The 72,089-nt window shown below is 42.8% G+C and overlaps 2 protein-coding genes across 4 annotated transcripts in view; one reads left to right on the top strand and one right to left on the bottom strand.

Moving 5' to 3' along the window:
* GREB1 (growth regulating estrogen receptor binding 1) overlaps positions 1 to 15,250 on the top strand; it is a 139,263-nt gene extending 124,013 nt beyond the window's left edge. For all 3 annotated transcript variants that reach the window (XM_075201426.1, XM_075201427.1, XM_075201425.1), the window contains 5 exons: positions 3,152 to 3,370; positions 7,031 to 7,166; positions 9,044 to 9,244; positions 10,968 to 11,106; positions 13,137 to 15,250. In XM_075201426.1, the coding sequence (XP_075057527.1) occupies positions 3,152 to 3,370; positions 7,031 to 7,166; positions 9,044 to 9,244; positions 10,968 to 11,106; positions 13,137 to 13,300 (859 nt within the window). In that variant the 3' untranslated portion in view covers positions 13,301 to 15,250. The remainder of the gene's footprint in view (positions 1 to 3,151; positions 3,371 to 7,030; positions 7,167 to 9,043; positions 9,245 to 10,967; positions 11,107 to 13,136) is intronic.
* Positions 15,251 to 20,393: 5,143 nt separating this feature from the next.
* On the bottom strand, positions 20,394 to 71,547 carry NTSR2 (neurotensin receptor 2). Its single transcript, XM_075201424.1, is given in 5 exon segments — positions 20,394 to 21,579; positions 21,581 to 21,706; positions 25,110 to 25,200; positions 55,877 to 56,162; positions 70,662 to 71,547. Coding segments are annotated over 5 exon segments (1,275 nt in total). The 5' UTR covers positions 71,307 to 71,547; the 3' UTR covers positions 20,394 to 21,452.
* Between the last annotated feature and the right edge of the window lie 542 nt (positions 71,548 to 72,089).

Here is a 72,089-nt window from a genome sequence, read left to right as displayed (position 1 = left end):
TATTGAACCCATACAGTAGCCACTCGGGCGGGGCAATTTTCACACTTTTATGTTGTTGATTAGACCGGGGATGTCTTACTTTTAGCAATTTTTTTACATTTATTTGGCCATCAACCCCTCCCATACTTCTTATTGTTCACATACCTTGTTCATTTGTTGATTAACAATTGTTCCCTGGGAAACACATGTCATAAATGTATTGAAAGGGGAAACACTAATCATCACCTACTGGGGTGCCTCCTCAACCCCCCCTCACACCGCTCTGCTCTCAGTAAAGCTCAGAAGAGGCCTATGCTTTTTAGGGGGGGAGGGGGCAGGCCTCAAAGGTGAGGGGGCCCAGAGGAGTGGGGGGACCGTATGTCTTACTGGCCACTCAGCATTGTCAGACAGCCCTCACCTCCGGGGCCCTGTGCTTGCCGCTGCCCCTGCAACCCCATTTGTTACACCCCTGCTGGGACAGTAAGGTGTGATATTCATAATGCTGTTCTCTTTATCAGTGGTTCACAGAGGTCTAGCCCACATGAAGGGGGAGGAGGGGACACAGAAGATGCTTAAATTACATTAAAACACCTTGTTAGTGGGAGCAGGGCTCTGGGATCTCTGGATATGGTGCTGATGGGAGAGAAAAGCACTGAATAAGAACCATTCTTTGCATCCGCTGAAAGAACAATTACTTCTCCCTGAGAGTTCTATCTCAGACAGCAGCAAATAGCGCAGCTGCCAAGGAACGTGGGAAATCTTCTCTCCGCAGCCATTTAGTACAGACCTCAGAGAGCCCTGAAATGAAGTATTTCACTGCCTGGCCGGGCACACTGAGGAATTCATAATAAATGTTTAACGTGTGTTCTTAAAACCTATTAAATGCACTTTGAAGCTGATACATTATTGTATAGCTGAGTACATTATGCTGCATGGAAGCTTTCAAAACACACTTCAAACACTCTGCAAAAAGAAATGACAAAGTACAAGGCTTTGTGTGCGCTGTGAGCGCTCTGCACCCTTCTACGCTCGCTTGTAGGAGCCTGAAGAGGTTCGACATTCACCAGATGGACGCGTGTTGTTGTCATCCCTACATAGGAATAACAGATATCTGTATGTTCAGACATAGTTACATAATACATCTAATAGGAAAATCAGCATTCAACATATAGAATATTCCTTGTACTAGTATTTATGCATACACTCATACATTACCTAAATAAATTGTAATTATTAAATAATAATATAGTGATGTGTTTCTTGCAATGTGCAGAAAACAGGTGAACAGAAGCCTCATCGTGATCAAAATTCACACGTAGCTCCCTTCCATCAAGCAATGCCAATTATAATGTTTTTTAGTGACGGTGACCTGGTCGTTGCCTGTTGTGTAACTGTTATCACAAGACTAAAAAATGTAACATAGAGAGCTGTCAGTCCCGTTGTGTTTTGTAAAAATAAATAATTTAAAAATACCCTACCTGGGGGTAAATTTATCAAGCTGTGGGTATGAAAAAGTGGAGATGTTGCCTATAGCAACCAATCAGATTATAGTCATCATTTATTTAGTACATTCTACAAAATGACAGCTAGAATCTGATTGGTTGCTATAGGCAACATCTCCACTTTTCAAACCCGCAGTTTAGTAAATATACCCCCTGGAGTTTATGTCAGTATCCCACACTTTGGTCTGATCAGTTTGCACGTCTGTTACATTGCTCCGTTGTTATTCCAGTATGTAGGCTGCAGTTTGTGCCTGGCTCCTCCCACTAGGAGTGTATCTACAGTCACACCCAGGGCCGGATTAAGGGAATGGAGGCCCCTGGGCTAAGGGCACCTCCATTCGCCCGTGAGGCCCCCTTTTTTTTCATTTTTTTTTTTATACAGCTTTTTAATTAATAGTTGCTAGATAGAATTATTTTAGGCTTTAGCATTGATATCCATCATGCTAATGTAATGTATTTTTGATGGATGTGGATTATCATTTAGGTGTCCATTTTTCACTGTCTTCTGTACTATAGTTTTGTTGGTTATCTTGTTAATAAATATGTTTTTTTATCTACTAAGCCAGCAACTGTGTTTTAGTTAGTAATGCACACACACATAATATATATATATATATATATATATATATATATATATATATATATACAGAAAAATGTGAAAATCATTTTGCAGTTAGTTGATACCAAAACCAGGGTCAGGCCCAGGTTTAAAATATTTGTCCAGTGTAGGACCCACATGAATACAACCAGCTCTCATACGTGACAACGCGGCCTTTCTAGTGTGGGTTTTCTATAGTATAATGTTTTAGACCAAACCCTCATGCATTCAAGGGCAATATATGCTGTAAAGTAAGACAACTATACTGAAACTAGGACCACTTTTTTAAATCAACTGATGTAGGAAAGCAATGAATGAATATATATAAAATATTTCAGTTTTAATCATCAATGATTTGGTCTGAGTGCACGCTCTAAGTTCAGCTACTTTTCTGTGTGGTCTCTATACAGTTCCAGCCATACCTTTTGCTTCCCCCTGTAACCTGTAGATAGATAGTGCTTGCTGGGTGCACTGCGAGTGCGATCATTAGCTAAACCAGCTTTGGTAACACGGTCAGACCGCCAGGCAGGGAATGATGGGAAATGACGGAGGAGGTTAGACTAGCGGCACCGACTGACCACTCTGCACAGCTAGTGAGAAGATGAGTAGTCTGGGAGGTCATACTGTGGAATATAGACAGCTCAATACAGGTAAAATAGACGTTTCCCAGAGACTATGGGTATACACCAAATTAGCAAAATGGTATAACTTCGAATACAGAAAAACATTCTATAACCACAGGATTTATACAAGTGACCCCAGTATACAAACCTGGGAAGAATATATGAGATATAGGAGAATGTCTAAGCACGAACTGAAGAAAACAGGCCTTGGGGTAAATGTATCAAGCTGAGAGCTTTACGGCAGCTTTGAAAAACCAATCAGATTCTAGTTATCATTTATTTAGTACATTCTACAAAATGATAGCTAGAATCTGATTGGTTGCTATAGGCAACATCTCCACTTTTCAAACCCGCTGGAAAACTCTCAGCTTGATACATTTGTCTAATCTGACCCTTCATTTTCTATTCTTATTTTCATATATGATTCTTTATTTTCTGATATCCTCCAGGGAATGCTCGTGGACTGAAAGAAATGTGTCTTTAAAGTACATTCTGCAGCACATGGAGGCAACCCAGGACATTGCTCAGTACGCCATACTTGGGATGCGGAAATGGACCAGTAAAACGGCAGGCAGAGACGTGAGGGACCCTTTCTCCCGCTGTCACCTGCACGATTTCATCCTCCTCAATGTGGACCTCACCCAGGATGTACAGTACAATCAGAACAGGTGTGTAGGCTGCTCCAACCTAGCAGGCGCTTATCTCTCAGCGTGGGGGCGTTCATTATAAGAGTCAGAGATATGGACTCTGTGGGAGGGACAGGGTTAACGTTCCGTCTGTGTGTTACAGAGACAGAGGTCCCCAATGTTACCTAGTTACCCTGTATCCATGGCAGCCGCACTTCTAGAAGTTGTTATTTCTCTAACTGTTTGAAGACTGGCTTCCTGCTGTTTCCTAGTCATCCTAAGTCCAAAGCACTGGAAGTGTGGGAGACGCATTTTAAGTAGTAGCAACAAACAGATATGGTGTTCTCAGCGTAGCAATCAATGTACAAAGTAGTTTAAAGGCATAGTGCTAATAATAACTGCTTTTATCTCTGAGAAATGATGCATCTTCATCCTCTCATTCCTAGTGTGTCAGAGCTTGTGTCTGTGACCCCATGTGTCAGTGTGCCATTGTTCTGGGACCCCAAGTGTCAGTGTGCCATTGTTCTGGGACCCCAAGTGTCAGTGTGTCATTTTTCTGTGACCCCATGTGTCAGTGTGACATTGTTCTGTGACCCCATGTGTCAGTGTGCCATTGTTCTGGGACCCCAAGTGTCAGTGTGTCATTTTTCTGTGACCCCATGTGTCAGTGTGACATTGTTCTGTGACCCCATGTGTCAGTGTGACATTGTTCTGTGACCCCAAGTGTCAGTGTGCCATTGTTCTGTGACCCCATGTGTCAGTGTGCCATTGTTCTGTGACCCCATGTGTCAGTGTGCCATTGTTCTGTGACCCCAAGTGTCAGTGTGCCATTGTTCTGGGACCCCAAGTGTCAGTGTGCCATTGTTCTGTGACCCCATGTGTGAGTGTTCCATTGTTTTGGGACCCCATGTGTCAGTGTGCCATTGTTCTGTGAGCCCATGTGTGAGTGTTCCATTGTTCTGTGAGCCCTTATGACAGTGTGCCATTGTTCTGTGTGTCCATATGTCAGTGTGCCATTGTTCTGTGTGTCCATATGTCAGTGTGCCATTGTTCTGTGTGCCCATATGTCAGTGTGCCATTGTTCTGTGACCCCATGTGTCAGTGTGTCATTGTTCTGTGTCCCCATATGTCAGTGTGTCATTGTTCTGTGACCCCATATGTCAGTGTGTCATTGTTCTGTGACCCCATATGTCAGTGTGCCATTATTCTGGGACCCCATGTGTCAGTGTGCCATTGTTCTGTGACCCCAAGTGTCAGTGTGCCATTGTTCTGGGACCCCAAGTGTCAGTGTGCCATTGTTCTGGGACCCCAAGTGTCAGTGTGCCATTGTTCTGGGACCCCAAGTGTCAGTGTGCCATTGTTCTGTGACCACATGTGTGAGTGTTCCATTGTTCTGGGATCCCATGTGTCAGTGTGCCATTGTTCTGTGAGCCCATGTGTGAGTGTGCCATTGTTCTGGGACCCCAAGTGTCAGTGTGCCATTGTTCTGGGACCCCAAGTGTCAGTGTGCCATTGTTCTGTGTGCCCATATGTCAGTGTGCCATTGTTCTGTGACCCCATGTGTCAGTGTGTCATTGTTCTGTGTCCCCATATGTCAGTGTGTCATTGTTCTGTGACCCCATATGTCAGTGTGTCATTGTTCTGTGACCCCATATGTCAGTGTGCCATTGTTCTGGGACCCCATGTGTCAGTGTGCCATTGTTCTGTGACCCCAAGTGTCAGTGTGCCATTGTTCTGGGACCCCAAGTGTCAGTGTGCCATTGTTCTGGGACCCCAAGTGTCAGTGTGCCATTGTTCTGGGACCCCAAGTGTCAGTGTGCCATTGTTCTGTGACCCCATGTGTGAGTGTTCCATTGTTCTGGGATCCCATGTGTCAGTGTGCCATTGTTCTGTGAGCCCATGTGTGAGTGTTCCATTGTTCTGTGAGCCCATGTGTGAGTGTTCCATTGTTCTGTGAGCCCTTATGACAGTGTGCCATTGTTCTGTGTGCCCATATGTCAGTGTGCCATTGTTCTGTGTGCCCATATGTCAGTGTGCCATTGTTTTGTGACCCCATGTGTCAGTGTGTCATTGTTCTGTGACCCCATATGTCAGTGTGTCATTGTTCTGTGACCCCATGTGTCTGTGAGACATTGTTCTGGGACCCCATGTGTCAGTGTGCCATTGTTCTGTGACCCCATGTGTCAGTGTGCCATTGTTCTGTGACCCCAAGTGTCAGTGTGCCATTCTTCTGGGACCCCAAGTGTCGGAGTGCCATTGTTCTGTGACCCCAAGTGTCAGTGTGCCATTGTTCTGTGACCCCATGTGTCAGTGTCCCATTGTTCTGTGACCCCATATGTCAATGTGCCATTGTTATGTGACCCCATGTGTCAGTGTGCCATTGTTCTGTGACCCCATGTGTCAGTGTGCCATTGTTCTGTGACCCCATGTGTCAGTGTGCCATTGTTCTGTGACCTCAAGTGTCAGTGTGCCATTGTTCTATGACCCCATGTGTGAGTGTTCCATTGTTCTGGGATCCCATGTGTCAGTGTGCCATTGTTCTGTGAGCCCATGTGTGAGTGTTCCATTGTTCTGTGAGCCCTTATGACAGTGTGCTATTGTTCTGTGTGCCCATATGTCAGTGTGCCATTGTTCTGTGTGCCCATATGTTAGTGTGCCATTGTTCTGTGATCCCATGTGTCAGTGTGTCATTGTTCTGTGACCCCATATGTCAGTGTGTCATTGTTCTGTGACCCCATATGTCAGTGTGCCATTGTTCAGTGACCCCATGTGTCAGTGTGCCATTGTTCTGTGACCCCATGTGTCAGTGTGCCATTGTTCTGTGACCTCAAGTGTCAGTGTGCCATTGTTCTATGACCCCATGTGTGAGTGTTCCATTGTTCTGGGACCCCATGTGTCAGTGTGCCATTGTTCTGTGAGCCCATGTGTGAGTGTTCCATTGTTCTGTGAGCCCTTATGACAGTGTGCTATTGTTCTGTGTGCCCATATGTCAGTGTGCCATTGTTCTGTGTGCCATTGTTCTGTGACCCCATGTGTCAGTGTGTCATTGTTCTGTGACCCCATATGTCAGTGTGTCATTGTTTTGTGACCCCATGTGTCAGTGTGTCATTGTTCTGTGACCCCAAGTTACAATGTGTCATTCTTCTGAAACCCAAATGTCAGTGTGCCATTGTCCTGAGACCCTGTGTCAGTGCATACCTCTCTACTTATAAAATCCCAAAAGTGGGACAACATAAGTCCCGACCATGTTCCACCCATTAAGGAACAAATTGGGTTATAATTCCACCTACTTTCCTAAATCCCGGCCCGTTTGTTGTCCGCTAATCTGGATGTCCCTCCAAAATCGGGACCATTGGGAACTATGTCAGTGTGCCATTGTTCTGCGAAACCAAGCAATACCATTTAGGACTAATCTGTTAGGAAATTACTAAATTGTCAGTAAAAACCTTAGTTTGTGGCCAATATACTTATGAACACAGGTGTATTATTAAGCGTGGTGTCACTTGTTGTATAAAACATAGTATAGAAACATAATCACGTCAGTAATGGTGAAGATGTTTACTGATATGACATTTTCAGAAATTGATCTCCTGAACCAGAGAATGACGTAACTTTCATGGTTTTAAATTGTTTTCTTGCAGATAGTGACAGGGTAATATTTCCTACAGCTAACTAAATTCCGTTCTCTGTTTCCTCTACCAGATTCACATGTGATGATGTTGACTTTAATCTGAGAGTGAACAGCTCGGGGCTGCTCATATGTCAGTTTAATCGCTTCAGTGTCATGAAGAAACAGATTGCGTTGGGAGGACACAGATCTCTGCACATTAAACCAAAAGTGAGAACAATTTACACCTTAAATGTTTCTGGCTGGCTGTGAGTGACCAGGTTTCATGGGAATCATAAGAATTTTGTTGATTCCGATCCCTGTGAATCACTTATTGGTGAAAAAGTGATCAGGGGCCTGATTCATTAAGGATCTTAACTTGAGAAACTTCTTATTTCAGTCTCCTGGACAAAACCATGTTACAATGCAAGGGGTGCAAATTAGTATTCTGTTTTGCACATAACATAAATACTGACTGTTTTTTCATGTAGCACACAAATACTTGATAGCTTATTTGTACACTGACATTTAAAGTTGATATTTGTGTGCTACATGAAAAAACAGTCAGTATTTATCTTATGTGCAAAACAGAAAACTAATTTGCACCCCTTGCATTGTAACATGGTTTTGTCCAGGAGACTGAAATAAGAAGTTTCTCAAGTTAAGATCCTAAATGAATAAGGCCCCAGGTTATTACAATAATAATATGCAATAAAACAAAAAATAACAGATGAAGACAATGGGTAGATTTATCAAACCTTCTAAAATGGAAAAGTGAAGGTGTTGTCGTTAGCAGCCAATAAGATTCTAGTCTTTCTAGAACAGTGGTTGGAAACTCAACATATTTCAAGGGGCGCGTGTGCTGTCCTCCAGCCCCCAAAAGACAGCACATTACTTGGCACCACCACATCACTCGTCTCAAAATACACCCACATGGCAGCCTGGTCCACGATTCCCCCAAATGCCACTCGGATCTGCCACTTCTTTCAAAATAGCCCCTCATGCCCTCAGACCCCCCACTTGTCATAAAATGCCCCCACATGCTCACATGTATTCCAATAATCCCCCACAATGCATTAACATCTCCCCATATGCCTCTCATGTGCCACTCAGATCTACCCATATGCCTCTCATGTGCCACTCAGACCTCCCCAAATGCCTCTCACATGCCACTAACATCTCCCCATATGCCTCATGTGCCACTCAGACCTCCCCAAATGCCTCTCACATGCCACTAACATCTCCCCATATGCCTCTCATGTGCCACTCAGATCTCCCCATATGCCTCTCATGTGCCACTCAGATCTACCCATATGCCTCTCATGTGCCACTCAGATCTCCCCATATGCCTCTCATGTGCCACTCAGACCTCCCCACAGACCTCTGCAATCCCCCCACTTACCAGAACAGTCAGCGCCCGCAGACTACGGAGGGAGAGGATGTGGTCCAGAATGCACTGCACTAACTCCTCCCCCTCCTCTGATTGGTTGTGCTGTCTGACCACCTTGTCGTGTGCTTTGTAGGTCACATGACGAGGAAGCCAGCTGCTCCCATTCTCTCTTATTCTCTGCTACATAAGTGATATAGGGAGCGGGGGGGGGGGGCAGGTGAAGGCTTGGTGGGCCATCTATTGCCACCTCTGGTCTAGAATGGGCAATACCTCCATTATTAGAAGGTTTTGTAAATCTACCCTCAAATGACCGTTTAGTCTGTCATTTTCATGTGTTAATGGTTAATCCTCAGGACGTGTTTATTCCAAGCATATTTATTTTGTCAGGTTTTTTTTTATTTTATTTTAACTACATCTGCTGGAGCATGGCTCTCAGCATCTCCTATGCTGCAGTAGGATTACTGATGTACTTATGTGACTTTCTATAAAGGTTTCATTTTACTTTTTTTCTAAATGTATTGGTCAACAGTTTCATATAGTGCTGGATTAATTATGTCATAGAGGCCAGGGATGGTATAGATTCCTCCTGTTTTACCATTTCTCAATGCTGCCAGTAATCTAATTACAAATGCTCTACAAATCTATTGTAAAATGTGGGTTTAGCTGGATTACTTAAATTTCCTGTTTTTAACATTTGTTTTCTGTGTTTGTCCTCCAGGCCCTTGATTCATCAATGTCTGTGTCACCGGCTCACTACATCTGTGCTCCAGACAGCAAACACAACATCCTCGCTGCTCCCGCTCAGCTACTGCTGGAGAAATACCTCCAGTTTCACAGCCAACGATTCTTCCCTCTGTCAGTAAATAGCGCCAGTCACCCGGTGCTCGTTGTCAATTGTTACCTGAATCTAGGACCTCAGGTACTCAAACATTTCAAACAACTATTTTTCTCTATATGATTTTTCTTATAGTATAATCTAGATGTTTACACAATTGGTGGATCACCCTTTAAATGTACCCCGAGGCGGCCATTTTCATGAGATTGCAGCTTTTGTGCCTCATGCCTTCAGCTTGCCAAGGGGGCCCTGGCCTGCCTTTGTAGTGGGTGGAGTCTCCAACCAGGTATGGCCCCGTCCCCTTCAGAGGCTATGTAAGGGGCCCAAAGAAATTGCCGTACTAGGAACCTGACATTTCTCTTGGCGGCCCTGGGCACTAGAAGCTAGTGCCATGACCCAATATTGGTTCAGCCTCCAAAAATGGCTGCCTCCGCTGTCTGTAGGCAATGGGTGCAGTCATAGAGCTAGATTTACTAAACGGCGGGTTTGAAAAAGTGGAGATGTTGCCTATAGCAACCAATCAGATTCTAGCTCTCATTTTGCAGAATGTACTAAATAAACGACTGCTAGAATCTGATTGGTTGCTATAGGCAACATATCCACTTTTTCAAACCCACAGTTTAGTAAATCTAACCCATAGTCTCTTTGTAACTGTCACCTTCTAATTTAGCACCTTGCAGGACATCTTTGTACTCAATTTCTCTTCAAAGTGCAGAATATATCCGCCATTTTGGTTGAGCTGGGAAAAGCAGCGTTTTGGACTAAATTTATGAATCATTTGCCTCAGCTAGTTTCGGGCGAATTGATAAGCTATCATTTCAGGTCAGCTCACAAAATGGCTGCCTTTGTATCAGAGTAGGGTGAATGAAGAAGCTGCACGTTCAGCTCACGAAATGGCTGCCTGAAATGTGTTGTCTGTTTAAAAGTGGAAAATAATTGATTGTCATTTCATAGTTGTTTAAAGGGAAAATAAATACATTTCTTTTAATAAATCACTAGCTTAAGATTGAATTGTGCAGCGCCGTCAACATGTTAGCTTGGAGACTTCAGGACTGAAATCTCGCTCCATAGCAGCAACAGCAGAGTTTATATACTTTTTGAACAATGAGAACAGTTCACAAATATACATAAATTACTACTAATGGTATACAGTGTTCCAAAAAGAAGTTAATTATAATTATAATCTGCAATAAACTCTGTCTCTGGGCAGATGAAATGTTGTCTTTGTTTTCGGTTCCTCAGGCAATATTGACATCTGACTTTTTCTGTCAATTTAAACAGTTATATCTTAAGTAGAAATATTACAATTAGTGAAATCATATTTTTACATTAATAAGGATTTAACGACATGTATGAAATGTGACATTTTCTAAGACTGTTAACCTTTTACATAATACTTCTCTTATTATTAATATATTGAACAGCGATTCCAGTCTATCTGAGAATGTTAATCTGGGCCTCCCATAATCATTGTAAACCATGCTTTTTAATTTACTGCTCACTTCTGGGTGTTAGCCAAAAATGGAAATCTATTCAACATTGTATTTGTATCTTACTTATGTTTATTTTAACTATATGTGCAAAACTGGGTTTAACATATAGATTAGTTTCACAAATTTGCACATTAAACTCTTACTTAACATTCAAAGTAACCAGCTTTAACACAAACAGACTGTCTGAATGAAAGGTATTTTTGAATCAATATAGGAATTTTGTTTTTATCCTATTCATTATGGGTAAATATATAGCATCATAGTAAAATTACAATGAACTGACGATTAAAGATACAATACTATGTGTGTTTCAGATTACGGTTTGCTACGTAAGCTCACGGCCTCACTCTGTCAACGTTAACTGCACGGACATGATGTTCAGCGGGCTCCTGCTGCACCTCAGTGACTCTTTTGTTGTGGCCAGTTTCTTGAAAAAGTTCCAGTTCCTGAAAGGTAATCCAGACACCAACAGTGTCAATCCCATGCCTGGGCTAATCCTCCTTTATGTCTAATTAAAACACTGATGTCCCTTGATGCCAACCAGGTATTTAATAGCATAAGCAGCCATCATAATTATTATTACGTCATATTCCTTTGTTCAGTTAAAAAAAGCATTTAATTGCATTTGTTGATAGCGGAGACCCCAGGGAATTACGATGTCCCCAGGAGATCAAACCGCTTACAGTTTATAATTAGCTTTTTCAGAGAAATGTAAATTCCAACAAACGCCTTTGTGGGTCTCTTTATAGTGTCTTGCCTCCACATTACTTCAACCCCGTTAACACTGTTCTCTCCAAAGTCACAGCCTGGAAATGATTGTGTCAAACATTGCATTTGATTGTGCAGGGTTACACTGATCGGCATGTTCACATTGCAATCTTCCTGAGTGGTGTTCATATTAGATGCAGAGTATCTTGCGTGAAATCTGTCTGCTATGCCCAGAAAGTGGGCACACACATTTGCATCTATGCAGACTTGCATGATTATGACACTTATGCCCGGTTATAACTGTAGAGGCGGAACAGGGAGGCCAGGGGCGTTCTGGCATTGGCTGAGTACAGTAAACTCATGTTTATTCAAATGTGGCTCATGCAGACCTGCTGAAATATGTATAGATGCCTGCTATGACGGCGTCTCTTGCATCTGCTGTAGGACAGGTGCAAGTCCTAGCACAAATACCAGCAGGGACGGCAGCACAGTGGCTCAGTGGTTAGCACTTCTGCCTTACAGCACTGGGGTCATGAGTTCAATTCCCGACCATGGCCTTATCTGTGAGGAGTTTGTATGTTCTCCACGTGTTTGCGTGGGTTTCCTCCGGGTGCTCCGGTTTCCTCCCACACTCCAAAAACATACTGGTAGGTTAATTGGCTGCTAACAAATTGACCCAAGTCTGTGTGTGTGTATTTTAGGAAATTTAGACTGTAAACTCCAATGGGGCAGGGACTGATGTGAGTGAGTTCTCTGTACAGCGCTGCGGAATTAGTGGTGCTATATAAATAAATGGTGATGATGATGACTTTTGGAGGTGTTCTGCAATATATTGTGAATTAAATGGTTTCTCCAGCCAGATAGAAATCTACCCCTGATTATATTCGATCATAATTTATTTTATTTCTATTTGTGTGCATATACCTACTTTTTGCAAATATTCTATATTGATCTAGATCTGCACACTCCCTGGCTACACTGCAGCAGTTTGTATTACTGAGATATATCACAGTATAATGAAACATGTAGGTCCGGGCAGCACGCTGGAGATGTCTCCATCCCTGACCACTCATCAAGCTTCAGGACGACGGGCATAGAGCGTGCTGTGGTCACAACTGGATAACTGCAGAACAATGTAAACACTCAAAATATCACACACTAAAGTTTAGACCAGGCCTGTCTCACCTGCGGCCCTCCAAGTGTTGTGAAACTACAAGCCCCAGCATGCTTTGCCAGTAGACAACCAGTTGATAGCTGGAATGGCATGCTGGGACTTGTAGTTTCACAACACCTGGAGGGCCGCAGGTTGGACAGGCCTGGTTTAGACAGTATGGAGTGGAGGAGGGGAGGATTAGTACACCCGGGTATAGAAACCCTTTCATCTCACCCACACTGTACTACAATTGAGGGATAAACCTCTATGGACAGAGACATTTAAATACAGTCTTTCTGCCGGTCTGTATTTTATAGCATACATTATACAGTGTTTGAAGCAAAGAGGCAACTGGCGACTCACCAACGATTGCGGAACTGCATGCCTCAACGTGCTGGAACTTGTAGTTCCACACCCACTGGAGAGCCACAAGTTGCTTATTTCTGGCTTGCAGCGAATGCTAAGTACAACAAACCCAAAAAAAGATCATAGACCGATGCATTCGTTATATTTATTCCTAGCACCACTTATTTCAGTGTTACCAGATTGATATTTGCCACATTGGGCAGAGCCAATTGGACATTTTATAGGTGCTTAACGTTCACTTTCTTTACTTGTTTAGGTGCCACCCTGTGTGTCGTGTGCCAGGACCGTAACTCGCTTCGCCAGACAGTGGTTAGATTGGAGTTGGAGGACGAGTGGCAGTTCCGTCTACGAGATGAGTTCCAAACCGCCAATGCTAAGGAAGACAAACCCCTGTTCATCTTGACTGGGCGGCATGTTTAAAGAACAGCGGCCTGTATTTCGGACAGATCCATACAGAAACTTTAGCTCCGCATTCACCCTTACCTGTATTCTCCACATAAAGGACAGGACTCTCTATTTTGCACTGGATACAAACTGTGTTCCATTGTTAACGCTAACAGGCAACAATTCCTGACATAGTAAATATTTTACAGTGGACACAAACATGTGACTTTCCTTAGTTTTATTTGTATTTAATATGTATTTGTATATATTTCCAAGCACTGAGAAATAGGGGCTTTTGTATCTTTATTTTTCTGAAATTGTTTGTTGTTAAAATTCCAGCTTGTGTTTTATTTTTATTGTCTTAAAATCTATGTTTAGACAATTTTATTTGAAGGAGGATGTATGACATTGTTAAGAAATGATTTGGAGATATGTAAGAAGTAACAATGAGGAGAGTGTTGGGGAGGGGCTAATAGTAGTCCTGCCCATGAGGAGCAGAACAAGATGCCTTAGAACGTGTTCAACCCATTGGGAGCCACAGGCTTAAGCTAGGTACACACTACAGAATTTTCCACCATCTTTTTATGCCGATCGATTTTACATGCGATCGATGTTCCGATCGCTCGGTCCATGGACTGCATACACACTAGCCTTGTTTAGGACGATAAAGGGAAGAGCGGACGTCCCTTTAGCGACTTTTTACAGCCATGTTGTCGTGAGCAATGACTGTAATTTCGTACTCACTGTTGTGGATCGGTCGGAAGTTTATACACACTACACAACGGAAACGAGATTGGAACGAAAATATTAAACGGTACGACCAACCAGATGAGGCGACAATCGTCCATTTGGGCAGACTTTTGACCATCGTGTCACTGCACACACTGACCCGACTTTTGAACGAGCGGTCGTATGTCGGCTGATTTAGCTGATTATTGGATGAAAACTGTGTAGTGTGTACCCAGCTTTACCCACTATGCAGTTGATCTGTAAGAGGGGATTGTCAAGTTCTCATAATAATGGTGATTGCATTCAAGAAATTTAAGTTGGAGTATGAAAAGGTGATACATAATTAATAATTTAAATAGTTGTATTATTCTGAGAGAAATCCAATATTGCTCTGAAAATTCATAGACTGTTTCAAAGCGTAAACTAATAACTAATTTTTCATTTACTAAGCTATGTGTTTAGGGTATATTGATTCCAAGGTTTGTCCAGTAAGTTTGTGAAAGTTACAATTCACACATTGCAGAGCTGAAAGGAAATTCAGTGAAGTATTCCTAGAATCTTCAGCTTATAGAGATGACACAAATGAACAATATTATTAAAACCTGTAACCTTGTCCTCTACTTTGTATAAAATGACAAATGCAAATACGTTGTTCAGTAGAGAAGAAAGTCATTTGCATATAGAAACATGAAAACATAAAGGGGGAGAGCCAAATATTTTAATATCATATTCTCCACATAGTATACATTTCATAGCAATTCTTTTAGTGCTGTATAGAATACTTTTGTGTTATCATACCGTAGTGTACAGTCATAATGATTTAAGAGCAAAACAAATGTGTGGCCTTTAAAGGAAAAATCCCATGGATTTTATTGTGGTTACTTTTGTATAGCGTAAAAAATATCAGTATTCCTTTAGATAATATCAAATATGAGTCCCCAGGTGATGTTCACCAACAACGTCGGGGATACCCAGTCACAGGCAAAGCATTCTGGGAGTTAAATGTTATCAGAGAGTCACAAGTTACAGACAGAAGAGACCGTCCCTTCATGTCAGTGATTGGGGAGATTTTGTTTACACGGTTTTTCTAGGTAGAAACTTACTTGGTGTATTGTAAGTTTGCATGTTAATCTTAAAGTTACTTTTATTTTTGTAAATAGTGTATGTGCATTGTGCAGTATTGTTGGTCTTGTACTGATTTGGCTAATTTAATATGCTTAAGGGTTTTTTAAATAAAATATGTATTATGTTCACACCTTGTAATTTTGTTTGACATTGTGTAAGCATTATATGTTGGGATAAGGGTTATAATATCGAATACTCTGTTAGCCATTTTTCATTCTGCTGTAATTTCAAGTGTTCTGCACTTTGGGTGTAGAATATGGACCAAAGAGTGGAGCATTTGCACTATTTTCTCCATATTTGGCACCGAACTGTGCTTTACGCAGTCAGGTGGCGTCAGAGGAGGAGTCGGGGAGGGGCGAGGGCGGTCACACATGGTAATGATATGTGCTCTGACCCCTCAGCCCTGCTAACTTAAATCCTCTGAGGGGCGGAAATAGAAAACTAATTTGCACCCCTTGCATTGTAATATGGTTTTGTCCAGGACACTACTTACTCAATTTTGTTACTTAACTTTTCTTAATGAATCAGGCCCTATATTCCTAATCCTAGCCCTTCACTTTGTTGTGCCCGAGACAGCTGCCCCTTCTGCCTGTCCCTTGTCCCAGCCCTGACTAGGAGAGTTATTACATTGTGGGAATGGGAAAAAATGTGAGTTTAAAAAAAATGTGAGTTTAAAATAACTGTTTGTATTTAAGGACACATCTTTGAAAGGAGGTTTATTATATTATTATATATACGTACTTAGCGGCGCGCTATGGTAGTGTTTAACTACCTATTTTAACAGTGATTTTTGTTAATAAATCATCATTACCTTTTTCATCTTTTAAAATATTTCGCTATTAAATTGTTATTTTAACAAGAAGTTTTTTCTCTAATATTGAGACATTTTAATGTATATCAATAAAAATTCATAAGTATTAATGTTTAGACTGTGAAGGCCCCATAAACACAGTTCTTCTCTTTCTTTAACATTTATAATTCAAACTATTCATGTTCAGAACTTTCTCTTAGCATAGGGGGGGGCGATGACAAGTAAGAGGCGCAGACCTTTCTAGCAGCATACCTTAACAGGAACATGGGCCCTTTCCCCTGTGGGCACAATTTTGTCAAATTTTTTGCATTGTTTTACACAGCCAATAAAATATGTGTCGTTTCAGAGGGCTGGAATCAGACACAAGACCGCACAATCTGACCAATACTGAATGGAGAGCCTATTCCAGTGACCTCTATACCTTTAAATTCCAATTTATAATACAGAGAATATATTAGTGATCTATATACAATACAGAGAGCATTCTAGTGACCATTATTAAATACAGGGAGCATTCTAAGGATGACTCTACAAAACATAGCGCATCTTAGTGATCTATATACAATACAGAGAGCATTCTAGCGACTATTATTAAATTCAGGGAGCATTCTAAGGATGACTCTACAAAACATAGCGCATCTTAGTGATCTATATACAATACAGAGAGCATTCTAGCGACCGTTATTAAATTAAATACAGGGAGCATTCTAAGGATGACTCTACAAAACATAGCGCATCTTAGTGATCTATATACAATACAGAGAGCATTCTAGCGACCATTATTAAATACAGGGAGCATTCTAAGGATGACTCTACAAAACATAGCACATCTTAGTGATCTATATACAATACAGAGAGCATTCTAGCGACCATTATTAAATACAGGGAGCATTCTAAGGATGACTCTACAAAACATAGCGCATCTTAGTGATCTATATACAATACAGAGAGCATTCTAGTGACCATTATTAAATACAGGGAGCATTCTAAGGATGACTCTACAAAACATAGCGCATCTTAGTGATCTATATACAATACAGAGAGCATTCTAGTGACCATTATTAAATACAGGGAGCATTCTAAGGATGACTCTACAAAACATAGCGCATCTTAGTGATCTATATACAATACAGAGAGCATTCTAGTGACCATTATTAAATACAGGGAGCATTCTAAGGATGACTCTATAAAACAGCGCATCTTAGTGATCTATATACAATACAGAGAGCATTCTAGTGACCATTATTAAATACAGGGAGCATTCTAAGGATGACTCTATAAAACAGCGCATCTTAGTGATCTATATACAATACAGAGAGCATTCTAGCGACCATTATTAAATACAGGGAGCATTCTAAGGATGACTCTACAAAACATAGCGCATCTTAGTGATCTATATACAATACAGAGCATTCTAGCGACTATTATTAAATACAGGGAGCATTGTAATGACTCTACAACACATAGCGTATCTTAGTGATCTATATATAATACAGAGAGCATATCAGTGACTGATATATTATTATTATTATTATTATTATTAACCTTTATTTACAAGGCACCGCATATGGTGCGCAGCACAGTACAGAGGGCAAACAACAGGACTGTACATGGTAAAACAGCACAATACCGTACACAAATAACACAACTCTCAACACTGTTACTGGTAGTCTTAATGGGTAATAGGGTGCAAGGGGTGTATTCAGCGCAAAATGAAATCTGTGCCCATTAGTGTGGTGGGCACAACTAACAGGTTTTGAGCCACTGAAAGAAATGTGAAGACACTGGAGGAGTGGAGACAATGGGCAGAGAGCCCAAGGAGCAGGTGCACAGTGTAGCTGGTGAACAAACGTTATAGGTAATGAGAACAGATGGGAAGAGGGCCCTGCTCACTAGAGCTTACAATCGAAAGTGAAAGGGGCAGACAAACAGTTGACACATGGGCTTGAGTCAGTGTAAGGGGATATGAGGGAAAGAAGCAAAAGTGGGAGAGATGGAGGGTGAAAGAGGGTGAGGTATACTACATGGTGAAATTAAAATGTACGGTGACCTTATTGGGTCACAAGATTAACCCAGACAAGACAAAGGTACCAGATAAACGACACTCCAGCTATAAATAAGTTATTAGAGATGAACATTGATTTTAGATGGCAGTCTTGCGGCTTAAATATTTGGAAGCTTGTATAAGCAGACATTATACCCAACTGTACGTTTCCCCCTCGTAGAAGAGATCTATCCAATGGCATAAACTCTTTATCTCATAGGTCGGTATATACCATAATAAAGAAAAATGTTCCTGCCCTGATTATTGTTTTTCTTTAAAACTTTGCTGGTTAAAGTTCTGTCTAGCAGGCTGAAGAATTTGCATCCAATGAGTTCCAAATTTATTTGATCAGGTAGATACCCCAAGGTCAGATATAACACATTGTGCATATTAAACAGAGGGGGTACTTGACTATGTCCTTACACAGTGTGGCACACAACCCCCTTTACTAACCTACTTAGTGGAAATGACTACTATTTTATGTCTAGCTAGCTCAAGTACACCAGCAAATGTAATAGATTCTCTATCTGTTTGCTTATCTTTGTCATTTTGGGAAAAGGAAACTCGCCTCTACCAAAATCTCGCGTAGATCTCCATCTGTGGTCAGGTCAAGGGGAAAGTGTACAATCTCTACTTTCTCTGGTATCTGGTCCCTCCAAGACTCAAGTTATCTTTTCTCAAACCTCGGTTTTGTGTTGGATAAACTGTTCTCAGGGGGCACACTGTTGCATGTCTGGTGACTGTGTCCCAAAATTACCACTTTTGGCACTCAGTGAGACAGATTATAGCAGGGGTTCCCGGGATTCTTATTCCTAATAGCCCTCTCTCAGTGGGAAAACCTCAGAATAAGCTTATTAGACATATACTAAGTGCAGCCAAGTGTCAGATTGCAGCCTCATGTAAGAAACCCAGATTCAAGCTATATCTGGTCCTCAGTACAACAACGCTGATTCATTCCATGGAACCAATTTACCTGCATTCTGCAAAATGTAACTTTATTTAAGCAGATGACCGAGTGCCCATTACTAACATGTGACCTCTGTTTGCCCTACACACCCTGGGGTAGAAGAGAGTAAAAGACTGAGTTTCAACTGGGTATTTAACCTAAATATACCACCATGTAGGTGTCAGAGAAGACCAAGACATATCCATGATAAAGGGGTTACACAATATTTTAGAAAGAAAACTTACTGTGAAACAGCATTTATTAGACCATAAACTCCACTCAATGAATAATTTTGGGCACCAAGTACAATACAACAAATTCCTTCAGTCTATGACAATGAATCCTGTTATTCCAGAATCAGGAAAAGTTAGATTTCAAGTTTGAAATTCCCTGTGGCGAAAGTTACAAATGTCCTGGAAAAAAAGCTGTTTCTTTGTAAAATGATTGAGAAGTCCAGAAACTGCAGCTTGTAGATCATTGCTAGCCCAGGAGTTAGCTCGCCAGCTGCTGTAGAAGTCTCAGTAACCCCGTCAGCCACGTCATCGGATTGCAGTGCCACAAAAGTTGAAGTTGCACAGATATCTCTAGAGATGTGCTAACAATCACTATCATCAGCTATTTATATAGCGCCACTAATTCCGCAGCGCTGTACAAAGAACTCACATCAGTCCCTGCCCCATTGGAGCTTACAGTTTAAATTCCCTAACACACACACGCACACACAACAAGAGAAACTAAGGTCAATTTTAATAGCAGCCAATTATCCTTCTAGTATGTTTTTGGAGTGTGGGAGGAAACCAGAGCACCCAGTGGAAACCCACATAAACATGGGGAGAACATACAAACTCCCCACAGATAAGGCCTTGGTTGGGAATTGAACTCATGACCCCAGTGCTGCAAGGCAGAAGTGCTAACCACTGAGCCACCGTGCTGCCCCATATGCACTGTTCCATCAAATACCTGTTTATTTGCATATTTTTAAATCAGTCATGTAAAGCTATTAAAAACACATGGATTCTGCCATATTTAAGTCTGTTCTGCATATATTTATCTTGCAACTGCAATACATATTCTACGCTATGGGTATATAAACTATGATACGTGTGACATATGGTTTAAGTAAATTACTACAACAATCCTGTGGTTGGAGATATGCCACTATTGTCATTATGTACATCATTTACAGCATTGCCACCCTTTCAAAATGATCTTGATGCTGACAAAGTGCATCTAAGGATGTCATGTGTGACTTAGATTTGGAGCACTACAATACCCACAATGTCATACTTACTGACATACCATAAAACTCCTTAATAATTAAGGCCCAGAGAATAAAAACTGATAGGATGGAAAGTCTGTTATACTATACAGTTGGTCAATACTAAAAAATAGGCGGGGGGATTCTAGGAACAAAAGTTCCCGGGACACGTCTTTAAAACCCAGGCAGTCCCTGGAAGTGACAGACAGTTGACAATTATGCAGTCATTTAGTTTAATAATGCACCATCTCCCCAACATATAGTTCATATACATTTTGCTTGTAAATAGCAGCCTGAGACAAGGGCTCGCTGCACACAATCATTTAAATGACATATCTGCGGAAATACACTTACTCTGAAAAACGATAAGTTTAACCTTTGATAAAAAAATTCTTGGTACTCTTGCTTGCAGTGTGCTGGACCGTGATGAGAGAAGGGTACTGCGCGTCAATCAATAAAGGCTGAGCTTGGCCGGAACTTCCCCTCATTGGACAGTTGCCCTCTTCTTCAGGCTATTAAATATCTCATGGGGACTATTGATGTCATATTTTGTTTTGCAATGTGGCTGTACCCATCAGGAAGTACCATCATCTGGTTGAATAAACCCTGTACTATGTATTCCCCTGTGTCCCCTACACAGCTGATTCGGAGATCCCAGTATTCTCAGTAGGGATGACCATCCATCATAGCGGTATGTCCCCTCAACAGAAGCTGGCGACAAGGTAACTGTTCTACCCAATCAAAATCATCCTACAGGGGGTAATGCAAGGAGGGCACTGACCTTTGCTTATTGTAATTAACTCCTGAACTCAGATTTGATGATGTCATGGTAATGTGTAGGGATCATGTGCCACTTGTAAGGCCCCTGAGAAATAATATTTTGTTGCCCATCACTGCTGTAGTTAAACAGAGATAAATAACATTTAATAATCTACTAAACGATTGAGAGACAAGTAAGACAGACATATAAGAAAAAAACAAGAAAATAAAGAGATAAATTAAGATGACCATAAAGTAAAGTCTTGTGAACGAGATAACACCTCCCATCTTCTTTGATCAATAAGCTCAGTGTCCTCTAGTTTGGACCTTGGAGTCGAGAAGAACAAGTCCCAACGGTAGAGTGTCCTAGTGCACGGAAAATCCTATTGGAAAATTGCAAATCAGCCAAGACGACTTCGACAAGTCTGACCAGCTGACATATGACAGAGGTAACTAATACAGTACAACGTAAGAAGTCTGAATGCATTGGGCTCTAGCGTAGGCCCTTATATCAGTTTATTCCACAAGAACGTTCTTGCCATACACCAATGCTTTGCTTGAGCAAGTAAAAGTTACACTACTGTCCAATCTGGGAAGAGCTCGACACAGAGAGAGAGCCCTGTTTACTGCAGGACAAGCCCATAGTCTTCAGGAAGAGTTGTCGGTAGGAAGAAGATACCATATTATAGAGGACTGGATTCACAGCTGAGCTGACGTAGAACAGCGTGTTGGTCAGCATATAGAAGTAGTGGTAGAACGTATACAGGAACCTATAGGAAGAAAGCAGTATATGAATTAAAGTCTACATGATTTGTGATGGTTAATACAATTAAGTCTTGTAGCTAAATCTTGAGTAAGCTTCCTGTGAAAATATCATATCATTTGCTTGAGGTCAAGGGCAGGTACAACTAGCGGAGCACTTGTGATTGGCTGTTTGCAATGGCCCCGCTGCCACTGATTGGTGCTTTATTCAGTACTCAGGAATATACTATGCTTTTGTGGAAGTGTTTAAGCAACACAAGGTGTAAAGCCTGTACTGCCCAGAAAGGCATCTTTATTATCAGGCACATTTTCCCATTTTATTGCACTTAGATATGACACAAAACGGCTCAATTGTAATTAATGTAGAGAGCACAGCAGTGCAGTGTCATATCCAAGAGCCATAAAAGTAAACACATCAGTCTGATGATATAAGATTATGGCTTAAAACACAGATGAAATTCAGAAAGAAAAAGCAATGCATTTAAAGAAGGCATTCAAGAACTTGTAGGTCCCTAACAACAGGTGAGCAACAGGGTATCTAAGCATATTATACACCGTACCATCAATGTCAATAAATGGCAATCAAGAAGCATATATAACAATATGAATATCAATGCTTGGTGAATATAGTTCTTGTTTTATGTTCTAAATATACAATATAAATCAGGGAAAAATTTAACCTTACAACAATCAAATCAAGTGCAAGAAATGTATTTGTTTTTTAATTTACACCAACCATAATACACAGACAGGCAGAGCACACATCTTTGAATAGAGCGTGACATTTTCCCACAGCCTTCAAAGCTTTAGATGCTTTTTGAAAACCCATCTGTATTTTAGAAGCGACCTTATCCCCAATGACACTATTCACACTAATGTACCCTCACAGCTGTCCCATTCTCCACTTTGAGCCACACTCGCTCCTCTTGTTTCAGCTGTACCCTCTTCCCTTTAGAATGTAAGCTCTCTAATGAGCAGGGTCCTCCATACCCTTTGTTTTCTTGTCTCCATTCATTTTGTTTGCCTTGTAGGTCCCTGTTTAATATATGTCCTGTTTTCCTTACTGTACGGTGCTGCTGAGCACTGTGGCACCTTACAAATCTACCATAATAATAATAATAATAATAATAATAATAATAATAATAATGACTAGAGCGTGATAGTTTGGAACCTCACGCCGGCCAGTGGTTTAGGTGTACAAATATCTCTTAACACATGAAAATGTCCAAGCCACTGTTTAATGTTTCTGTGTTAGATAACGGATTGGCCACTCCCCCTTGCCCTGCTGCCGGGGCAGACGTGTTGGGATGAAGTAAGGCTCAGGCTCTCTAATGAGGTAAAGTACCACTGAATCTGTTATATATGTGTCCAGAATAGAGCAGGTGGATGCCTTGTGTATGTGCAATGCTGTATATAGATACTGAGGCTCAAAGAGAGTCAGACGCAATTGCGTCCAAAGCTCAGACCGACAATGTTCTACTGTTCAAGAAAGGGTCATTGCTCGGCAAAAGTAATCCAAGCACCAGAGCTCATAGCCTGAGCTAGTTGTGGCAATTCTTGTTGGACAAATAGCATGGGGGCCCCCTGCAAAAGCTGCAAACAAACGCCAGGCTATGATAGTGTGGACTGGTGACACAATAACAGTAAATGACAACAATACATGGTGATAAAAATACATGGTAGAGCCACAGTGCCTTCCTCCCTGGGGTTCATTTGTTTTGCGGGACTGCTTCACCTAAGGAACTCAGCCCTGTGCAGGACACCCTGGGGCTGTCAAAGACTGGTGCTGGCGACAGCTTTTGCTGGTGTGGGACCCTGTACTGTTTGCCCTCCACACAATTGCCGCAACCTTACCAGTCTATGAGCGCACTGTGCCGGCGGGTGTTTGGGGGGGGGGGGGGTAGACTATTTTTATTTAAAACTTTTTTTACACTGCGAAGGTCTGTGCTGATAATGAGAACCCAAAACAGATACGTCATTACAGGCTGTGTACAACGCTAACTACAGATCAATCACATGAACGTGATTTTACTGTACTTGGCTGTCTATGACACATCCATTTCCTCCCCCATTCCGCCTCTCTGGACACAGAGAGGTAAAGGTCAGGGATATGCAAATATCTTAATATGGATGCAGGGGTACCCATATATATTGTAAACATGCACAGTACGTTCAAAACTATGTTACTCTCTCTCTTTTGCCCTCCACATTCATTCCCTTGCCCAAGCCTGTCGCTTCCAACTATGCAACATTGCCCGCATCCGTCCCTTTCTCTCTCAGGATGCCACCAAAACTATCATCCACGCACTTATCATCTCCCTCCTCGATTATTGTAACCTCCTCCTCACTGGCCTCCCCCACTCCGCTCCCTCTCCCCTCCGCTCTGTACTCAATGCGGCCGCAAGACTCATCTTACTCTCACGCCGCTCCTCCTCTGCCTCCCCTCTCTGCCTTGCCTTACACTGGCTCCCCTTCCCCTACAGAAATCTTTTCAAACTCCTCACCACCACTTACAAGGGTCTCTCCTACTCTACTGCCCCTTATATCTCTAACCTCCTCTCCATTCACACTCCTCCCACTCCCTGCGCTCAGCCAAAGATTGCCGCCTCTCCTCCACTCTTGTCACCTCTTCCCACTACAGAATCCAAGACTTTTCCCGTGCAGCCCCCCTTCACTGGAATGACCTCTACCGTTCCATCCGTCTCTCTCCTACTCTGTGCTCCTTCAAACGTGCACTCAAAACTCACCTCTTCCTCAAAGCCTACCAACCATCCACTTAACCCCCCATCTCCTCCGCTCATTCTTCCCTCTCTCCCATTGCCTCAACTGACTCCTCTTGTGCCTGGTCTGTTTACCCTCCCTTAGGATGTAAGCTCACATGAGCAGGGCCCTCTTCCCTGATGTCTCCATACCTGTTCTTCTGCTCTGCGTTTATTGCATTAGCCTGCCTGGAGTTTCTGAAGTATTGGTACTTTTTGTTTATTGTTCTGTACTGTTTCACCCTGTAGAGTCTACTGTTTGTACTGTGTGTGGCGCTGCGGAAATCTTGTGGCGCCTAACAAATAAATGATAACAATTATAATATTACTCTAAAAAATGGGGCTTGTGTCAAATTCTTAATGACCCCATTGTGACGCCCTGGATCACTGGTGAGAAACAGGCTACTGGGGGAAGCATACAGCTTGGATTGGACAGTGATGTCTCCTCCCCCACTTGGTTAGGCATGGGTTAACCTTCTGCTTGGGCTGGTGACCGGATGATGTCATCTGAGTCTTTGTTTATACTGTTGTGAGCAACATTATCACCAGGGATCAATAATTTATATCTATCAATGGACATGTTTGTAAACAGGTAAATGTAGAAAGGTATGGCGAGTAAGCAACGTGTTTTATTTATGTAATAAACACTTACCCAGACCAATCTTCATCCGGGATGTAGCAGAACATAAGTCTCCTGGCGTGGTACGGTAACCAGCACACCACATATGCGATCACTATCGCTCCTGTTGATTGTAAGAGTTTGTTACACATAGAATACAACAGAAGCATAAATATCCTGACCCAACGAACCTGATTCCCAACATTAGCTGTCATAGTAAGTAATAGAAAGCAAACTGTGCAGTGATTGGTTACTAATCTAACTCTATGTAGCAATGTGAGTAGCTATTGGCTGTTTGCAGACCAAACAACATAATCACTTATATTATTGAAATGTAGACTTACTAATAACACAGGTCTGCAACAAAAAAGCTGTTTTCATAATTTTATCTGATTCTTATGTTTTTTGGTGCGCTGAATTCGAAAATGACCACCGTTTTTTCCTGGGACGTCAGGTTTTTTCACAAACGAAATGTGCCTTGGTCAAACAGGTAGCTGGAAATCGCTAAATTTCAAATTCATCATACTTGGGGGAAAAAAACTGAACATGGAAAAACAAATTTATTTTCACTGCCAGTGCTCCCAAAAACATGAAAATACATGTTTATTGGTCCTGATGGTGATCACTGCATTGTTGAGTTTGCTTGCTAGGGCCTGCCCGGACATATTCTTTAATGCATTAACTTGTTCTCTAATTCCTCCACAATCTTGTGTTTCATTTCAGTCGTCATCCTGCTATTGTCTGTGTGGTTCAAAATTAGTGCAATGCCTCCAAGAAAGTGTGTAAATTCGCCTGACAGTTTCTGTTTCATATGTGGAGAGTTCATGGTGATTTAGAGGGGCTGATGGCTCACTTCCACATTCAGTATGATTCTTCTGAATGGAGGCTTTTCATTGACTCTTCCAAAAGAAGCTTAAAAGCAGTTTTACTTCACAATGGTGGCCGTTATGCGTCCATTCTTGTTGCTCATTCCGTGTACTTAAAGGAGACTTATGAGAACTTGAAGTTGGTACTCAAGAAAGTGGGTTATCAAAACCAAAACTGGTTGGTATGTGGGGATTTAAAAGTATTGTGTATGCTGCTGGGACAACAGGCTGGGTACACCAAATACCCTTGTTTTCTCTGTTTATGGGACAGTAGAGACCGACAAAATCACTGGAAGCAAAAAAATTGGCCACCAAGAAGTCTAGTTGTTGATGAAAAGAATGTTCTCAGAGATACATTGGTACCCCCTGAGAAGGTTTTATTACCACCACTCCATATAAAATTAGGATTAATGAAGCAATTTGTTAAGGCACTTCCCAAAGATAGCGAATGTTTCAAGTACTTGGGATCCAAGTTTCCAGATTTAACGAAGGCAAAACTGAAAGAGGGGGTTTTTGTTGGTCCGGGTATTAGAAAACTCATATCCGACAAAGACTTCATCAGTTCAATGACTCCAACTCAAAAAGAAGCGTGGGTTGCCTTTACTGTGGTCATAAAAAACTTTTTGGGGAAACCAAAAGGACCCAAATTACAAGGAAATGGTGGAAACAATGTTGAAAGCGTTCCACAAGCTTGGTTGCTCCATGGGTTTAAAAGTCTATTTTCTCAACTCACACCTTGGGGTAAATGTATAAATCTCCGGATTCTTCATCTCCGGCGTGTTCAGCCTCTTCAGCGCTTAAATTTAAAGTGGCGCTGCATTGTAAAGGGGAAACTTCCCTTTACAATGCAGCGCCGCTTTAAATTTAAGCGCTGAAGAGGCTGAACACGCCGGAGATGAAGAATCCGGAGATTCATACATTTACCCCCTTGACTATTTTCCTGAAAATTTGGGAGCAGTGAATGAAGAGCAGGGAGAACGTTTCCATCAAGATATAAAATAAATGGAAGGAAGGTATCAAGGGAAATGGAGTGTTACGATGATGGCTAACTACTGCTGTATGTTGTACAGGGATCTTCCAGAAGCCACCTACAAGAGGAAAAGCTCAAAAAGAAGTTTACAGTTTAAAAAAAGACGATTTCACAAGCAATCTACTTGAGTGTGGTGTTAATTTTGTTGTCACCTGTGCAAATGAGTTAATATTTTTCATGTAAATAAAATATTTGCGTAAAGAGAATTTTTTAAACGATGACCACCCGTTTGTTTGAAACCTGACGTCCCAGGACAAAACGGCTGTCACTTTTGGATTCAGCGCACCAAAAAACGTAAGAATCAGTCAACTAAACCAAAACAGCTGTTCAAAATTTTTTTTTGCAGACCTGTGTAATGAGGGGACTGTGGGCCTGATTCATAGTGGACTGTAAGTGTAACTTGCGATTGAAAAAGTTGCAAGCGATCTATGCCTGTGTACGCCATATTCACATTTAAAGACGAGCCCAGGGCTGAATGAGCAGCTGATACATCCGCTAGACAACAGTCACACGCCTCAGCGCAAATGTTATGAAGCAAACATTAAAAAAAAACAAAAAACGTTGTATCTCTGCTACAACTGGTGGGAGCCACATTAATGACTACCACTATACCGACATCAATTAAACCTACAAAAAAATTCAGATTTCAAGAATGCCTACAAAAATAAAATAATGACTTACAAGAAAAATGACAATGTAGACAGCCGATATCCTTACGCTACATACCGATTGCTGTGAATTCCAGAACTTTAAATTGACGTCACTGTTCATAGCCGCAGTGATATGTCTGAATTTAAAGCGCCAATGCCAAGACCCCATGATTTTGATATCTTATTTAGAAGTTAGGGTTCGGCATTTTGTAGGCATTTTTGAAATCGTATTTTTTTTTGTCGGTTTAACCAATGTCGGTATTACCGTCATCGTCAAATGGTACAACACCCGCTGCAACACGCTCAGCAAATCCTAATCTATGGCCGACTATAATCTCAATAAGAGTCTTCGAATCCTTTGCAAACCTCTAACTTCAAGCGGATGTTCATCATCATTATCATCATCATCATTATCCGCTACTTACATCTGTCCCTGACTAACTGAAAATAAACCCCCCCCTGTTTCTTCAGGTGTAAGGAGTGGGAAGTACCAAAATGTCACAGGTCTGAATAACCGCACATGCGCACTGCGAAAACATTCAAGAACAAACTATGGAACAGGAGTACGTCTCACTCTGACTCAGGATCGATGTATATAGTGAGGTGCAAATGTAATTATTTGTCCACCTAGCTCGACAGTATATTTTGCTGTTGGAAACTCTCCCATAAAATAGGGATGCACCTACTTTTGCAGGATCTTGTGTGAGCCTATAAATGTGCATGGGGAAGTGAAAAAGCCCACTAACAGTTTTGGACCACCTCCTTCATTACTTAGTCTTCATTTTTTCCCCTGCAATACTACTTGTTTGATCATCATGTATGTCTTAAATTAACCATGAGGGTGAGAGGTCACAGGATTGTATTACATTTGGCACATTTGTGCGTTTGAATGTTTTTGTTACATAAATATTTAGTAAAATATAAATTGCGCATCAAATGTGCCTGGACGGTACGAATGTTTTGAGAAAGCATCGTACAGCGAAACGCGCGTGGGCGTGCATGCTGAAAGTCAGAGCCGTAATTTGCTAAATACATATCTTAGTTAATGTAGTTGGTTTACGTGATCTAATTAAGGAGATTTAACAGTGCAGAATTAGAATGCGGCATTGTGTAGGCGAGGGATAGCTAGCTTACAACGGTACACAGTATCCCGCATAATCTATAACAGTTTACATCTAAATGCGGACATAATAATTCTGTAACCATATATAAAACATTAGTAGGTAACCATGGTTGCAGAAGAGAGTTGGTGGTTATAAATATGAGCATTCCTATTATTGGTAGTAAGGAATGTGGTAACATGTAAGACGTGAGTATACTCTGTGTCATCCTTCAATGGTTTCTTGTATAAAAGTGTAACAACTACATTCAATTTGTTATCTAATGTATAAAATATAACAAGAACATTTTCTATCAGAGAATTGTACTAACCCTTAATATATGGGGAGATACGTTTGAAAATTTAAAGTGCATCGAATGCAATGCAGATCTGTAAGAGTACAAATGAGCTATAACCCTGTTTCATAACACTGCAATATCCCTGTATGTGTGCGGATACATAGCTGTGTACAAGAGATCTTCTCTTAGTGATACTGTTATTAAATCATAAGATAGAGTCGGTCATAGAGAAATACTAAGAATCTCGGAACTATATAAAATTGAATAATTCACTTATCACCTGCCATAATTATTCATTGCTATGAGGTCCTATAATAATAGTTATGTTGAATAATTAAGTGATATTTTCATAACTCTCAGAGTACAATTTTAATTCACTACACATTAAACATTTTAACTATTTTCCTGTTTTTTTTTAAATTAGAATGGATTGTTATAATATGAAATATTTAAAGAGCCCGACATAAAGTTATGATTTTATACAGTTTGTGCACTACATATTAAGTATAAACTTAAGTCAGTGGTAGTGTTTCACCCATGCTCAAACATTAGGGGATCTGGTGCTGTAGTATTGTCTGTAGCTTGTACCAAACAAAGATGACTTGTTACAGAGGGGACAGGTCTCCTTAAAATGAAAACCTATTTTATATATTATTTATACATTTTATCTATAAGTCTGTTGACGTGTGTGCATGTTTCTATGTATACAGGAGGAGCACAAAGTCATGTACCCTTTTTTATGTATGTGAAATAGTAAGTAACCAAAGTCCAGGCAGACATACTTGCTCCCAATGCCTCTACACCCAACATGAGATCTGCTGTATATATAAAATAGTATCAAATGCTCAATCCTAAAACTATCTGTTGTTGTATCCAACAATGATTATAAACAAATCTACAATTAGATAATTGAAGTTAGACTTCCCCTTTAAACAAAGATACGACATTACGACACTATGAAAAAAAATAATAATAGTCAATTATTGCCGTATGTGCCACGAACCGCGCCGGCTGCGGGCACCACCGCGACGCGCTTGCTCCTGTCCCCTGCGTCTTGGCCGTCTCCTTGATGACTGGGACGTCACTTCCTGTTTCCGGCCTGACCGTTACTAAGGTTGCCGATGTTCAGAGAGCCGCGTCCCGGCATTACAGGGCAGCCGGGCGCATGCACATTAATTAGTAAAGCCTGCGGGCTAATTAGGGTTTATAAGTTTTATTTAAATAAGCTATTTGGGGGTCTAATCCTGTGATCCTCCTCCTTGTTCCTGATTGGCTACATTTAGTATTTAAAGCAGGGAGGGCTTAGCCTCCCTGCCGGTTATAGCCTTTATTCCCTGTAGATAGCTGACCTGCTGTGTGCTGTGTTGCTGACTCCTGATAGATTTCCTGTTTTGACCTTGGCTTTGTTTTGGACCCGTGTGAACTCTGATTGCCCCAACCTCTGCTTGTTATTTGGATATCCCTGCTTGCTGCCAGCCCTGACCTATTAGCCTGTTTCTGACTACTCTGTTTGCTTCAGACCCCTGATCTCGGCTTACGTCTGACCACCCGTTATCATCTGGATTCCCTCCTCAGGCCTTGCAGCTGTGGTATTGCTAATAAACTTACACTACTATAGAGTTAAGACCTGGGGGCACCCGAGTACCTGTGAGCAGATCAAGCTCTACAAGAAAGGCGGCTGCTATAGGCGGAAACCTCTAACAGTTTGCTGTTTGATTAAATTACTGGCCATTCTGGCCCAGATGGTTTCTCAGCACAGTATTATCAAATTCTGGAGGGGGCATACTTTGACTCTGCCACTACTTTTGCCAATATTGCAGTCATATGAAAACCAGGGAAAGACCCTCATGATTGCGAAGGCTATAGACCCATCTCCCTTCTCAATGTGGACCTCAAACTTTACGCTAAAATCCTGGCCATCAGACTGAACCCCCTGCTCCCAGACCTGATCCCCCCGGACCAGGCAGGCTTCATCCCAGGGAGACAGGCCCCTGACAACACTAGGAGGACCATTGATCTGATCCATTCTATTCATAGTGGCAGATTGCCCTCCCTCATGATGGCCTTGGATGCGGAAAAGGCGTTTGACCGCATCTCTTGGACATTTATGCGGGGTGTACTCGGATCGATGGGCTTTTCTGGTAGGATTCTGACCGGTATTTCAGCTCTTTACCGAAACCCCTCTGCTACTGTATCGGTTAACGACCTAACCTCCAAGCCATTTACAATTTCCATCGGCACTCGCCAGGGATGCCCTCTCTCCCCATTGATTTTCGCACTTATAATTGAACCACTAGTGGCCAGAATTAGCTGCAATCAATCCATCTCGGGTATCAAGGTTGGATCTACGGAAAGTAAAATTGCTTTACATGCAGATGATGTCCTCATTAGCATGTCGAACCCGACCACTTCTCTCCCTCCTCTTCTCTCTGAACTAGAAACTTATGGGCACTTCTCAGGTTATAAGATTAATCCTGCCAAAACTGAAACATTAGACATTTATATTCCTAAAACAGATAAGATAATTCTAGATCATACATTCCCTTTCACCTGGCATCGCCAAAAAATAAAATACTTGGGCGTTTTCCTGACCAAAAATCTTTCCCATCTTTTTCAAGCTAACTTTCCCCACACCCTATCCCAAATTAAGAAAGATTTCAGCACATAGTCCCAGCAATTTATCTCCTGGATAGGCCATATTAACTCTGTTAAAATGAATATCCTCCCTAGACTATTATACCTTTTTCAAACCCTTCCCATTCGCTTTCCCCCCTATGTATTTAAGTTCCTTCAATATGAGTCATCTGGTCAGTATACCGTAATTTCAAAACATACTACCTTTCAGTCCAACTTGCTCAATGTGTTTTATCGAACGGCCCTACATCTGCTAGAGTCTGGGTGGCCCTGGAGGCTGAGAGTCTGGGGCTGCTTACACCTGCCTCCCTTCTGTGGACTCAAAGGGCACGTCGTCCTAAAAAAGCCTTGACTCACCCCACAATCTCCCTCTCACTAGCTATATGGGACTCGTCTATCAGACTTTATAGTCTCTCTATCCATCTCCAATAATCCCCTTTTCAATCTGGATTTCCCTCCAGGCTTACACCATCCCTCGTTCTTTCCATGGCACTCCGGAGGGATACGTTTCCTAAATGACATAACCCGCAATGTATTATTCCCCCCTATTTGCAGACATTCAAGCAACACTTGGCTTGCCTACACAGAAATTTTATCAATACTTACAAATTTGTAATCTCCACTTCACCGCCAAATCTTGAGTAACCTCTCGACCTCTCACTACTATCAAAACATTGTGTCTGCGCCGAGCATCAACGTCAGGTCTCATATCTACTATTTACTCTGAACTAAGCTTTTCCTCTACTCCTCCTCTAGACCCCCATGAGATTGCATGGGAGCATGACCTGGGCTCTCCGCTTGGTGATGAGGAATTGTCGGAAATCTGGGACAATGCCACCTCTAGCTCAATTTGTGTCCGAATAAAAGAAAATGTATACAAACTCCTATTCCGATGGTATTATGTGCCTACACGTCTTCAAAAGATGCTATCTGATTCCTCCGACAGATGCTGGCGTTTATGCTCTAGCGCAGGCTCTTTTCTGCACATATGGTGGGATTGCCCTAAATTGATCCCCTTCTGACGTGAAGTTAAATCTTTGATAGAAACGGTGATCCAAATTTCCTTACCCCTCGACCCTATTTTTTTCCTTCTACCCCTCGGATTTCCTATGGCTAATAGACACCAAAATAAACTTGATCGCCACATTATTTCTGCGGCCACATGTCAAATTGCCATTGAATGGAACTTCAAGGTCACTCCCCCTTCACTTATCACTGTGACTAACAGGATCTGGCAAAATCATCGGATGGAATATATGACTAGCATTATACGTAACTCCGCCAAATCTTTTAACAAAGTTTGGGACCCACGGATGTCTTACTTCCAATACCGCTCTCCCTTTACTTAGTCATACTCCCTACCCATCCACAACCCTTCCCCTTCTCTGCTTTCTGCATCTAATTCTGGGGTGATTTCTGCCACGACACCCCCTATTCCCCTCTTTTGTTAGGAACCCCTCCAGCCGGCACAACACAACCCGGAATCTATCCTGCCAGTCAGGTGTTCACTGGAGCCCCTGATGGTGGGGACAGACTGGGCCGCAGACTGACAGAGGGTCGTGAAGTGCGTACCAGCTGGGGAGAACCCAGGCAAGAGGAGTCAGGTCCACGCAGAGGTCAAGGGCCGGCAGCAGACAACAGTATCGATGAACAAGCTGAGGTCAGGGGTCACAGGCAAATAGCAGAACGGGTAAACAGGCCAAAGATCAGGGTCACAGGAAACACGAGCAAGGTCCAAATCAAAGCCAAGGGTCATACACGGGGAGTCAAATAGAGATATCAGGATACAGGACAGGAACTAGCAGGTTAGCAGACTGGAACACAGGAGCCATAACCGGCAATGAGGCAGCAGACCTTATTGCCTTAAATACCCAGCTGAACCAATCACAGGTTGAACACACTCCTGCAGATTAATAAAGCAGTCACTAACAGAGCCAATCAGGGCTTGCCCCTGGCCTGCACAGTTGCAGGCTAATGCCTGTAATTGCCTCCTATCATCTGCCCATATTAATTAGCCCACAGGCTGTAGAACGCTGCGCCCGGCCTCCTCCTATTGCCGGGTCGCAGCTCTGAAGCGTCTACTGGTTGCCCCGGCAACGGCCGGGGTATGGCCGGAAATGACGTCCCGGTCGTCATGGCGACGGCCGGGACGCGGGTGAGTGAGTAGCGGCGGCTGGGCACCGCTCGTAACAGTACCCCCCCATGAGGAGGGGTCGAGGGACCCCGACATCCCGGTTTTCTAGGGAATTTTTTGAAGAACTCCTTCAGTTTCTTTGGGGCATGGAGTTGTCTCCGCGGAACCCAAGATCTCTCTTCCAATCCGCGATTGCTCCATTGTATGAGGAAATGCACCTGTCCTTGAACTTTTTTAGAATCAAGGACCTTTTGAATCACAAATTTTTGTGGTCCACTGGAACCTCTCCCAGGCACACTTGAAGACTGGGTTTGACCAGGAAATAGTACCGGTTTCAACAGAGAACAATGAAATGTGTTGGGAATTCTCAACGAGGCCGGAATTTTTAACCTAAATGCGACGGGGTTCACCTGTTTGATGATAGGAAACGGCCCGATGAACTTAGGGCCCAACTTCTTGCAAGGCTGTCTGAGCCTGATATTTTTTGTAGACAGCCACACCTTCTGGCCAACCTTAAGGGAGCAGGTGGTACTATGTCGGTCCGAATTTTTTTTTGCCACAAGTGAGGCTTGTCTCAATGATGAGTGAACTTTCTTCCAGATAACTCTGAGATCTCTTGCAGTGGAGCGGATCTCCTGGATACCAACGGACTGGAGTGAATACAGGGAGTTAGATCTGGGGTGAAAACCATAATTGCAGAAGAACGGAGAGATTTTTGTAGCTGAGTGACAGGAATTATTACAGGCGAATTTCGCCCAGGGTAACAGGGAAGACCAATTATCGTGGAACTCCGATGTGTAGCATCGCAGAAATTTTTCTAGGGACTAATTGGCCTACTGGACGGATCCTAGGCACTTTGTTTCTAGCACAAATCTCACATGAGAGGACATGCCTCTCGACGTCGGCAGACATGGATGGCCACCAGACCGTGCGGAAAAGGATTTCTAGCGTCTTGTAAATTCCAGGGTGCCCAGCAGCCCTACTGCAATGTGCTTCCACAAGAACCGCCTTTCTTAAGTGGACTGGAACAAAAAGTCGTTGCTCCGGAGTAGCATCTGGGGCTAATTTCTGGAATCTCTGCAGTGTGACATTCAGATCTTGGGTTAACCCAACATGGATTATGGAAGGAGGAATAATAGACTCTGGGTTAGTAACTGGAACATGGTGTGCCATGAAACTCCTGGACAGGGCATCTGCCCGGACATTCTTGGAACCTGGTCTGTAGGTGATCAGGAAATTGAACCGGGTAAAAAATAATGCCCAGCGGGCCTGTCTAGGGTTTAAACGCTTGGCTGACTGTATATATTGCAAGTTCTTGTGGTCGGTAATGACAGAGATCTGATGCGAAGCACCCTCCAACCAATGCCGCCACTCCTCGAAGGCCCACTTGATTGCCAATAGTTCTCTATTACCGACGTCGTAGTTGGCTTCTGCTGAAGAGAACTGACGGGAGAAATAGGCACATGGGTGTAGACAATTAGTATGAGGATCCTTCTGTGATAGAATGGCGCCGGCCCCGACGTCCGAGGCATCGACCTCTAGAACAAATGCTTTAGCTGGATCTGGATGTTTAAGGACCTCAGCTGAGATAAAGGCCTTTTTCAGACTTTTGAATGAGGCTACTGCTTGAGACGACCAATTAGTTGGGTCCATTCCTTTACGGGTCAAAGCCACAATGGGAGCCACAATGTCAGCGAAGTTGTGAATGAACCTTCGATAATAATTGGAGAAGCCCAGAAACCTCTGTACCGCCTTTAGATTGTTGGGTTGTACCCAATCCACAATAGCCTGGACCTTTGTTGAATCCATAGAAAATCCCTCAGAAGAGATTACGTAACCTAAAAAGGATACCTTCTGCACCTCAAACTCACACTTTTCCAGCTTGGCGTAGAGATGGTTTTCCCGCAATTTTTGTAAGACTTGTTTGACGTGAGTCTGATGTGCGAGTAAAGATTTGGAATAGATGAAGATATCATCTAAATAGACGACCACAAAACCACCCAGGAAGTCTCGGAGGACCTCGTTGATCAAGTCCTGGAACACTGCAGGCGCATTGCTGAGGCCAAACGGCATGACCAGATACTCGTAGTGGCCAGAGTGCGTATTGAACGCCGTCTTCCACTCATCTCCTTCTTTGATACGGATGAGATTATATGCTCCACGAAGGTCGATTTTAGTGAAAACAGTAGCCCCTCTTAGCTGATCAAACAATACCGAGATGAGCGGAAGGGGGTAGGTGTTCTTGACTGTGATATGATTCAATCCCCGGTAGTCAATACAAGGTCTTAACCCTCCGTCCTTTTTTGATACAAAGAAGCATCCTGCTCCTACGGAAGACTTAGATGGCCTGATGAAGCCTCTCTCCAGGTTTTCGTCGATATACTCCTGCATGGATTTTGTTTCTGGAGCAGAAAGGGAATACAAACGCCCCTTAGGTAACTTGGAACCAGGAATAAGTTCGATGGCACAGTCAAAGTCACGATGTGGCGGTAAGGTATCAGCAGCCTTCTTGGAGAACACGTCCCAGAATTCATGATACTGTGAGGGAAGCCGCTCCGGAATAGGCTGAATCATACGCAGAGACAGTGACAAACAAGACTGTGTACAATAAGTACTCCACTTGACAATCTCTCCTTTTACCCAGTCTATGACAGGGTTATGACAGGAAAGCCATGGGTGGCCCAAGATCATAGGAACCGACGAACAATCGATCAGGAAGAAGGTGATTGACTCAGAATGGAGAGCTCCGATCTTCAACTGTAGTGGCGGGGTCTCCCAGGAAATCTTGCCACCAGGCAACGGACCTCCGTCTAAGCCACAGACAGTAATGGCAGAGTTGAGTTTTACCATCGGAATTCCGGCAGAGCGGGCAAACCCGATATCAAGGAAGTTGCCTGCAGCTCCGCTATCAATGAAGGCCGACAGGTCCACAGAGCGAGCCCGGAAGGTGAGCTGTGCAGGGATTAATACAGCATTTTTCGGGGAGATAATTTGCAGACCTAGGTGAACTTTCCCCTCATTCCCTAGGCATGGTCTTTTCCCGACTTATTTGGGCAAGAACGGGAGAAGTGGCCTTTTATGCCACAGTAGAGACATAGACCTTGCGAACGTCTCCTGTCTTTCTCCTCAGAAGAGAGACGATATGCTCCTAATTGCATAGGCTCCTCACCATCCTGGGAAACAGGAACGAAGGCGGATGGAGGTGATGATGTTTCCTTTTCAGTTTTCCGCTCCTTATATCTCCTGTCAATTTTAATGGAGAGGTGCATCAGATCCTCCAGAGAGCTAGGAGATGGGTATTGCACCAAAGAATCTTTAATCTGTTCAGATAGGCCGAGACGGAACTGACTTCGTAAGGCAGGGTCGTTCCATCCACTATCAGGTGACCATCTACGGAATTCAGCGCAGTATTCTTCTGCCGACCGTCGGCCTTGTTTCAAGGACCGTAGATGAGCTTCAGCGGAGGCCACTCGATCCGGGTCATCATACAGTAGACCCAGTGCCTCGAAGAAGGAGTCTACGGACTGCATGGCCGGACTGGTCTGCGGCAAAGAAAACGCCCAGGACTGGGGGTCACCCTGTAGAAGGGAAATAATAATCCCAACTCTTTGCTGCTCTGAACCGGAGGAGCGGGGTCTCATCCGAAAATAGAGCTTGCAGCTCTCCCTGAAGTTCCGAAACAGGGTTCTATTTCCGGAGAACCGATCTGGTAAGTTCATTTTGGGTTCACAGATGGGACCTGGAGTCGGTTGTGAAGCTTTTGTGGCTTCTTCTTGAACAGACATACGCTCAGCCAATCCCTGCATCATCTGATACAAGGACTCAACGTGGCCTGCTAGGGTTTGTGCCGAAGACGGTGTGGATCCACTTGCATCCATTCTAACCTTGTCTCCGTGAGTGGGCCGGTTATAATGTTAGGAACCCCTCCAGCCGGCACAACACAACGGAATCTACTCTGCCAGTCAGGTGTTCACTGGAGCCCCTGATGGTGGGGACAGACTGGGCCGCAGACTGACAGAGGGTCGTGAAGTGCGTACCAGCTGGGGAGAACCCAGGCAAGAGGAGTCAGGTCCACGCAGAGGTCAAGGGCCGGCAGCAGACAACAGTATCGATGAACAAGCTGAGGTCAGGGGTCACAGGCAAATAGCAGAACGGGTAAACAGGCCAAAGATCAGGGTCACAGGAAACACGAGCAAGGTCCAAATCAAAGCCAAGGGTCATACACGGGGAGTCAAATAGAGATATCAGGATACAGGACAGGAACTAGCAGGTTAGCAGACTGGAACACAGGAGCTATAACCGGCAATGAGGCAGCAGACCTCATTGCCTTAAATACCCAGCTGAACCAATCACAGGTTGAACACACTCCTGCAGGTTAATAAAGCAGTCACTAACAGAGCCAATCAGGGCTTGCCCCTGGCCTGCACAGTTGCAGGCTAATGCCTGTAATTGCCTCCTATCATCTGCCCATATTAATTAGCCCACAGGCTGTAGAACGCTGCGCCCGGCCTCCTCCTATTGCCGGGACGCAGCTCTGAAGCGTCTACTGGTTGCCCCGGCAACGGCCGGGGTATGGCCGGAAATGACGTCCCGGTCGTCATGGCGACGGCCGGGACGCGGGTGAGTGAGTCGCGGCGGCTGGGCACCGCTGCGGCTCGTAACATCTTTGCTCTTCTTTTATCATCTATCTTTCATTTCCTCACCCTCTTTTTCCTCTTCTCTTATTCTATCTCTTAACTTAAAAATAACGGTCTTTCTTTCACATCGTCTAATAGAATCTGACCTATACTCTCTCTGATCTATGGAGAGTTCTTCACCTTTATTTAAATTATTCATTGTATTCTGTACGACATAACATGTCTTCGTATTGCATTCTATATTCTATTTGACCGTCAATAAATAAAAAAAAAAATTACTGGCCATTCAGGAACTAAACTAGAAAGTTACGTTTTTCAAATAATGCGTCTATTTATTACCACAGTGTGGTCACAATCATTATCTATTGCTGCAAATCATATTGATGCGTAATGTAATACCACTGTAATCAGGGCTGCCATCAGAAACTGTGGGGCTCAGTACTAATTAATCTGGCGGCCCCCCCCCTCCCCGGGCCCAGTACTAATTAATCTGGCAGGGACCCCCTCCCCATACATGTGCCCCTCTCCTTCTTCACCATACATGTGCCTCCTATCCCCCTCAAAAAAAAAGAATAGCTAATTAACTTACCTTCTCCTCCGGGATGCTGCAGCTCCCAGTTACTGATACACTGGGAGCGCGGCGCACAGTGATGAAGAAGGGCAGCACGGTCGGTGACTGTGGGGCCTGGACAGTCCAGGGAGTCCGGACAGACGGAGAGAGGTCTGTCCGGGCCCCCTAGTCTGTCCGGCCCCTCATAGCAGTACTGGCCATACCCCCCTGATAGCAGCCCTGGTTGTAATTTACCATGGTGAAGACAACCCTCCTCCACCAAGCTTTATTCTTCTTCACTGGCAGACTAACACTTACGCATAGCACCCGTGATTGATCCAGCGGGGAGAGCTTCAGCTGCATCCCATTACAACAGCCAAGTATCGACAGCCTGAGATTAATTCCTTATGCTGCTATCCCCATAGAGGTCTATGGGGACAGTGGTAAGCACAGATATATAATTGCCTTTTAATAAATGCCTTTTGCCGTCATTTTGGCTCTTCACCGTTTGCTAAATCAAACCCTGTCTCTGTTAGTTACCACATCCCTTTGAACGAATTACTTTTATTTTGCATATGAATTAACATTTGACTGAAGGTATTACTATGAAAAAGGGATTCTATTATTTATGTTAAATCATATTCTTCCAGCTTTCTCAGCGTTGGTGGTGCGTCCCTCCGACCAGCAGATTGTCAGCTGTGCGTTCTGAATGCAGATTTAGGTCACGCAGTGACTATAGCAGGATCTCAGAGAAACTCCTTCAAGTCTCCATAAATTGGACCTGCAGATGAGCAATGTATTTATGGAAGCAATTTCTTCACAGTAAGAGATGGGGATGAAAGTGTGCAGGAGAAATGTAATTCCAGAAAATAAATATTCAAAGACTATGAAGGGAATATAAATACACAGTTAGCCCCCAATGGAATGGGGTTGGCTTTGGTCACTTTATATTGATGTATCTAGAGTGGGCTCTTGATATTGTGATATATAAATGATTTATATGTAGGATAGGGAGCTTAGCTTACATCAATATTACAGAAATCACTATTCCAATCAGTTAGACAGGTAAGAGGTGAGAGATCAAACTGCATTTCTGTATTAATATTTTGTGTATATAGCACAGAAAAACTCCTTTAACAATTATGATTGTATTAAGTTTATAAAAAAAAATCTAGGAAATCTTTTATTGTAAATAATAGTCATTTTAAAAAATCTTCAGAAACAAATTAAATTAGTGCATGAAAGAGAAAAACCACATAATTGAAGGACATAGAGCATAATCGTTATTAGAATGTACTCTTCCATCAGGAGCTGCTGTGAGATTTTATATTTGCACATTTACAGCCACTTAATTTTGATACTCCTCATCTCTACATTATGTTGAAATGTGAAGAGGTGCCGGGCGGGGGAGTTATCTGATCAAACAACGTCAGGATGTAGATAAGTCATCTTCCCTGTCAGGGTCCCCTGGCGTTGGTGACAGCGAATCGGAATACTGATTCGCTGCCAGCCATCCAGTGGCCAGGAGAGTGACCCAATCAGGGCTAACCTCCTTCCATTTGAATTTTCAGTGCTGCTGAAAGCCAACCGGTGCTCGCCACGTCATTGCCCTGTGCCCTCACGACGGCAAATATTAGCCATCACGTGTGGCGTGAGTTCAGTCCAACGGCGGAGAGAGACCTGCGAGGAGCTCTGGAAATGAGTCAGTGAGATTAAGATGGAAGAGTAGTGGAGAAGCAGCAGCGCCGAGTTCAAGAAAGAAGATGGTGGGGCAACTCAAAAGATTTCCCATGGAAGTTTGAAGATGGTGACAGACAGCGGAGGGCAAGAGAAATGAAGGCTGCTAAAGACCATCCATAGAAGATGCAGCAGGGGATGGCATTAAGCTATTGCGGTTCCACCCTGCTGTCAACGAAACCTGACAGAAACAGATAAGGCCCTCAGACTACCACCCACCTGGCCCACACCTGCACTCTTTTCTGTACACTTTGGAACACAAGCTTATATTGTGGACAATGTCAGAGATCATATAATTTTGAGCTCCGGTCACTCTATATATCTATATATAAGTAAGATAACATAAAAGGATGCACCTCCAGTAATAATGACTTTAGAGCTCAACTGACACTGGAAGAACCTGCAGAGAGCTGAACTTCCTGTCTGGGCATGCTCAGTAGAGTGATGCGTGCGGCTGGAGGCTGCCCCACTTCCTGTCTTCACTAGATCACAGGGCACTCCACTTCCAAGAAGGGAGATGGAGCATAGCGCTCCATATTAACATGTCTGACTTGTTCTCTTCCAAATTCTCTTCAATATTGGCTCCTGCCATCTAGTTAATAGGTGCTCAGTCATATTCTCATTGCTCATAATAGGTTCAGTTTGCTCCATTGTGTATACTGAATATATCATTATTCTGTGAACTGACCTCGCTTGTATCACAGCAGCAAACAGGTACTGTCACACACCGCTCTCCGGGTATCTCCACCCGAGCATCGGCACACCTGTCCTCATTCTGTCCTTAATTCTCTTCATTGTGCATGCTGTCAGCAGCAGCTGCACCTGTGCTATGCTTCACCTGTGTTATCTGACCTATCTAGCCATTGGTCAGTACTCCTTTATAAGGCTCCTCCTCTCACGTTTTCAGTGCTGGTTCTTCGAGTCTTCATCTGGCCTGAAACAGCTTCCTTCTGTCTGTTGTATCTAGCCCCGCTATCTACTCTGCATGCACCGCTGACCTCCGCTGATCCATTCCACCTCCAAGTGTTAATAGCTGTGGTTCACCGTCTGCTACAAAACCTGGATACTGCTGATCCCTGCTCACCTGTTGTACTCGTTAGTGGTAATCACTGTGATCAATGCACGCTATCTATTCTGCATGCACCGCTGAGCTCCGCTGATCTGTTCCACCACTAAGTGGTAATAGCCGTGGTTCATCGTCTGCTGCATACCCTGTATACCGCTGATCTCTGCCTACATGTTCCACTCCTTAGTGATAATCGCTGTGATCATCGTCCACTATCTACTCTACATGCACCGCTGACCCCGCTGATCCCTCCACCCTCCAAGTGGTAATAGCTGTGGTTCACCGTCTGCTACAAAACCTGGATACCGCTAATCCCTGCTCACCTGTTGCACTCGTTAGTGGTAATCACTGTGATCAACGCCTGCTATCTACATGCACCGCTGACCTCTGCTGATCCGTTCCACCTCCATGTGGTAATAGCTGTGGTTCACTGTCTGCTGCATACCCTGATCTCTGCCGACATGTTCCACTCCTTAGTGGTAATCGATTTGATCATCGTCCACTATCTACTTTACATGCACCGCTGACCCCGCTGATCCCTCCACCCTCCAAGTGGTAATAGCTGTGGTTCATCGTCTGCTGTACATACTGTGTATCTCTGATCTCTGCCTAGACACCGCACCGTGGATTACTGTGTTCGGGTTCATCATCTCTTCCTCTCTAGTGTTCTACTAGGACTCATGTATCTGCCCTTCACTGGGTTTACTTCTCAGTGTCAAGTTGCCTCTTAAAGTCACCTCTCTGTTCTGTCTCACTGGGAACTTCCCTAGAGGGCCTCGACCTGCGGGGTGAAAGCCGCTTAAGTCCAAATCTCCTTGCTGGGATCCCTGGTGAACACCTTCCACTCTGTAAGACTCTGCGCCTCTGGGTGAGTCTAGCAAATACCAGCTGAGACAGCAGGATATCACTCATCCTTCGTGTGCAAACCTGACATATGCAATTACTACCGGTGAGCTTGGTGCGCTTGGCAATAAGTAGGTGTTTGGAAGGGAAGGTGATAATGGAAAACACTTCAGAAACACTAGGCATGCCCCCGAGGTGTGCCCACAACCCCATCGTGACGTGGTCACCCCCCCACACCCCTACTAACCTTGCTGCTGCTTGTTCCGGTTGCAGTGGCCACTGCAACCGGTACAAGCAGCAGCAAAGTTAGTAGGTATGATGGTCCAGAGTATTTGGACATTACAGAGCTGTAATCAGTGATATCCCCTGTGCTGTCACATAGTCACTGACTATACTGGCGTCCAGACGAAAGGCAGACAATTACACAATCTTAGAAACAATTCTTAACAGACTAATATTAACATTTGGAAAAACCTACGTGACTTCGGTTCATTATGACTATTAAGATTGTACATTTTGATGTTTGCCATTTTTTAGTTTGGTACTTTAGCATAGGTCATATATTGCCACATAAAGTCCTTAACAATGAAAAAATCAAAAAGAAAACAAGTAAGCACCTGGGGTCTGATTCATTAAGGATCTTAACTTAAGAAACTTCTTATTTCAGTCTCCTGGACAAAACCATGTTGCAATGCAAGGGGTGCAAATTAGTATTCTGTTTTGCACATAAGTTAAATACTGACTGTTTTTTTCATGTAGCACACAAATACTTGATAGATTATTTGTACACTGAAATTTAAAGTAGATATTTGTGTGATACATGAAAAAACAGTCAGTATTTAACTTATGTGCAAAACAGAATACTAATTTGCACCCCTTGCATTGTAACATGGTTTTGTCCAGGAGACTTAAATAAGAAGTTTCTTAAGTTAAGATCCTTAATGAATCAGGCCCCTGGTTATCTTCTAAGTTCATGTCTGGTACCAGAACAAAATGGAGGAAAATGAAAATAAAACTATTTCTCTGCTAAATAAAGCATAACAATAACAATAATGACAATAATAATAATAACACTAATAATAATAATAATATTGATAATAATAATAATAATAATAATAATAATAATAATGCACAGTTTACATCACACCCGGGTCTTCTTATAGTAATGATAGTAATGGGTATTATCATGCATTTCTTTTTATTTGTAGCTTAGATCTAAGTATTGAGCAGTTCTTACTGTGAGACCTTCTTGTCTTCCCTCCAGGACCACTTGCTGTCTCTATATAATACAGTTTACGGGTGGATGGATAGTCTATATAATACAGTTTACGGGTGGATGGACAGTCTTTTTTTTACAAACTGGTATTTTATATTCTCTGCATGATTCAGCTGCTGTGATTGTTTTGTGCAACTTCACCGATGCTGATGGGGAATCTCAAAATGTGGCCTTGATTGCTTTTCTCCTCTTCTCCCATCCTGTCTTTATTACTCTTATCCCTTATTTAGTTTTTTCCCCTCATCCAATTTACCTTCTGCAGCTGTCTCCTCTAGAGCAATACGGGAGTGATGGGGGGCGGGAGGTTGTTGCTGGAAGCAGGGCCACCGCTACCGTCAGTATATACTAGGTGGCTGCCTTGGGCACCCATGGTTAGGGGGCGCCTAAAACACTGGATCAGTGACATAACGTCCCTCTTCCAGTGATTTAAATGCCCCCGTGGGAGAGAGGCGACCGCTGACATGTAGGAGACACAGCCAGTAGCTTCTTACATGTGAAGATGTCAGCTGCTGCTCCTCCGCGTTACTGTTACTCTGGGAGTGTGGCAATTGGCTATGATGTCACAGTAAAGCGCCACTCTCCTAGTAGCCGAAGAAGCCGCCCCCACCTCCCGTCTGCCACCATAATAATAAGTGGGGGTGCAAGCGCTACTTGCGTATGTTTGGGGGCTTGCACTTGCCCTGGTGGGAAGGGTATGTGTACCTATTGTGCTGCCTGAGGTGCAAAAATGGAAAGAGTCTCTTTTCATCCAATGCACAAGCTACCAATGAATGTGAACTATATAACCGATGTGCTGACTGTGGTGAAACAAAAAGGCCCCCCACTTCCATGGTCACTTTTCACAGACACTTCTCTGCGTCCTTGCTGACTGGCTTCTCACAGTGTACCTTGCTGTAAGTGCAAGAGCTCTACAGGTAGCCAGGAGCCGGACCCAGCATGGGTCACCTGAGGGAAGATACATGGGGAGTTAGGGGAGAGGCTGGATAGTAGGAGAAGCCCACCAATGGAGACCTTTTGCAACTCCCCTGGGCAGGCAGTTCCCAAGGTGGGATTATGAGGTGATAAAAGAGGCTACCCTGCTAGCTGGACATGTATGTGACTGACTTTGGCCAAGAGGTGATGCTCTGCCAGAGATGTGCTGTGGAGCGTATCTCACTGGATTTATTTGAACTGATTTCCTCACTTGTTGGACCTGCTATTGTTAAAGGGACTGTGCTTTACCTATCCCACTGGATTTATTTGAACTGATTTCCTCACTTGTTGGACCTGCTATCATTAAGGGGCCGTGCTGTATTTAATCCTGTTCTGCAGAATAAATCATCCTTCTATTTTTCCTCTAATACCGTGTCTGAGTGATTTGGGAACCACGTATCTTCACAATAGCAAAGCACTGAAAATTATAGCAATCTGCTCTAGTTCATAACAATTCCTGCATACTATACATTAAAATGTTACCATCTCTATAAATAGACAGACAGTTGCTTAGATGCAGGATTCCCTAATCAGTATATTTAAAGGGACAGTGCCCACATAATACTGAAAGGATATTCGAGTTTCAGAATAGCAAAAAGGGAAACATTTGCACCATTTGGTGATGCTTTTAATTTAACATATTTCCTCGGAAGAAAAAATATTTGCAAATACTACATTAGTCTCCCTTTTGCCATAATACAAGTGGAATAAAAGTTCTGTATTCATTTTTATTTGTTTCTCAGCGCTATTTGGAACTACCCCATATAGGGAGCAGTTCAGTGGTGGTCCCATCACTGGGGTCCACAATGTTATTTAGTAAGAGCTTTTGGATGATGCTCTCTTTATCTGGAACAGACGAAAACATCATACTGATTCAGTCTTCTGGGAATTAAAGGTATTTGGACAGTGAATGTCCAAGGGACCTGACAAGTAGGGTGCCGCAATTAATATCTAATGCTTACTGGTTGCTGCCATATTTAGGTGGAAATCGGTTCCACTTTTACAATCACAAACTTTGATCAATTAATAACTACCTTTTGGTATATATAGCAATATATAGCATTGTCTTACCACATTAGATATCAAGCTGGAAGTCCTCAGTCTGCAAAAACTGGTGCAAATAAAAACTATCTGTTAATCACTATTGAGCCTTTATCCTGGCTCCAGCAATAAATACCAGCTATCATATTCTATCTATCTATCTATCTATCTATCTATCTATCTATCTATCTATCTATCTGTCTCTGTCTGTCTGTCTCTGTCTGTCTATCTATATGTCTGTCTATCTATCTCATATCTATCTATCTATCTATCTATCTATCTATCTATCTATCTATCTATCTATCTATCTATCTGTCTGTCTGTCTATCTATCTGTCTGTCTGTCTATCTATCTATCTATCTATCTGTTTATTTCCTTACTTCATTTCCTCTGTTTAATCAGCCTGCAGTACTACTTGCTCAGCCACTTCCTCCCCCTGCTAAAGCTGTTTCAATCTTCTATCTCATCCTTGTACAAGGCTACTCACCAATGATCTCCTCTCTGCTAAAGCCAGGGGCCACTTCTCCGTTCTCATCCTCCTCGATCTCTCTGCAGCCTTCAACACTGTCGACCACCCCCTCCTCCTCCACACCCTCCAGTCCTTTGGCCTCTCCGGCTCAGTCTTGTCCTGGTTCACCTCTTACCTTGCTGACCGTTCCTTCTCCGTCACCACCTCTGGGTCTCTCTCCCCCCCATCCACCCTTCCAGTCAGGGTCCCTCAGGGCTCTGATCTGGGACCCTTGCTCTTCTCTTTATACACCTCTTCCCTGGGTGAACTCATCAGCTCCTATGGCCTCAACTACCACCTCTACGCCGACGACACTCAACTATACCTCTCCTCTCCTGATCTCTCTCCCTCCCTCCTCTCTAGGGTGTCCACCTGCCTCTCTGCCATCTCCTCCTGGATGTCCTCTCGATTCCTCAAACTTAACCTCGCCAAAACTGAACTCATAGTCTTCCCTCCCCCTCACACCTCGCCCCCTTCTGACCTCTCTATCACTGTCGACAACACCTCTATCTCCTCTGTCCCCCAACTTCGCTGCCTCGGTGTCATCCTCGACTCCTCTCTCTACTTTGGGACCCACATTCTCTCTCTTGCTAAATCCTGCCGCTTCCAGCTACGTAACATCGCTCGCATCCGGCCCTTCCTCTCCCAAGATGCCACCAAGTGTCTTATTCACTCTCTGATCATCTCCCGCTTGGACTACTGTAACCTCCTCCTCACTGGCCTCCCCACTCTCATCTCGCTCCCCTTCGATCTGTTCTTAACGCAGCCGCTAGGCTCATCTTCCTCTCTCGCCGCTCCTCGTCGGTCTCCCCCCTCTACCAATCCCTTCACTGGCTCCCCTTCCCCTACAGAATCCTCCTCAAGCTCCTCACTCTTACTTACAAGGCCCTCGCCAACTCCACTGCACCCTACATCTCCACCCTCCTCTCTATTCATGCTCCTTCCCTCCCTCTCCGATCTGCCAATGACCATCGCCTCTCTTCTCCCCTGATCACCTCCTCCCATGCGCGTATGCAAAACTTCGCCCACGCTGCCCCCCTCCACTGGAATAAGCTCCCTCCCTCCATCAGAACTTCCCCTAATCTGTCCAGTTTCAAACAGGCTTTAAAAACCCACCTTTTTCGTAAAGCCTTCCAGTCTCCCACTTAATTACCTACCTTTTCTTCTGCCTCTTCCCCTTCATTCCCCTTCCCCTATCCTCCATTCCTCCCTCTCTCCCCCGTGTCTCTCTGTCTGTCTACCTCGCCCCTTAGATTGTATGCTCCTTTGAGCAGGGTCACCTCTCCTCCTGTCTCACCACTGTTAACTCTGCTCTCCAGCAACCTTTCTGTCCTCCTCGAGGACCCTCTTCCCCTGTCCCCTCCCGCTCCCTCCTCTCCCCCCCTGGGGGTCTCCCTATAATCCGTGCCCTCCCTCTTGGGCTCCGTCGTATGCAGACCTTCCCCTCTCCCCTCCCCCGCCCTTGCTGTGCTTTGAGCTCACGGAGTTACTGTGCTTATTGTTTACTGTACTGTGCTGTCTCTCCTTGTATTGTAATTTCGTTTGTCCCTGTACGGCGCTACGGACACCTAGTGGCGCCCTATAAATAAAAATTAATAATAATAATAATAATAATACTCAATGCTTTGCCTGCTGTATGAAGAGCTGAAACTATGTTTGAACTGGACTTTGGCCTACTCTCCTATTTCATGAATCTTTAAGAACTCAGTTACTACATCTCCTGTACCTTATTACTCTCTATTCAACACTTCACCCTACTCCCCCACATGTCTTCCCACATCATTACTCCAAACTACATGCTCAAGTCTTTCCCCGCTATCTGCTGTCCCTCCCCCCTCCACCACATATCACCATGTCTCCCCAGTATATCCAATTCCACCAATCTTATTCCCTTCTCCCTTCTCGATCTCCTCGACATCTCTTCTGCTTTTCACACCATCGATCATTTTCTTGTACTCTTAACTCCCAAGGTTGTCGTAAAACATCTCTCTCCTGGTTTGCCTTCTACCTCTCTGGCAGCTCTTTTAGCATCTCTGCTTCCGATTCCTCCTCCCGCTCTTCCTCTTTCTATTGCAGTCCCCCAAGGCTCTGTCCTTGGCCCTCTGCTCTTCTCTCTTTAGACCACCTCTTTTGGTAAACTAGTTCAATCATTTGGTCTCCAATACCACCTCTATGCTGATGACACACAAATCTATCTTTCCTTCTCTGACCTCTCTCCCGCCCTCTTAAGCCAAGTATCTAGCTGTTACTCGACTGTACCTACCTGGATGTCACAGCACTTCTTCAAAATAAACATATCCAAATCTGAGCTCATCATCTTTCCTTTCACCAATGTTGTTGTTCCTCCCAATATTTACCTCTTGGTTGACAACATAACTCTCTGTCCTGTCATCCCAACCCGCTGTCTTGAAGTCACCCTTGACTCAGCCTTCAGCTTTATCCCTCACATCCAGTCCCTCACCAAATCCTGCCACTTCTTCCTCCGTGACATCGCAAAAATCCGTCCCTTCCTCTCTCAGGAAGCAACCAAAATCCTGGTCCATTCACTCACCATTTCTCGTCTCGACTATTGCAACCCCCTTCTCACTGGCCATCCTGACTTTCACATTTTTGACCTTCAATCAATTCGGAATGCTGTGGCTCATCTTCCTCTCCCGTCAATCCTCTTCTGCTACTTCTTTGAATAAATCCCTTCATTGACTCCCCATCCATTTCAGAATTCAATTCAAGCTCCTTACACTCACTTACAAGGCCCTTACTGACACTTCTCCCCCTTACAGCTCTGACTTTGTCTTGAGGCACATACCTACTGGGACACTCCACTCCTCCTTCCGCCTCTGACCTCTGCCTCATTTCACCTCTCATTATCTCCTCCCATACTCGCCTCCAAGACTTCTGCCGTGCTGCCCCATATCTTTGGAACTCCCTACCTGCCTCACTTTACTCTCCCCAACCATCAGTCCTTCAAATGCTCACTCTAAAATCATCTTTTCAAGCTTGTGTATCCTACCACCTCCTGACCATCTTTTCCATCACCTCCTCTTCCTCGCCTGTCATCTCCATTTTCTATTTCCCCCTTTACCTATTGTCCCACGTGTGTCTACTGTCTGGCTCCCTTGTACGTCCTGTCATGTCTTTTGCTGCACTGTGTGAGTCCCCATAACATTACTCACACTCATCTGTGCTACTTATGTGTAATTACCTCATCTATTTGTTACTTGCTTCTGTGGCTCTTTATATATAAATAAATAATAAAATAATAAAAATCTATCTATCTATCTATCTATCTATCTATCTATTTATCTGAAATCTATCTATCTATCTATCTATCTATCTATCTATCTGATATCTATCTATCTATCTATCTGATATCTATCTATCTATCTGATATCTATCTATCTATCTATCTATCTATCTATCTGATATCTATCTATCTATCTATCTATCTATCTATCTATCTATCTGATATCTATCTATCTATCTATCTATCTATCTATCTATCTATCTATCTATCTGATATCTTTCTATCTATCTCATTTCAATCTTTGCAATATCTCTATTTGTCTATCTATCTATCATCATCATCACCACCCTTTTATATAGCGCCACTGATTCTGCAGCGCTGTACAGAGAGCAGCCAATTAACTCCTAGTTTGTTTTTGGAGTGTGGGAAGAAATCGGAGTACCCGGAAGAAACCCACGCAAACACGGGGAGAACATACAAACTCCACACAAATAAGGCCATCTATCTCATATCTATCTATCTATCTATCTATCTATCTATAGAATACGTGGCGATATGGCATACCACCGTAAACACCACCACTGTATCTATCTATCAATCTATCTATTTATCTAATGAAGTTCACTATATGCAATACAATGGTAGCCTTAATAATTCACTTTATGCTTTGGATGGAGAAAGTATTTTATCCTAGGGTTTAATATCTCTGAACCATATGAAATGTTTAATGACCATAACACCTCTTGAATTTATACATTTATTCATATACCTAGTTATTAAATCATTTGCCTTCCCCATAAATGCTGCTTCTGTTCAGCCTACATACTATCCATGCATTATATTAATAATATATATGACTTCTCATACAATTCCCCTATTAACAATAATGAAAGAGGAATATATATTTCAATATAAACTATATCTCCCCTCACATGTATGAGACACATGATTCTAGAATATAGAAACACGTTGTCAAATTTTGTTTTTGCTCAGAAGAGCAGCCAGATCCTTCTAAAGCAAAGGAACAAATCACAATTCCAACTAACAAGACTTGCACATCTACATGTAACCAGCGAGTACAAGGCTGAAAGGGAACCTACCATGTTTGGGGTAATAGGATTTCTACACAGTGGGTAGCTTATTTTGAACTTTCTCTCAGTCAATATCACACAATTTATCTCTCTGTTTAAGGCTGTGGAAGTTAATAGATCTGTAACTTATTTAAAAGCCCTTATCAACGCTAGATTATTGGAAAAGTCCTGGGACTTATCAGATCAGGGAAACGTCCCACCTCATGTAAGCAAAGCTCCGTTCTTCTTTAAGGTACCTGAGAGGTTTAGGGTAAGGGTTTGCATTGGAGCTTGGGTAAAAGGTAGGTCTAGGATTAAAGTTTGAAGAAGGTGCATACTTAGAACTTCAGGTAATGTTAAACCCATTTAAGGGATTGGATTGACTCCTGTTAAGGTTGAGGTTAGTTTAAGCAATTTACTTTAAGGTGATTTCCCTGTTGAAACAAGGGGCCTGATTCATTAAGGCACGCAAAACGAACATATATTTTTTAAAAACACACGTACATCCGTATTCAACTAGAAGAAATGGGATACGTCCAATACATATGTGCTATATAAAGTCCCAGCAGAACATACACATAAAAATTATATATATCATCACCTGTTAATAATATTATTAATGATAATATTTGTTTTCATTTATTTTTCAAGGAAATACATTTATCACAATGTTATTAATGTCTACCCAGATAAAATGCATTTTTACAGTTGCTGCTTATTGCAAACACATGCTCTAGCATGCAAACACATGTTCTAGCATGTAAACATGACCATCATCACTATCACTCAGCACTTACACCTGCACTGTAGCTGGTGCAAGTGATACAACAGAAAAACACATACCTGAGAGATACCCAAACCTTGAATCGGGTGCTAGTACATGCACTCGAGCCTGGCACACCCTTACTATACTTTGACTACATGCATATGCCCAGTGCCCTCCCTATTCGACCCCTTAAAATCGTAGGCTGTTATAAGTGTCCTTTGCATGCAAAGATGAATTGGATGTTGTTGCATTCGCTGGCGTGGGTTCGTTTCTGGGCATGCGCAGTGTTATTTTATTGAAAATGCGGCACGGCACGTATCGGCATTTACTTTCCTTAGTGAATTAGTTCCAAGGAGTCTATTTCTTCCTAGAACACCTGAGATAGAGCTAAGATTAGAAAGAAGCTCTATTGCGACTTCTGATATCTAGATTAGTAGGTATAATGGGGGGCTCCTTTCCGATCGGGTCTAGTGCAAATCATTATTACAGTCTTTACTACAAGGTGCTAATTTTATAATTATTAATAAGGAGTAACCCAAACATTGGATTTATTAACTGATGAACATTTAAGAGTACACAGTTCTTATAAGTCAGCTCTAACCCATTGGTGGCCAGTGGGCTGCATGTGGCCCTTGGTATAATGGGCAGTGGTGACCCTACATCCACTCTGAAGTCGGGCATTCTGACTGGGCTCTTTACCTTTACCCTACCTTCATATGACAAAGTGTTGTCATCAGTTGTAACAGATTTAGCTGTTATATTGAGCATGGGGCAAAAATGGTGGGCATAGCATTGACATAGACATGATGCTGCTATGTGTCGCACAACGCTATATAAGGGGATCATGGGATTATATGTAGTGGGCATTAGGCTGTTATGATGAACATGGGCCGCTATGTGGTGGGCACGGATCTGCTATGCACAATACTTATATTCTGGCTATTCCTGGCAAGTTTACTTTTCTGTTGTACTATGGACAACAATAATTGTATTGTTTTTCACCATACTATGTTTATATAGATTTACTTTTCATTACTTTTATTTTTAAGGGTACCATGTTGTGTACTTTTTCTTTACCGTACAGAATGTGGCGACAGCTGGGTTCATCTTTTTTAAATATCCTCTTGTGAGTAAATCTAATTTTGATATATACAAGTATATTGGTATATTTATTTTAGTAGTTATGATTATACTGTTCTTAAATGTCGCCAGGTGGGTTATTTAGGTACTTTACCATGATCTCTAAAAGAGCCATTATCACTTGGGCGCATTGGAGTACGCAAGCCACCAACACCACAGAGACTGTCAACATCGAACCCTGGCACTGCTCTTGCAGGACTTAATCTTAACCTCGGTAACCCATATAATTGTGTCATATTCTGTAGATAAGTGTGAATCCTTTGTTTGGCATTGTGTCCAAACAGACGTCCCGTAGCCAAAAACTGCTGGGTGTCTGCTATGTGAGGGAGTAGGTGGTGCCAGTGACAGCCCATCTATTGAGAAAATCCCTATCAAGAGTGACTTGGTTATCATCATCATCATCTATATAGCGTCACTAATTCCACACAGACTGACAAAGACTAAGGTCAATTTAATAGCAGCCAATTACCTACTGGCTACCTACTAGAAACCAGAGCGACCAAAGGAAACCCACGCAAAACACCACACAAGTCATGGTCGGGAATCGAACTCGTGACCCCACTGCTGTGAGACAGAAGTGCTAACCGCTAAGCCACAGTGCTGCCCATAAGTATCTTCCTTGGGGCAGCCCTAGACCACGGGAAGAAGTAGAGTGATAATAGAGGGCCACTACCCTGTAAGACAATCTTCTACTTGGGACAGTACTGACTTGGGATTGTGGCTACTGTTCGATTGCGCGTGGAATTTTGCACCATTTTTTATCTCTAAAGCTCAGTGGACTTTGGCAGTTTGTGCACCAGCCAAAATTAGGTAGCCATCGGGATAGGGGCCTACCCTGATGGTAGAGGAGTGAATCGTCCGGCTCAACATCTGGACCCTGGCTCTGGGAGAACTGGCTACAAGCTCCTTTATGACAAGGTTATTTAATACACTGTTAGTGTGGTGTATTTCCTGGTACTAGTTCCTTAAAGAGCTGTAACCCGGATTGTGTACTTTGCACAATAAGCCGGTTTGTGCTTCATACCAACTATTTGCCTCAGTGATATCTTACCACTAGGGGTACCAGGTGTGCAAGGCTGATATATAAGGCTGTCTCCAGGCAAAACAACCAGCTGACATGGTAAAAGAATTTAACTCGCTATCCTCACACTGAACATTCTATTTACTATTTGGTCATCCTGTACCCTTTCAGCATTGTACTATCTAACCTTTCTCCATATAGATCCCCAAAAAATGGGCCCTTTATACCTAGAAATTGGATGACATTGCCGTAAGTAATTTCTTACAGAAATTCTGCCTGTTCCTGAACCTAATCCCTTAATTTTACCAATGATTCTATACAGACGTATCCATCTCATCAAACACTGTAATGTAGCTACGGTTAAACATACCGAGCCATAACTCCAGGTCATAGACAGTTATTGCAAAAGAAAATGTAATATAAAGCCTGCACTAACAACCATCAATAATCAACTACCAAATACTGAGACTTGTTGTCAAATTGCTTGTTGCAAAGTCTGCCAAAAAGGAATATTCAGACACTCAGACAAATGAATCCCATTTGAGAAGAACAAAATGCCCAACTCACCATTCCGCTTTGTGCAGATTTATTTACAGCAGTGGTCAGGGAACAGGGGTAAATTACCCCAAATGGGGTAAAAATGAAATTCCTGGGGGTAATGCTGCCAATTCACATGCTGTTGTTGGATTGTAGACCCCTTTAAAGGTGAAATTGCTGTTGTACCAGAAGAGCCTCAAGGGTTGGCAGAGGCACTTCTTGAGCTTAGATGCAATAATGAACCATGTATTGCATTTGAAAACAAAGCAGATCTGTCATATTTTTAGATGTCAACAGCTGCAAAGGCATTCAAAATTGCACATGAGTAGGCAGTCAAAAAGTTGCTGCCTTTTGCAACAACCTACCTTTGCGAACAAGGATTTTCCACTCTAACGAACATAACAACAAAGCAGAGAAATCGATTGGATGCTGAAGACTGTATCCAAATTGCTCTGACATCAAAATGCCCCAATATTGATGCTCTCGTATCAAAAATGTAGCAACATCATTTCTCCAAAACCTGAAGTTTTGAAGTTGAAGCTTTCAAAGAAATTTTGAATAGATTCAATACAATTTTGAATTCCAATAATTAATAATATATGATTTCCTTCCTTTCAAATCAAGGGGGTAACGTCGGCGTATCTAAATATATTTGGGGGTAAAAGGTAAAAAAGTTCCCTGACCTCTGATTTACAGCATGAAACCTGCATTGAGAGCGCAGAGCGATCCTCAGCTCCTCAGACAGGAAGTGAGTCACATGACTGTGACATCATAACCCAGCGCCACACTCCTAGTGTAACACTGACATGGAGGGGCACAGCAGCATCACATGTAAGAAGCTGCTAGCTGCCTCTCCTTTAAGTATGCCCCCGGCCGTGACATGCGGGGACAGGAGGGCGTGTGGGGGGGGGGGGGGGTCAGGGAAGCATGTTATTTGGCAATGCCCCCAAACACACATCATGAGTTTTAGCCTATTATAGTAGGGGGTGGGGCCACGATGATGCCATTTAATTAATTGTGTCCAGGACCCGGGAGGTTGCCCTGCTCCGGAACATTCTGGGAGAGTGGGCAACTATGGTTATAGGAGGCTCCCTAAGCATTGGCTCCCCAGGCAACCACTTAATGGTAACACCGGTCCTGGACTTATGTAACAGAAAATGAGCTTGGAGTGAGGTTATTTCTTCATATTCCAATAATTTAAGACGGATACTACTGTCACACAACCAATCAGATGCTGCTGTCTGTGCTCTCCCACTGTCAAACATTTTTACAATGCAGTGTAATCCCTTTAAAAGGCTTGGAGTGGTGGCCTGTTGTGTGCTATAATGCACATTTAAGTGCTCTGTAGGAAATATTGAAAACATAGTTCCGTTTCACTGGGTGTTTAGCACAAAGAAAATCACATGTGGAGTGACAGGTCTGTAGATTGAGGGCTGAACTATGATAAAGCAGGGTTAACACATACAACAATTAGAAGTATTGACACCTTTTATTTCAAATCTTGCTACGTTTTAAAAAAGCACAAAATGTGCTGCAATTCACTGCAGTGTAATTCGCAACCCATGTACCTTTTTATATGCTGCCCAAAATCATGCTTGAGCCATGGGTAATATCTGCACATTAGACTGTAACAGTGTACAAAAAGGACACAGCACAAGAGAAATGATTGAATTCCTTAACTGAGCATGTAAATGCTGTGCTGTAGAGCTTGTAAGCGGTTGGGTTCACTGGACACCGTGAGATTTTTCTTCCCACTTGCTCCACCCACAGATATCCTTGATAGACCGGTGGAAGAAGGGAGAGACCTTTGGGTCTTGTGTACTTCCTTTGAAGCTCGAGGGCTCTTGCAAGAGGAATGCAAGGCTAGACAAGAACGGGAACGTAGAGACTTAAGTTGACTCACTGTGACACAGTTCAATCCGCCTATTAAGGTCACTGGAAGGACGAAGGACACAAATGCATTGACCTGAAAAGAGGCAAAAATCATATTTAAAACACAAATATAGGGCTATTGCCAAAACAAATAATCTATAAAATGCACAGTGTGGAAGTTCTTAGTGTTTACCATAATACCTTAATAAACCAATAAAGACACAGACACCAGATTAACGTTGGAATAAAATATATTTATTAAATGGCTAATATTTAAACTAAAGGGGCTGAAAGGCGGACAAGAGCAGGCCAGTCAGCAAACACAAAACCAATAACGGTGGAAAGGTCAGACCATTGTACCACCAACCCAGGATCATGCCTTAGCTATTGGCCCGTGCGAAATATCTGTCCAACGGCAAGACTACACCCCCCTTATATCCACCAGTAAAATATCCAACATACTGGTACAGAGTCCCATTCACTGGACCCAACACACGTGATGACAACACAATCCAAGAGGGGGAGTAGTGACCTATGACAAGATGACCCAAGCACCATATGCAAACTTACCGACTGCACTGCTCTCCCACCAATATAATAATGAACACCAATAACTGCCGGGTGGGAGGGAGGAAATCCGGAAACAGAGAGGGGAAAATGGAGGAGAACCTTCCCCTATATAAAATTAAACCACTCCCCTCCTCTGTCCCATTGGTTAAAAATAGCAGAAGCCCATAGGCTAAACACCTAATCACTCACCCACGTGATTTTAACTTCGTTTAGTCTAAAGGCCACACTTCCCTTATTGACGTCATTTTATAAATCTGATATCCATTAGTATGCAAGAAGGTTCACATATTTTTACGATGTTAAATGCAAAGGCCCGTTATGTTCTGGCAAGTCACAAGTGTGCAAAACGGAACTTGGAAACCAGTAACAAAAGTATTGTTTAGTATTTTCATGTCCTTCATTTACAGCTTCAAGATAGAGATGAAATTCCTTATGTTTTTGAGTTTATGGGGCTGATTCAATTTGACAACTTATTCTAGGAATAACACGGCACTAAAAGCAGAAATCAGGACTGCGAGCAAAAATCATTGTTAAAATTACTGTATTAACGGTAATACTGCACACTTTTACCGTAGTGATGGTAATAGTGCACAGGCCGCGTTACTTTTGGCAGTCAATTGAAATCAGTCTAGATAGTTTTCACTTGATTCCTAATTGGGGATCTGAAACCAGAACAAAGTAAGGTGTGACTCTTATCAACAGTGCAAAGCTTTTGCTAGAGATATGTAATTTCAATCCATAAATTAGGAATTAAATTGATACAGTGGATGATAGATAGATAGATAGATAGATAGATATAGTAATGAGAGAGAGATAAATATGAGATAGATAGATAGATAGATAGATAGATAGATATGAGATAGATAGATAGATAGATATATATGAGATCGATAGATAGAAAGATAGATAGATAGATAGATAGATAGATAGATAGATAGATAGATATGAGATAGATAGATAGATAGTAGAGATGAGCCGAGACAGATCCGGGTATTCCCGCCAATTGCAAAACTGAAACCGAGGCTCTGAGTCATAATCCCGCTGTCGGATCTCGCGATACTCGTATTCTATAAATTCCCCGCTAGCCGCCGCCATCTTCACTCGGGCATTGATCAGGGTAGAGGGAGGTTGTGTTAGGTGGTCCTCTGTCCTGCTATATCTCGTGCTGTGCTGTGCTGTGCTGTTCAGTTCTGTGCTGTGCTGTGCTGTTCAGTTCTGTGCTGTCCTGTTCAGTTCTGTGCTGTGCTGTGCTGTGTTCTGTGCTCTGACCTTCTGAGTTCAGTGGTGCTGCTGGGTCCTGTGCTGTGTCCTGTTCAGTCCAGTGGTGCTGTGTCCTGTGCTCTGTCCTTCTAAGGGCATTGTTATTTCCCCATTATTCCCAAGTTATTTAAATTTTAAAAAAAAGTTATAAAAAAAAATAAAAAAAAATAATTATAAAAAAAATAAATTAAAAAAAAAATATCCAAAAACAATCCTGCAGCATAAGTCCATTGGTACTGCAATATTACAAAGTTCACTGATTCTGCAGTATAATTCCAGTGGTACTGCTATATTACAAAGTTCACTGATTCAGCAGTATAAGTCCAGTGGTACTGCAATATTAAAAAGTTCACTGATTCTGCAGTATAAGTCCATTGGTACTGCAATATTACAAAGTTCACTGATTCTGCAGTATAAGTCCATTGGTACTGCTATATTACAAAGTTCACTGATTCAGCAGTATAAGTCCAGTGGTACTGCAATATTACAAAGTTCACTGATTCAGCAGTATAAGTCCAGTGGTACTCTCCTGTGCCGCATATAATTTTTAAAGGCTTTGCCGAGTGTGTGTGGCTTAGGGGTACGCTCTCTTGTGCTACATATAATGGAAAACAAAAATTTGGAGGATAAAGTAGGGAAAGATCAAGACCCACTTCCTCCTAATGCTGAAGCTGCTGCCACTAGTCATGACATAGACGATGAAATGCCATCAACGTCGTCTGGCAAGCCCGATGCCCAATCTCCTAGTACAGGGCATGTAAAATCCAAAAAGCCCAAGTTCTCAAAAAGTAGCAAAAAGAGAAACTTAAAATCATCTGAGGAGAAACGTAAAGTTGGCAATATGCCATTTACGACACGTAGTCGCAAGGAATGGCTTAGGCCCTGGCCCGTGTTCATGACTAGTGGTCCAGCTTCACCCAAGGATCTAAGCCCTCCTCCTCCCCCCCCTACAAAAAATTTAAGAGAGTTATGCTGTCAGCAACAACAACAAAACAGCAAAGAACTCTGCCTTCTAAACAGATGACATCACAAATCCCCAAGGCGAGTCCAAGGGTGTTGGTGGTTGTGAAGCCTGACCTTCCCATCACTGTACGGGAAGAGGTGACTCCATCCAGCATTTGCAGCACACCCTCTGCATATGTTGGAAGGATCACCCACAGTGTAGATCCAGATTTGGATAATCAAGGTGTCAATGTTGTACACTGGGAGGAGGCTATTGATGTAGCTGGCGCTGTGGAGGAACTTGATGATGAGGATGGTGATGTGGTTATTGTAAATGAGGCACCAGGGGGGGAAACAGCTGATGTCCATGGGATGAAAAAGCCCATCGTCATGCCTGGTCAGATGACCAAAAAATGCACCTCTTCGGTCTGGAGTTATTTTTATCCAAATCCGGACAACCAATGTATGGCCATATGTAGCTTATGTAAAGCTCAAATAAGCAGGTGTAAGGATCTTGCCCACCTAGGGACATCCTCCCTTATACGTCACCTGAATAACCTTCATAGTTCAGTGGTTAGTTCAGGAACTGGGCTTAGGACCGTCATCAGTACAGGGACATCTAAATCCCTTGGTCCTGTTAGATACACACCACCAACACCCTCCTCGTCAACTTCCTCCACGATCTCCATCAGATTTAGTACTGCAGGCCATGTCACCAGCCAGACTGAGTCCTCTTCTATACGGGATTCATCCAAGGAATCCTGCAGCGGTACGCCTACTACTGCCACTGCTGCTGTTGCTGCTGTTAGTCGGTCATCTTCCCAGAGGGGAAGTCGTAAGACCGCTACGTCTTTCAAAAAACAATTGACCGTCCAACAGTCGTTTGCCATCACCACAAAATACGATAGTAGTCACCCTATTGCAAAGCGTATAACTGCGGCTGTAACTGCAATGTTGGTGTTAGATGTGCGCCCGATGTCCGCCATCAGTGGAGTGGGATTTAGAGGGTTGATGGAGGTATTGTGTCCCCGGTACCAAATCCCGTCGAGATTCCACTTCACTAGGCAGGCGATACCAAAGATGTACAGAGAAGTACGAGCAAGTGTCCTCAGTGCTCTGAAAAATGCGGTTGTACCCACTGTCCACTTAACCACGGACATGTGGACAAGTGGTTCTGGGCAAACAAAGGACTATATGACTGTGACAGCCCACTGGGTAGATGCATCCCCTTCCGCAGCAACAGCAGCAGCTGCATCAGTAGCAGCATCTACACAACGTCTGCTCGTGCCAAGGCAGGCAACATTGTGTATTACAGGCTTTAATAAGAGGCACAACGCTGACAACCTATTAGAGAAAATGAGGGAAATTATTTCGCAGTGGCTTACCCCACTTAGACTGTCCTGGGGATTTGTGGTGTCAGACAACGCCAGTAACATTGTGCGGGCATTGCATATGGGCAATTTCCAGCACGTCCCATGTTTTGCCCACACCGTTAATTTGGTGGTGCAGCATTACCTCAAGAGTGACAGGGGTGTGCAGGAGATGCTTGCGGTGGCCCGCAAAATTGCTGGACACTTTCGGCATTCTGCCAGTGCCTACCGCAGGCTCGAGGCACATCAAAAAAGCCTGAACCTGCCCTGCCATCACCTCAAACAAGAGGTTGTGACGCGCTGGAACTCCACCCTCTATATGCTGCAGAGGATGGAGGAGCAGCAAAAGGCCATTCAGGCCTACACCGCCACCTACGACATAGGCAAAGGAGTGGGGATGCGCCTGAGTCAAGCGCAGTGGAGACTGATTTCCGTGTTGTGCAAGGTTCTCCAGCTGTTTGAACTTGCCACACGAGAAGTCAGTTCCGACACTGCCAGCTTGAGTCAGGTCATTCCCCTGATCAGGCTGTTGCAGAAGCAGCTGGAGAAAGTGAGGGAGGAGCTGGTAAACCATTGTGATTCCACCAAGCATGTAGCTCTTGTGGATGAAGCCCTTCGTACACTTTGCCAGGATCCGAGGGTGGTCACTATTTTAAAGTCAGAGGAATACATTTTGGCCACTGTTCTCGATCCTCGGTTTAAAGCGTATGTTTTGTCTCTGTTTCCGGCGGACACAAGTCTGCAGCGGTGCAAAGACCTGCTGGTCAGGAGATTGTCCTCTGAAGAGGACCGTGACATGCCAACAGCTCCATCCTCATTTTCTTCCACATCTGTGGCTGCGAGGAAAAAGCACAGTTTTCCTAAAAGAGCCGCTGGCGGATATGCTGATAACATCTGGTCCGGACTGAAGGACCTGCCAACCATTGCAGACATGTCTACTGTTGCTGCATTGGATGCTGTCACAATAGAAAAAATGGTGGAGGATTATTTTGCTGACACCATCCAAGTAGACATGTCAGACAGTCCATATTGTTACTGGCAGGAAAAAAAGGCAGTTTGGAAGCCCCTGTACAAACTGGCTCTATTTTACCTGAGTTGACCCCCCTCCAGTGTGTACTCGGAAAGAGTTTTTAGTGCAGCGGGGAACCTGGTCAGTGAGCGGCGAAGGAGGTTGCTTCCTCAGAACGTTGAATGATGTTCATAAAAATGAATTATCAATTCCTCAATCAAGTACAGCACTGCCCTCCAGATAGTACAGAGGGACCTGTGGTTGTGGAGTCCAGCGGGGACGAATTTATGATGTGTGAGGAGGAGGAAGTACACACTGTAGGGGAAGAGGAATCAGAGGTTGAGGATGAGGACGACATGTTGCCTCAGTAGAGCCTGTTTAGTTTGTACAGGGAGAGATGAATAGCTTTTTTGGTGTGGGGGCCCAAACAAACCAATCATTTCAGCCACAGTTGTTTGGTAGGCCCTGTCGCTGAAATGATTGGTTTGTTAAAGTGTGCATGTCCTATTTCAACAACATAAGGGTGGGTGGGAGGGCCCAAGGACAATTCCATCTTGCAACTCTTTTTTTGCCATTATGTGACAATTCAACAGTCGTTTGCTATGAGCACAAAGTAAAACAAAATTAAAACAAATTCAACATATTAAACCAAAAGTAAAATGCCCTGTCATAATAAAAAACAAGAGGTATTGATGTGCTAGAACTACTGTAGTGTTTATAAGTTATAAACACTACACTTGAAAGCTTGAGCCTTTAAATTAAAAAGTCATTCTTCATTGCACGAATATTTGCAACAGCGACAATTTTTTGGTTAACAAAGACAAACAAATAACACTTCGACGCTGTCTGTCTTTCACATACTTGATGGGATCTCAATGATGAATGCTCTGTACCATGGTCGTCTAAAACAAGAGTTATTGACATGCTATAACTACTGTAGTTTTTATAAATTATAAACACTACACTTGAAAGTTGGAGGAGGTATTGTGGCCCCGGTACCAAATTGGGTACCGCGGCCACTCCACTATGCAGTCCAGATAGAGGCGTATCAGATATTAAACAACGTTGTCTGTTGCTGCCAAATCATAAATTAATGAAAATGACCTGTCATCGTCAAAAACAAGAGGTATTGACACGCTCGAACTACAACCTGTATATGCTGCAAATTGTGTACCGGGACCACTGCACTATGCAATCCAGAAAGCTACCTCAGTGAAACGTTTTGGACTAAAAACAATATTGTGAGGTGTGAGGTGTTCAGAATAGACTGGGAATTAGTGGAAATGATTGTTATTGAATGTTATTGAGGTTAATAATAGTGTAGGAGTAAAAATATACCAAAAAAACTTGTTTTTAACACTTTTTATGTTTTTTCCAAAATAAATCCGAATCCAAAACCTTAAATCCGAACCAAAACCTTTCGACAGGTGTTTTGCGAAACAAATCCGGACCCAAAACCTCAAGCAAATCCGAATCCAAAACATAAAACACGAGACACCAAAAGTGGCCGGTGCACATCCCTAATAGATAGATATATATGAGATAGATAGATAGATAGATAGATAGATAGATAGATAGATAGATATGAGATAGATAGATATATATGAGATAGATAGATAGATAGATAGATAGATAGATATGAGATAGATAGATAGATAGATAGATAGATAGATATGAGATAGATAGATAGATAGATAGATATGGGATAGATAGATATATATGAGATAGATAGATAGATAGATAGATAGATAGATAGATAGATAGATAGATAGATATGAGATAGATAAATATATATGAGATAGATATGAGATAGATAGATAGATAGATAGATAGATATGAGATAGATAGATATATATGAGATAGATAGATAGATAGATATGAGATAGATAGATAGATAGATAGATATGAGATAGATAGATAGATAGATAGATAGATAGATAGATAGATAGATAGATAGATATGAGATAGATAGATAGATAGATAGATAGATATGAGATAGATAGATAGATAGATAGATAGATAGATAGATAGATAGATATGAGATAGATAGATATATATGAGATAGATAGATAGATAGATAGATAGATAGATAGATAGATAGATAGATAGATAGATAGATATGAGATAGATAGATATATATGAGATAGATAGATAGATAGATAGATATGAGATAGATAGATAGATAGATAGATAGATAGATAGATAGATAGATAGATATATATGAGATAGATAGATAGATAGATAGATGGATAGATAGATAGATAGATATGAGATAGATAGATAGATAGATAGATAGATAGATAGATTGATAGATAGATATGAGATAGATAGATAGATATGAGATAGATAGATAGATAGATATGAGATAGATAGATAGATAGATATGAGATAGATAGATAGATAGATAGATAGATAGATAGATAGATAGATAGATAGATAGATATGAGATAGATAGATAGATAGATATGAGATAGATAGATAGATAGATAGATAGATAGATAGATAGATAGATAGATATGAGATAGATAGATAGATAGATAGATAGATAGATAGATAGATAGATAGATAGATCAGTCATTATTCTGTCTTGTACAATCCTTTGACTTCAGCTTACACCTCACCAGTACTCTCAGCACTGAGCAAGACCCTCATTCGTAAAGCAAAAAAATACCATTACAGGACCTGGTGACAAATTCACTTTAACTGCTATGGTAACGGCTGTCCCGAGGTTAATTCCACTCAGCATCTAATTTCTCTGAAGCATGAAGGTGAAATGCAGAGTACAGATGTCCCAGACTCTTCCACTACAGCTCTGTTTACAAGTAGATTGTCCTGTTACTGTTCAAGTAGATAATGTCTGTGTGCAATAATTGCTGCAATTCAAAGGTCCAAAAATTTGCACAGCTAGTTTTTAGAGAAACACTTATCAGGGAGGAAGAGTTGGTACTGCTTTATTTGCCCCTGATATTGACCCAGCTTTAGCCTCTATTGTGGGGGAAAAAAGACACAGACCGCATATTGTGGAAGATATAATACATAATAGCAGATGCAGCTGGACCCTTGCTATTTGTGTTAGACAAGGCAGAGAGAGAAGGGGATGTTTCTTCAATTCTTTAGTGGCATTCAAGATAGCCCTACTCAAAGCAATTAGCAGAGCAACTCTTATAATAGGCCAATCATTTAATTACATCTCCAGTAATACCCATAGGCTTAGGTGGCTGACCAGAGCAGGTTTAGCAGTCCTTGTTCACAAATCTCTTGAGTCCCCAAATCTGACAGATGCAGACCTTTTTGGGCCTCAGTGTATAGAAGAGGTCAAAGCACACCAAAAAGCCCAAAAATCCTTCTGAGAGCTCAAGAAAGTGAATAAGCCTTTCAGGAGGCCCTTTCTTCCAGGGGGTCAGATTTAAAGACCCACAGGTCCTGCCCAAGACTTCCAAGGCACAAGAAGAGCTTAATGAGGAAGCTTTGTACACAGATCCCAAGCTACTACCAGAGATTCAGCCCAAATACATGGAGAGAGGCCGCAGTTACGGTAAGTTCACCCATATATCCTCTTCATTAAAGAACACTCAGAGAGTCATTTTGGAGTGGCAGCAGATTAAAACAGACAGGTGGTTGTTAAAAACAATCCAGTATGGGTTAAACCTCCCTTTAATTAGTTTCCAACACCAGGCATTTCATATTCCTTGTTCAAGGAATTGCAGTCCTCAGTTAGATGAAGTACAGGCACTGGCTCTATGGCAGGGAAAAATAGAATTGGCGGACCCAAATGCCAAAGGCTGGACCAGCCACGTGTTTCCTATAAGAAAGACAGTTCTATAAGACCCGTCCTGAATGTCAAAGCTGAAGAGGTTTCGTATGGAAGGTGTCCCAGACATTTCTTTCCTTCTCAGAAGGGATTGCTTATGTATAAAAATACATCTAAAAGAAGCTTTCTACTCTACATCCGTTCACCCTAATCACAGTTATGCATAGGGCTGAATATTCCCCTGGGGTTATCTATGTTACGACTCTGCCTATTCGTTGCATGTGGCAGCAGTACCTCAAATCCTCCAGAGGTGCTGTTGTTCTGCCCCTGAGCTTTACACCATGCTTGCAGGAGTTAATCTACTTACATGAATAGAACTGCACCTGTCTCACAGCTTCAAATACCTGCCTCAATCTGTGCTCTGGGCAGTTCATTGTTTATACCTGGCTGCTGCTTGCCTCTTGTTTATCCCTGATCCAATTTTGCTTTGCTGCTGTCTGATCTCCTGTTGTGACCCTCTGCCTGATTACCGGACCCTGCTTGTTTGCCTGTTGCCCTGACCTCTGCCTGATCACTGGATTATGCTTGTTTGCTTGTGACCCTGACCTCTGCCTGGCTACTGGATTCTGCTTAAACTCTTGTTGCCCTGACCTCTGCCTGGTCACTGGACTCAGCTAGTCTGTCTGCTTCCCTAGACTGCCTCATGCCTCTGGCAATCTATCTATTTATCTCGTAAATTGGCATCTTTGTTGGCCCTAGCCATAGCAGTTAGAGGAGCTGAACTGACCGTCATACACACCTCAGACCCATAACACATCATTCTAAAAGGTCACAAAAAGACTTCCTCTTTCAATAATCCCATAGCTGAATTTGATGTTATATATATATATACATATATATATATATATATATATATATATATATATATATAAAACTCATCAGAGCCTAACGTTTGCGTGGCTTTGTGCCTATTCTCCAACTTAGCTCTGACAGCTCCCACAAGAGAAAATGGGCCTGAATAAGTAAGGACAGTAAAGCAAAAAAAAGAAGTAACTTTGCACCTTGGCAAGACCATGTTGCATCGGAGGGGGAGGTAAATTTAAAGTGTGATTGCAGGTTTATAGTTGGGGTAGGGCATGTCCTAGATCAACTTTAAATTTCAGTGTAAAAATAAAGCTATCAAGTATTTGTGTGCTACATGAAAAAGCAGCCAGTATTTAACTTGGCCAGGAGACAACTTACTCATTTTTTTGCCTTACTTTCCTTAATGAATCAGGACCAATATCTCCCAGCTTTTCCTTACTTGTAGAAAACCTTTTCGCCCGGCAAGGTCCTTGTCAGGAACGCGCTCCCAGCTGCCGTGACGTTGGGGTGTTTGCTGTATGAGGTCACACACGATTTCAGCCCGCAGTCTCTCTCACCTATCACACAGGTTCTTAGACCTACGGAATCGCCCCCAAACACAGCGCTCTCACACCCCCCAGACACTTCAGGTACAGCCACCACCTATTGGTTATGGGCAATAGGACCCCAATATACTGTCCCACGCTGGCACACAGGCTCCTAGTTCCAAAAACTAGCAAGACTCACACCAGCACCCACAGGGTTAACTCTTCACACCTCCAGACTGTTACACAAATGTACATACAAGCACACACAGCTTGTTAATCAAATGTATCAACCAATCACACACTGGGTAACCTGGATAAGCAATCTCTCTTCTACACAGGCTATGGATTCTTTAGAGTATCAAGGACGCAACTTATTAAATTTTAGATTTAATATACAAAAGGTACAGGGCATACAGATATAAAGAAAAATAATGAATAAACAAATAATAAATTTGACATAACAAGCAAAACAGTTTAAAATAAAAGAGATAACGTACAGAGCATTACTTACATATAATAATCTGTATGCCTGGGGCAGGCAGAAATGATGGACAGTCCTTCAATTAGATTGATCCCCAAAAGTCTGACAATTTGTTCCCTCAGAACACAGATTTTTAAGCAACCTCAAATGGGTGCGGCATTCACAGGGGCAGGGTTAATGCTAATCGGGGTTGTGTCCTGGGACACCTTTTCAAACCAAATTTACCTGTTGCCTGATTTATTAACCAATTCTACAATGTGATATATTTGTCCTGGACAGCGTTACATCGATCCAATCTTATCATTAACAAATCCCCTATGACTTTGTTCATCTTTTCATATCAAACATGCCTAAGTACAGGGCATTCGCAGAGCTTCCACTCCTTTTCTTCATTTCTCTGTGGGTCAGAATTCTTAATTTACCATATGAGCTGCCCTTCATCATGCTATTGAGGAATAGGTGGTTGATCTCTGCTTTTATTGATTTTAAGTGGCATATTTTAAAACTGAATTCTTTCTGTCTATACAGTATTACATATAGGCTATGTTATCCCCTGGCCCCATTGAGCCAGGCCACATGCTGAGCGGTACCTACAAGTCTATTTAAGTGTCACAAGCAAACAGTGCTATGTCCTGGAAGCTGCTAAAAGTGGCAGGCTTATCTCCTCACACTGGGATGTAAAAACCTCCAAACACCATTACATCAGACGCTGCTTCTTTAACTGTTACACTAGCTTATCAATGGATTCATTTGATACAACCTATTTACCCTGCAGTTATGAATTATCCCTTGTAAATAAATGCAAGCTCTCTAATTTACACCTAGGGGTTAGTTTGTGTTTATACTACCTATTGAAGGGAAGTAAACTAGCTAGGGAAATACATGATCAAATACAATGGATGTCTGTGATCTGCATATCTAAAGCTGGTCTCTGCACAAAGGGTTTACCTAACTCAATTACATGTTCTTGGCCTCATTTGGTCACACCTTTATCTGAATTGACCATCAGGTTAATTTAGGTATTCATGCAAAGATTTATTTGGGTCCTGACATCCAATATTCTATTTCAGCATATCAGATCTATGCTTTATCCTGACAGTCCTCTACTATCAGAGGATGGATTGTGGCGACCATGAAAGATGCAGACATAGATACAATCCAATTCAGAAGCCACTCCCTATGAATCTTTCCTTCTATCATCCAGAACTGTCAGGCTCAAAGGTTACCATTTTTCTTATTTTACACTTTTCCTTTCTAGGACTGGTTTGCCACCAGCGAGCTTCCGAAAAATCTGAACAGCAGTGCTCTGGCACTCTGGCACTCCCATGTGACCACGAGCATGAACATGACCTAACATGCACACGATTCGCGGGTGCGTACGCGCACACGCGCACTCACTGCTCCATTTTTTTTTCGCAGGGGAAGAGAAAATACTTTCACTTCCCTCTACCTCAGCATACTCGGGAGGCTTGCTGCCTAACCTGCTGTTGCTAAGTGCCAATCGTTTTCCCTAGAACAAATCCAGTTTGCAGGTCATAGATTCCTACAAACGGGTATTTTCTCCTCCATGTACTCCCTGGAAGTTTGCACAGCACATGCCTGGTGATAAGTTCACACATGCTCAGTGTACACTTTAGCAGAGGTGTTATTTTGCTTGTCTTTTCAGCACCATGGACAGTGTGCTGATTGGAAAAATGAGAGGTACTGTGTGATTATGAATTAGCACCTATAGATTGTAAACTCTATTAGACAGATATTATCCCCACAAAGCTGACCACACACATTGTAATCCAGGCAGCCAGTTTACTTAAATTTGGCCACGTTGACCCAGCAAAGATCAATTTTCCACATGAACATCTCATTGGGATCATTTGGATTTGAACTAGGCTGGTGATCCCACTGCTTGTTAAGTTTCTTCCATATATGATACGTTTGTATTCTTTGAGCATCACAATGGAATTCGCACTTTGCTAAATACACTGTCTGAGCAAGCTGGCTGGATAGGGACTGTGGTTTTAATTAGTGCTACTTAATTCCTATGAGAGACAGCAGCATACAAGTAGGGACAGTTGTAAAATGTGTGACTCAATGTGTGTGTCATGCAAAATAAATTCTAATAAATTAAAATCTTGAATATCACACCTGAAAGCAAAAGCAGTTTTCAGTTCCAGAGTAATTAGCTTCTTAATCAGCATCTGTAAACACAAGACTAATTTATTGTGACTGCATTTCTCTGATGTCATTTACAAGGCAATACTGCTGTACTTGCCATACTTCTGCTGAATCTGACTGCTGATAGGATTACATCATGGAGACACTCTCTCTCCATAGCTGCCTTACCCTCTCTCTCTCCATAGCTGCCTGTCTCTTTCTCCATAGGTGCCTGTCTCTCTCTCCATATCTGCCTCTCTCTCTCTCTCTCTCTCTCTCTCTCTCTCTCTCTCTTCATAGCTGCCTGTGTCTCTCCCTAGGTGCCTGTCTCTCTCTCCCTAGTTGCCTGTCTCTCTCTCCCTAGGTGCCTGTCTCTCTCCATAGCTTCCTATCTCTCTCCATAGCTGTCTGCCTCTCTCTTTCTCCATAGCTGCCTGTCTCTCTCTCTCAATAGCTGTCTGTCTCTCTCCCTAGGTGCCTGGTTGTCTCTCCATAATATGTGTAGAAGCTTCCTTGGATACAATGCATTATGCACTTAATGAGTGATCACATAGAACTCCTCTATATTTTACCTAGTTATAAATGCTGCAAACAAAGTTTAAATTGACACAAAGAAATGTAAAGTAAAGTGAACACTTGTCAAAAAGTGTCTATATCAGCCCCAAGGGACGTTTAATAACCTTTTGAAATGCAATTTAGATTCTGCCAATGAGATCTTAGTAGTGCGGTGTGGTATCTCCTGCTCTGTGTCAGCGCTGACACCATGTTATATAGAATGTAGGAGACTGGTCCCACCAAAGTACTATTATTGGGACAGGAGGGAGTACATGGGTTACCCCTTTACATATCAAAGGTTGGAATGTGCTGTAAAATGCTCAAAATATATAATGTTCAGAGATAATTGTGTATAGCGATACCAGTGTATTTATAAGATCACATCTCTGCTACTTTAACAAGCTGTGTGCATGCTGCTAATTTATTGAAATAGTAATAATGAGAGAGGTGAAAGAAGAGAGAGGCGATAAAGAGAAAGGAGTCGGGGAAAGACTGGATGCAGGTGGAAATAGATAATCAGAGGGGGGGGAATAAATAGAGATGAAGGAAAAGAGAGATATGGGGAAGGGGAGGGCAAGAGAACAAATTTATCTATCTATCTATCTAATTACGAATGAGGGGTCGGTGGAGATAGAGGGTTACAAATAAAGTGATTTAAAAGTTAATAATAGGTCTTAAGCAGAGCTAGAGTGATAACTGTGTCTGGGATACTAGATCGGCAGACAGAGTGATACCTGTGTCTGGAATACCAGATCGGCAGAGTGACATCTAGAATACCATATCGGCAGACAGTGTGTGATACCTGTATCTAGAATACAAGATCGGCAGACAGAGTGACATCTAGAATACCAGATTGGCAGACAGTGTGATACCTGTATCTGGGATACCAGATCGGCAGACAGAGTGATATCTAGAATACCAGATCGGCAGACAGAGTGATATCTAGAATACCAGATTGGCAGACAGAGTGATACCTGTGTCTGGAATACCAGATCGGCAGACAGAGTGACATCTAGAATACCAGATCGGCAGACAGTGTGATACCAGTATTTGGAATACCAGATCGGCAGACAGAGTGATATCTAGAATACCAGATCGAAGACAGCGTCATACCTGTATAAAGATCTTCAGAGTGGCAGTAGACACCAGGCTGGTACACACTAATGAAGACGGATCAAACTCTCCTTCCGGGGTTATGTTCTGGTATCTCACTCCCATAATAAAAGCCATGGGCAGGGCAAATACTAAGGATGATATCCATATGACAGAGAGAATCTTCTTGGTCCTCATCCTGGACATGATCACCTTTGCCCTCATGGGGTGGCAGATAGCCAGGTACCTCTCACAGCTCAGGCTGGCGATGTTCAGCACAGTGGCATAGGAGCAGATATCACGCAGGAAATAGTAACTCCTGCACACTGCGTCCCCGAACACCCAAGGGTAGTGGAACCAGATAAAGTTGTAGAGCTCTATAGGGATACTGATCACCAGGATGAGGATATCTGACAGTGCCAGGCTCACCAGGTGGTAGTGCACCGTGCCCTGCAGGCTGTGCAGACTGTACTTCTTCAGCACCAGCCGTATGGTCAGCACATTCCCCGTGGTGCCCACCAAGAAGATGAGGATGTACAGGACAGTGATCAGAACCTTGGAGTACAAATTGGTGTCAACTCCCAGCGGGTGAGACGAGTCCCTGGTAGAATTGGGCACTTCCGAGAGCCATGTGAGATTATCTAGTGCCAGCATCTCCTCTGCCATCCTGCAGCCTGTTCCACAGATTGAATGGACCACACTAGAAGGATGGTGCTTCCCCAGGTGTAGACCCCATGCCGCGTCACTCCATGTCTCCCTCAGAGGTGGGGGGGTTGTGTTCTATGTCACACTTACTCCCACAAGTGACTCATTCCACTTGATAATTAAAAATGACTTTACCTGCAATGTCCACACAGTCGCTCATTCACTTTTCAAAGTGCTGATCGTCTGGTTCTGCACTTTTGTTTTTAATAATCCATTTGTAATAATCTGTTTATTCACAAGTCACTTCTGTATTCCTATAACACATCAGTCTTCTTATTCAAATTCCAATCCCATTTGGCAGCTTCATTGTCCTCCTGTTGCATTAAGGAATAATAATCCTGAGAGAGTAGAGCAGGAGAGCACGCTGGTGCTCTCCTCAGCAGAAAGCAGCTAGAGCTGTATGAGGTATTGCAGCAGCTGCAGGGAGAGCTCTGCTGTACATCTGTACATAACATACAGGGAGCCTGTCCATCAGCTCATGTATTATCCATATACCGATCATAAACTGGGCAATTTCAAATCATTTCATTCATTGGGTTGAAGGGCAGATACAAATAAATGAATAACTAATTATAGCTACCGCGGCATTTTACAGATTTGAGATTTGTTATTACCTCCCTAATTACAATAAATTAATAACCAGCTTTGCACATCAAAATGACAGTTGAATTGGAAGTTATTGTGAACTGGAGATATGGGTCTACACCTACAAATTACTGCTTTCAGGAAATTATGATTGCCCCT

Source organism: Mixophyes fleayi, chromosome 3 (assembly GCF_038048845.1).
Source record: "Mixophyes fleayi isolate aMixFle1 chromosome 3, aMixFle1.hap1, whole genome shotgun sequence".
Classification (NCBI taxonomy): Eukaryota; Metazoa; Chordata; class Amphibia; order Anura; family Limnodynastidae; genus Mixophyes; species Mixophyes fleayi.
Note: the sequence above shows the minus strand (reverse complement) of the source record. Positions and strands in the feature narration are given on the sequence as shown.